The sequence below is a fragment of the Puma concolor genome, chromosome C2 (assembly GCF_028749965.1).
Source record: "Puma concolor isolate L17-30 chromosome C2, mPumCon1.1.hap2, whole genome shotgun sequence".
NCBI lineage: Eukaryota > Metazoa > Chordata > Mammalia > Carnivora > Felidae > Puma > Puma concolor.
In genome coordinates this window covers 53,101,885-53,173,973 of record NC_141675.1, presented here as the reverse complement: position 1 = coordinate 53,173,973, position 72,089 = coordinate 53,101,885, and the positions used below count along the sequence as shown (strand labels likewise).

The window sequence follows — 72,089 nt, the reverse complement described above, 5'->3', positions numbered from 1 at the left end:
CAGTGTGGTCCGCAGACATCACTACTGCTCCTGGGGTGGCTTGCTGAGGCCCCTGTTCAGCAGGGCCAGAAACATCCCCAGGCTCTTGGAGACTCACAGTGGGAAGAACCCTGGGCTCAAGGTCAGAAACTGTGGTACCCATTTAATAGCACATTTAGGACTCCTGCTTCATTCTTTCACGAGGTCCATCTTCCCACTGAGCCCATTTAAAAGAAACAAGTTCCAACTCTAAATTGCGTCAGTCTTGTTGAAAGTTCTTGAAGAAATGGTGACAAAGAGGGGAAACTGCATTATGCAATACATAGGTTCTAGATGTGTGGACTTCTCCTTAGAATCCCATTCATCGTGGCAAATGTCCCTCACGTTCCCTTCTGTTGCAAAACCCCAACCTGCCTCTCTTCCACTCTTTTCCTTTCTTCTGTGAATAGTTACATAGCCCTTCAGTTCTTCATCCCAGTGAATGGAGAGAGTTAGACGTTGTAGGGAGGCAGAGGAAAAGCCAGCGGATGACAGAAGCCAGAGAAGAGAAGCTTCAAGGAAAGAAAAGGAGGTGGTGAAGACTGTCACAGCTTTTGCCAAGTCAATTACCCCTTTATGGCCTGACTTTTTTCTCCCTCTTCCTTTCTCCACAACAGCAACCTCAGTAATGCACTAGTCCAAACACTGTAGTTCTCTACACTTATGCCTTGACTAAGATGATCATCCTCTCACTTAAACAGCTATCCCTCCAGACCAGGTTGGCCTTGAAGTCTAAGTAAGGTGTCTTAGCCTGCTCAAGCTGCTGTAAATACCAGACTGAGGGGCTTAAACAGGAGAAACCATTCTGTAAACTGGGAAGTCCGAGATCAAGAACGAACTGCAAGGTTTGGTTTCTGGTGAGCGCTCTCTTCCTGGCCTGCAGGCCATCTTCTCACTATGTCCTCACATAAAGCAAACTCTCTGCTGCCTTTCATTACAAAGACAGTAATCCTACAGAATTAAGGTCCCACTCTTATGACCTCATTTAACCTTAATCAGTTCCTTATTCCAACTGCAGTCACAGTGGGGGTTAAGGGGTCAACATATGAATTTGTAGGGGACACAATTGAGACCATAGCAGAAGGTAACAGCCATGAAGAAAAGTCACTTTCTCTAGTCACAGGGTAGCAAAGGCACACTTGCCCTCCCGTCCTCCCAAATAAACAATAGAGCTCAGGTTTTCAGAGCACCATAATCTCTAGGGCAAGAGGGAGGAGGGTGTGGGATGAGAACTAAAATGTGTCAGGTCCCTCCCTTGTGGCAAGCCTGTGGGGACTGTGTGCCTTTCTTCCAGCTAATTCTCAGCAATCTCACCAGAGAGACTGTCCCGTCTTACAGCTGAGGAGACCAGGGCTGAGACAGACAAGGTGGCTTGTTTCAAACTATACTAGCGGTTCCTGGAAGAGCCAGATCTGAGCACCTTCCACCACACCACAATGTGCTCTGAGGGAGCAGAAACCCACAATCCACATCAGGAACAAGCATACTAGATCAGAGGGCCTAGTGAGCCCTATAGGGGTGTCTTCTCTGACTCTCAATTTCCTCAGCAGTAAACTAGAGCTAATAACACTTCATCCACAAGGTTATTCTGAGGATTAAGTAAGATCACAGTGTGAACTGGCTGGCCAAGCCTACACTAAGCCAGGCTGGTTCCCCTCTTTGGCTTCCCTCTGAGAGCCCACACCGAGCTGGGAAGGCAGCTTCACTGGAAATAACCAAGCATTTTCCAGCCCCCCCAGCACATGAAAGATTACGGGGAACAAAATGAGAGAAAATTATATTCTTTTCACTCACCTAGCCAGAAAGCTTTGCTCTGCTTTGCTCAAGTAGATTGTAAAGCCAGTTAGCAAGGTGGCGAGCCCGTGCGCAAGCTGCAGCACAGACAGCCACCATCCTGCAGCCTCAGAACATCAGTCCCAACCTTCAAGCTTCAGGCTTCGGCTCAGACACTGGCCTCACCGCCCACTCACCCAGTCTGAGGGACACCCTTAACTCCTCTTCTGGTGCATGCCCCAAGTCCACTCAGTCCTGTCATTCTTGCCCCATCTCCGGGGACAGGTCCCTCCCCTCCATCCATGCTGCACGGCCTCACTGGAAGTACTGAGCATCTCTCACCTGCATGCATTGCTACAGTCCCTTACAGTCCAACTGCTCCAGGCCCAGTTCCAGGCTCCTGGGTATCTCCCTCAAACAGCCCATCCCATCACCATCGTGCTGAAGAACATCCATCCTCTTTATGATGGCATCCCCCGCGCTGGCTCTCCTGCCACCCCAGGACACACCGTGCTCTTAAGCTCCATTCCCTTTCATGGGCTGCCTCCCCCACCCCATGGGAAGGCCTCTTACCCTTCTTTGTCTCTGTTCTTCTCCCAAGCAGCTCAAATGGCACCTCATTAGGAAGTCTTCACTCGACTCCCTTAGCAGAGAACTGCTGCATCCTGCTGGTCTTCACAGCATTTTGTTGACCACTCTTTACACTGTTACAATTAGCTGTATTGGTTTCTGTCTTCCCCACCAGACTGTGAAATCCTGGACAGCAAGAGCCATATTTTATTCATCTTTGTATCCCTAGTGCCAGACCCAGTAGATATGCTCAATAAATGTTTGTTGACTGACAGAGTGAATGAGGTCTCTGCTCCTTTTGTTGTGAATAAAGCTATATGTTATATAGGCAACACTCAATTTATCCCAAAATTACCTATCTTAAACCTTTCTCTCTTGCCCTGTATTAACTTATCTTTCTGAATGTTAGACCCTAGAAATAAACTTTTCATTTCTGTAGACTCCATGCTGATTGGCTGACTGACCCACTGACTTCCCAATGGGACAGAAACCGGCAGGCTCCACACACAGCTTCCTCAGCTACATGGATCTATTAGGTCTGCTTTGTCAGCAGAAATGGGAATATGGAAGAAGTTGCACCTGGCTTCATGGCCCACATCTGTTTTCTTGGATGTTCGGGATGCTGAGATGGTTAATAAGCAAATCAGCCTCAGTATTCAAATAGGCAGTTAATAAATCCTGAAAGAGATACAAATAAAAATCCCCTTGGAGATTTCCTGACTCTATGCAAAGGACTCTAGCCAGAGGACCAGTCACACTGTTCCAGGTTGTATACCCTGTTTAAATGACAGGAAGCACCATGTGTGTTTGGGCCTCCTGCCACAACCCAGCCTAGAGCAGCAAGCATACAAGATAGTGTAGGGCCAGCCCTCTGGACCTGGTAAGTCTACAAGCTCGGCTTTTAAAGGCTGCTGTGCCCTTGAATTTACATTTTCTTTCCTGGAGTTAGCCTCTTTCAAACAAGGACTCTGACCAGACTTTGGGAACACAGAGTAAAATGCCAGATCAAGGGAGAGGCTGACACTCAGCCAAGGTCATGATGCTATGCTGCCCATTTTCTTTCCTCCCAGGGGAAGCACAAGCAGGAGCAGTTATGGTCCCAGAGGGAGCTTCCCAGGAGATGGAGATGCTGGATACTAATGCCTCAAAGGAACAGAGCTTCTGCAAGTTCTCGGAGGACTACAAGCAAATCTACCTCTCCCTGACCTACAGTATCATCCTCGTGCTAGGGCTGCCCCTGAATGTCATGGTCTTGTGGCTCTCCTGGCGTCAAAGCAAGCGCTGGAGCTGTGCCACCATCTATCTGGTGAACCTGATGGTAGCTGACCTGCTTTATGTGCTGACGCTACCCTTTCTCATCATCACCTACTCCCTGGGTGACAGGTGGCCCTTCGGGGAGCTGCTGTGCAGGCTGGTGCACTTCCTGTTCTACACCAACCTCTATGGCAGCATCCTGCTACTGACCTGCATCTCTGTGCACCGCTTCCTGGGCGTGTGCCACCCCCTGCGTTCACTGCCCTACCGGACCCGCTGGCATGCCTTCCTGGGCACTGCCACCACCTGGGCCCTGGTGGTCGTCCAGCTACTGCCCACACTGTTCTTCTCCCAAACAGACTACATCGACGGCCAGATGGTCTGCTACGACATGACAAGCCCTGAAAATTTTGATCGGTTTTTCACCTACGGCATGGTTCTAACGTTGTCTGGCTTTGTCTTTCCTTCTTTGGTCATCTTGGTGTGCTACTCGCTGATGGTGAAGAGACTGATCAAGCCAGGAGAGACCCTCATGAGGACAGGCAATGCAGCCCGGACCAAGTCCATCCGGACCATCTTGCTGGTGTGCGGCCTCTTCACCGTCTGCTTTGTGCCCTTCCACATCACACGCTCCCTCTACCTCACACTCCGCTACCTATCTTCAGAGGACTGCCAGCTCTTGATGGTGGCCAGCTTGGCCTATAAGCTATGGAGACCACTGGTGAGCATGAGCAGCTGCCTCAACCCAATCCTGTACTTTCTATCAGTGGGGAACAATGGAGTCAGGCTCTTTCAGGAACTCAGGCATAACAAGGTGGGTGAGCACCCAGCTGGAGCCAAGGGAGAGAGACCCAGGGGTGGGCAGATCTGGGTACTGACAAGATGAAGTTTGGAGACAATGAGCTCCAAGATGTTGACAATGACTGGTTTGAACATAGTCATGTGCTACTAGGAGGGGCTCAAGGTCTCCTAGTGGTGTCCTGCTACAAAGGATTTTATATTGATGTTAAGAAATTTTAAAGTAAGAATATGGAAACAGCCACCAACACAAAAGAAAACTTTTTTATTTTAATCAAAGCTGATATTTATCTCATCATTCAGGCCTCGGCTTAACTGTCACCTCCTCAAAAGCCATTTCTACCCACCCTAGTTAACAATGACCTCTCTCCTTACAACCCAGTCACTCTCTATTTCCCTAGCTATTGTCTTTTTAACACTTAGTACCTGAACTTGTTAATTTTAGTTATTTATAGTGTGTCTCTTCCCCCTAGAACTTAGGTTCCAATAGGACAGGGACCTCATCTGTTTGACTCCTGTACCCCTAACAGCAGTCTCCACAGCAGGGCCCAGCACACAGTTAAGTGCACAATAAATAGGAGTGGAATGAATAAGTAACAGATGGATGGATGGATGGATGGATGGATGGATGCATGGATGGATGGATGGATAAGTGAATAAAGCCCTTACTATGTAAGAGCACTTTACATGAAGGGACTCATTTAATCCTCACAACAACCCTTGGAGGTGGGAGCTAATGTTAGCCCCATTTACAGATAAGAAAACTGAAGCACAGAGCTTTAAGTAACTTGTCCAAGGTCAGCCAGTTGGAGAATGCCCAGATCACAGTGCTAGATGGAAGCTTTGGACCCAGGCACTGACCTCTGAAGCATACACTCCTAAGACTGAAACATATATGGCCCAATCCAAACACTGGTCAAGAGCCAGCCAAGTTCTCCTCAATAACACCAGCTCATTGTTTTAGATCAGCTCACCTTTCACAGAATTGCTCTCATGGGCAGACCACTGGGGGTATACAGTAGGTGTTCTTTTCCTACACTTTTTACCCAGAGTTCTGATTAAGGTTAGAAAACGCTCTGCAGGATAAAGTGGGGAAAAAAGGATAATGTGGCTGCATGAATGATGATTCACCTTATTCTTACTTGAACATAATGTCAGTTTATGACAGAAAAGTTTTACTACTATCTTTAATCATAATATGATGTTCATTCAAAAAAATAAAGATCCAAAGTAATCCAGAAAGATAACCTTAAAAACCTCTCATATTTGAACAATAATGATCTCCAAGGAGTTCTCAAATCTAAACATACATTATTTAATAATTCATTATAATCTCCCTATGAAGAGGTGGATAAGCCTTTTTAATAAAAACCAAAATGTAACCCCTCATTACTATCCTACTCTAATTACAGGAAGTGTCTGAGTAAGCCATGTAGATGTCTAAATTATAAAATTTTATTCTAAAAGTGCAGTTTATTGCTTTCAAGGGCACATAATAATTAGAACTAGACGAAGTGTTGCCTAGCAGAATTCCTTAGGATAATTAATTTAATGAATAGGCAAGGATGTTTTCTAATTAGCAGGTCAGCTGTTTCCACATAAGTGCCTCTGCTGCAGCTAAAAGAACTTACAACTGTTTGCTCTTTCGAACATTCTCTCAGTTCTCTTGCTTGTATTTTTCATTTTTGTCCCTTTCTTTGCATAGCAGCACACAGGGAAGAATCTGCTAGCCAACAGTCCCAATTATCACCCCTACAAATTAATATGGCTTACGTTAATGGAAAATTGGTGCACTAGGTTCCTCAATAAAAGCATAAAGCCGCCCCATATTCCCCACTTAGTCCTTACCTCTAATGCACACCAGCCTGCCAACCCTGGAGGTGAGAAGAAAACTAATCTAAAATCCTCAGAATATATATCACCTTCATCTAAAAAGCAAGTGTTTTAACACCCCTGACCAAAGTTTTCCAGCCATTAGTCTTTCTTAACTTAGGTGCTTGCAATTATTTCTCTGATCCATATAATGCTAATTTTGCTCTGCAGACCTTCTGACCTACTTAACAGCAAAGTGTAAGCATCCATTTTTAACTTACTTCTGGATAGTTGGGATCAAAAAAGTTTAACTTAGTTGATATTAAATCCCGGTTTTCAGGGACAATTATATCAAGACAAAAATCTCAAGACAAGAATCTAAGTAGATTCTTCCCTTTGAAAACAGGACCACCTTGTAAGGGGAGCTGGGAACCCACTGCCCAACGTAAGTCAAGGGGATGTTCTCGACTCCCTTGTGGTCATTGAAAACCCATCTATAGAAAGGGACAAGAAGACTAGAAGAAACGAAAGTTCCTCCTAGATCTACTCATTCAATGCCCACCACCCTGATAAAAGCTGGGACCTTCAAATGTGTTATTGCCCTGAGCCCCAAGAATCTTGCATAATCTGCCTGGCTGTTTTGACAAGCTAAAACAAAACTGAAGGTCAGCAAATATTACCATGTTCAAAATACCATAACTGGGGCAGTAGTAGATACCAATATAATGGCTGTAGCCACCTACAAAAGGGTCAAGGATGTTACAGACTGTTGAAGAAACAAAACAAAAACATACAAACAACAACATGAATGCTAATTAAACAGTTTCTGCAGCTACAAAAGAAATGTCAGTTGTTGATTAATCAAAAATGAACAGTACAGGCAGTAAGTATTAGGGAAGTTTCATGAGCAGGGGTAAGAATACTACTGGCTGAGAGGCCATGAAAGGCATTATGAGCATGAGGAAGATTGGTGAAATTTCAAACAGCACAATTTCCCACGCAGGTTCAAGAAAACGGAAAATCTGTGTGAGAGCCAAATGTTGGTTCCTGAAGGGGAGGAGGTGGGCTAAAGTGTGATTACAAAGGCCACCCCAAACCCAGCAAAGAACCACTCAAGGCACAGAGAATCTCCGAGGTCATTTGAGCAGGAGAGTGTATGATCAAAACTGTGGCTCAGGAACTTAATCTGGCAGCTCCCGTGTTTTGAATGAATTAAGGAAGAGGAACAAACTGTCACAGAAGACTTCTGTGAGGTCTCCTAATTCCTTCCCTTCAAAGCCAGCCTACACACTGCCTCCACATTTTCTTTACAAGAGCATTTTCCATACATCACACTCTCCCCAATTCTGTCCATGCCCCTCCTATACCCTCACTTCCACAGGACAAAGCCCAGACTTCCCATATGGGCGTACTACACCCATCAGAGTCTATTCCCAGCTTAACTTTTCGGCCCACAGCTCTCCTACCACTCCATGTGGATTTCTATCCCTCACATGTTTACCACTCAACACCTTGCCCAAAACCTTCTCCACATGCTTAAGTGCTCATCTTCCCAAGCCTTGGATTCTACTTCCTCCAGCTGCCTCCCATCTCACTCTGCACTGCTGACTCTCCCACTGGTTTATCACCTTGGAGTTAATGACGGGCTCCTTTATCATCCCAGGTCTGTTTTCTCTCCCCCACTACTCCCTTTTCCAGTCTATAGAACATGGCATGCTAGCAACATTCTGAACATAGTAGACACTCAGTAAGCAATGGTGACACTGATAATGAAGACGAAGGCAATCCACATTTAGAAGACCACTGCAGTGATCCAAGCACACAGTAATGGGCATGAGTAGAACTAAAAATATTTTAAAACATATTGGAAAGAATGAACAGAAATAAAATACTTATTTAGACAAGAGTGGTAAGGGAGACAGAACAAAAATGACTCTGAGACTCCAAGTCTGAGAAATCAAAAGAATGATAAACTAGCACCTAGCACATGGTAGGCACTCAGCAGTCATTGGGGAAAGAAAGAGAGGGAGGGAGGGTGTGCATTGTAGGGGAGAGTTCAGATTCAGACAAGTTAAATGTGAGTGTCCAGGGAGGCCTCAGCAGGAAATGCAGGATGGAGGTTCAGAGACAGCTTAGGCTCAGCTCTGAGTCTAGAGTTATCTGTCCAGCAAAGTATTCAAAGCTGCAGATGTAAATGGTACCTCTGAGAAAGGAGGAAAGAGAAAGAACAGAGGACCTAGGAGATACAGGAACCATAAAAATCCTGACAGGTAACACAGTGAGAGGAAATGGTACTGGATAATAGAGCACTGGAAAATCAAATGAGGGAACAGTTTGAAGAAAGGGGGTAATGAATCACGAGTGTCACATGAGGGCAACCTGGGTGGCTCAGTTGGTTAAGCGTCTGGCTCCGGCTCAGGTCGTGATCTCACAGTTCATGAGTTCGAGCCCTGCGTCGGGCTCTGTGCTGACAGCTCAGAGCCTGGAGCCTGCTTTGGATTCTGTGTCTCCCTCTCTCTCTGACCCTCACCAGCACACTCTGTCTCTCTCTCTCAAAAACAAATAAACATTAAAAAATTAAAAAAAATTTAAAAAGAAGAGTGTCACATGAAACAGACTAGTCAAAGAGAATGAACAGCTATCTCTTGGCAAATAACTCAATTGCCACCACTTCCAAGAAGCCTTCCCTGATCATGCATCAGAACATCTTTTCCCTTCTCTGACCCATTATCCACGCCACAAGCACATATCCCTTCTACCAAGCATGAGTGGCAATGTTTAAATCCTCTTACTTCCCCTGCCACAGGATGTAGCAAAGGCTTCAACATATGGGTACTCACTAAATCTTTGTAGAATGAACACAAAGCAAATGATTCTCCTGTGTATGCTTTTCTGGAATTACTGCCTAAATCCAATTTATGAATGTGTGCCTATAAAATTAAATCACAAGTTGCCTGGGATTTATTTGTTCTAACACTCACCAACTCCAATTCAAAGCAATTCCAGGATATACAATACCTGCAAGCATTCATACTTTGCAGCCCACATTTTAAAGACAATAAAGAGGGGAAATGTTTCACAAAGTTGTTTGCACTTAAACATAACTTACCTAACCTTATAAAGTTATATATTCTCATTATCTTCTACTTTCTTGTAAACAAGCCAAATTCCTTTAGTATTTCAATTTCTCAACTTTTTGTTTTGTTGAGAGGTTTTGTTTTTTTTTTAATGTTATCAAACTTCAAAGATAATGGCCTCAAGAAGAAATCCATGATGAGAAGTAGAACTTAGGTTCTTGCAGCAAGCTGTAGCTGGGAATTTTTAGTGGTTAAACCATGAACAAAAACCGAAAAGTGCCACTTCAAGAAAATTAAAGAATTGCAGAGTATGAAAATGTTCCACTCTACAAGTAGAAAAACACATTAACAACAAGACCTTTCTAAAGCATTAACCTCACAATTAAAAACAAAAACAAAAACAGCTGCTGGAGACTCCTTATGTTCTCTCTTATAACCTAGTTTCTTCCAAGAGTAGGCTACCTTTTTTATCCTAATTTCTACCTTGGATTCCTATTCCAAATCATTACAAGCTGGCTGCTCTTTCTTGGTTAAATGGCACCACCGTCCATTCAAGCCAGAAATCTGGGAGTTGTCCTCAATTCCAGCCTTTCCCCAACCTCACGTCATGATCACGCTGTCAGTTCAGCCTCTAAGCATCACTAGAACTTGTCCTCTCCTGCCACTGCCTTAGTTCAAATCCTCATTACCTCTCGTGAGCTTCACTGCTCCAACCTATTAAACATCCTCTTGACTCCAGATTTGTTCCCCTCAACCTCTACTGCATTTTCTTCCTTCTGCTTCTAGGGTCATCTTTCTGAAATGTAAACCCTATCTGAATCCCCAACAGAAAAATCTTCCAAAAGAACCTCCCATTTTCCTTCAGGATTAACATCATGCTGAACATGGAATGAAAGGGCCTCAGCAATCTGCCTTGTACCAAACAAAACTTTCAAGCTAAACTCCCCTGGCACCCCTTCACTCCATTCTCATTAACCAGCAAGCTCGCTCAGGATTAGCTCTGGGACCTCCTGTCCTCCCCATTCTTGCCCCACTCCTCCCCTGCTTAGGTGAATCATCTTACTCATTCTTTATGATACAGCTCAAAGACCATCTCCTCTGGGAATCTTGGAAGTATTTTAGGTCCTCTGAACCCCATTAGCCATTGCTCTATGACAGTGCTCATCACACTGTATCACAATCACAGAATCACTGAGCCTTTGTCTGTTTACTCCATGCATCTATGCAACCCTTGAGGGGGATGGTCTGCATTTCCCACATCTCTGAATCGTCATCCCTAGTGAAGAGCCTTAGGATCAGTGATGCCAGAAACAAGTGATGACACAGAAGTCTGTCATATCTTACATCACCAAGCATCATCACGTTATTATAGCATCCTGCTTTGTTTTTCCCACAACTGGTTTTCTTTGAATTATAAGATGGTATCAAACATATCTCCCAATTTCAGAGATATTAAAGATGAAATAATGTAGTCTATGAAATACAGCATATTAACTTAAGTAACATGATCATAAAAACTTTATGTACTTAGTCAACAGACTAGAAAAGCATTTTAGCAGTTGAAGTGTTAAAAAATAAACCAAACAACTCTTAAATGAAGGGAACACGTTTACATTACCTTAAAATATTACAATATTTTTTCTTTAAAATGGTAATGGAGGAATTGTTCTGTATCCTAATTGTGGTAGTCTGAACACAAATCTCTATTAAAATTCATAGAACTTTAAAATAAAATTAAAGCTATGGAAAATATTTCTAAACATCCATTAAATACACCTGCCTTCTTAGACCCATCCCCCCAACTCTCCAGTCACCAAGCCTGGATTCCACCTTCCCAGACCCCACTAGTACCCAAAGAGGATGCTTATTTCTCCTCTGACACTCTCCCATTTCGTGATCAGTGACTTTCAAATCTGAGCTAACCTCTCTCCAGGCACACCTGCCCACTCTATGTTCCCGCCTGAGACATATGTTCCAGCCATTTCTCTCCCAGACCAGTGGCTGCTTAAGCCCAGACTCTCCCCTCTCTCATCCTCTTCCCACCTCACCCCATCAACTGTCCACCTCTTGTCCACCATACCCTGTTAAATCTAGGCTCTATTGGATTAAGGAGGGGAAAAAGAGAAGAGGGTTCACCTTGTGTCCTGACACTTTTATTTACCTCTTCCCCAGGGCAGATAGGGTCGCGCCTGAACATACTAAGACACTGAACCCTGAAATAATCAGATTTCCCTTAAAAAAAACAAACAAACAAACAAGCCTCAATATTGGGGCAGCGGGCAGGAGAGTTAGACAAATCTTGCAAGAAGCTTGAAAGTGTCATCAGTGCACAATTTCAGCTGTTTGTAAACAACCCACTGTATCCTAGAAATTTCCAAGCATGCTCCATTTATTTGCCACAGTGTCCAAAGGAATCTGAGCATAATTGTAAGACAGTCCATCTTCTCCGATCTATCAACTAAATGCAAGGAATGGACAGATATTTCTCTCGACAGTGTTTTAGGTCATCCATCAATGAACATATATCTAACATGTGGCAATAAACTATATCTGTATGTTTCATACATTAAGTACATGAGTGCTAGAAGGAATTCTAGTGATACTCCATTTTGCTAATCAGAAAATGGAAGCACAGGAAACTACAACCTAGTAAAACTTAGAAGACAAGCATGGAAGATGATCTTCAAAAAGACAAATTCCTACAAAGTACACACTAATCCCAAATGGAATGCCTCATAGGTCTACTGATTTTTCATTACACAACTGATGTGCAGTCAAACCTATGGGGGAAAAAATCATTTTAGGAAGTTGAGGGAGTTAAGCAGGGTTGCTGACAAGATGTGGGACTGAGAAAGATCCACAAGGAAAAGAAGTGTGTACTTGAGTACGTGACCTTATATAGGAATACCTCATGGGTAAGTGGTAACAAGTATGTAATAAGTTTGGTTGTCACCTACCTGTATTACGTCAAGGACATTTCAGTATTTCTTACAAAACATCAGAGTTTTCCCCATTAACCTCTAGGTGGCAAATCTGTGTTCAGGACCTAAATTCAGTTTTCCCATGTTGCACTCCAAGAACATGCAAATGGAAGAAGTCAAGGGGGATGAAACTGAGGTTAAGGCATTCCAGAATCATGGAGAGCTTGCAGACAATTTGAAGCTGTTCTCTGCCACTACTGGGAACAGAATATGTGTTATTTCATTAGTCTTTACCACATTCTCTATTCTGTCTCTCAAGGTTCCCTTCACATTCAATTTTTTTCCTGTCAATGCAAATTCTGTTTCTAACTCAGGGCCCTGTTTAACTCCCACCTACATCCCCAAAGTTCTTTGGGAAACTCTACCTATTTGTTACCTTTCTCCCTTCTGAACACCAAGTTCCACTTTTCTCAAAAGTAGCACTCAAACTTGTGCTAAATTTTGATTTTTGTGGGTTTCTTTCAACTTTTATTATATAATGTTTATTGTTGAAAAATTAGAAAACATAAATAAGCCAAAAGAAAGTCATCACCCAGAGACATTTACATACATATCCTTCAGACACGTTTGTGTGTTTTTACAAAAATAGCAGCACTCTGAATCTTCACATAATAATGCCATCATTCCATGTCAATGCTCTCCAATGAAACCATTTAATGACTACTTTAATATTTCACTTTAAGCGCATGATACAAAGTACTTAACAAAAGTTCTATTCTTATAAACATGGGTGGTTTCCTATTTTAGGCTATTATAAGCAATCTTGCAATGAAAATACTTTCTTAAAAGACATTTATGTGTGTACTTGTCTAATGGTTTCCTTGGGATAAATTATTAGAAATGAAATTGCTAAGCCAAAAGGCACAGAGCCCATCACCATCCCTTTCAGGTCTTTTTATTCATATTGCCAACTTATCCTCCAAAAAGGTTATTCCACTTTACTCTCCTTTTTATTTATGCATCATTCAAAAAATATTTATTTTGTGCTTACTTTGTGCTAGGCACTATTGACACAATCGTAATTAACATAACAGACATAGTCCCTGCCCTCATGGAGCTTACAATCTAAAGGAAGAGGTAGATAACAAAACCCACACTATCACAGATTCTTCATTATAAGCTGAGGTAAGCTAAGAAGGAAAAAGCACAGGGCTTTTCAAAGATCACAGAAATTTTAGAAGAACTTGATTTAGCCTAAAGGGCCTGGAAGAGTTTCCACAGGAAGAACGGTTCTGAGCTGGGGCTAAGGTTTTCTGTTGTGAATGAGGTGAAACCAACTTGTGGAGAATTTTGAGTTAACTATTCTAGGCAGAGGGAGCAGCATGGACAAGGCCCCTGAAAAGGGGAGGAACACGACCCATTTAAAAAAATGTAATTAAGCAGCTAACTGTGGCTGAGGCACAGAGGTGGTGGAAAGAGTAAGGCGGAGGCTGGACCACACAAACCCTCCAGCAACAGCAGCAGCTGGCTTCCTCCACTCTCACCAACTGGTAAAGCCAACATTCAATAATCCGGGCTAGAACAGTCACAGGGCAATCAAAACCTAAAGAACTCACAACTGAATAATGACACAATAAACGGTAAATCAGAAAAATTGATGTAAATAAAAGTTAACTTGAATCAGGAATGCATTTTCAATGTGTTCCAGAACTTTCAAGCATACAATGTCATATATTTCAAATAATATAATTAGCTAAATATGACAGTTTAATAGTTGTCTAAAATATCTGCATGCTCCTGAAAAGCAAATCACATGAAAAATTTCTTGACTTTAACATATAATATGCTAAGACTAAGTCAATTAAAAAGTTTTTAAGTTTGTCAAAGAAATTTTATAACCATATTTAATCCGAAATATATAAATGTGATTTAAAGTCCTACTCTGGAGAAAAAGGTGCTCCACTGACTTACAAAGACTTTAATTAAGCAAATTTTCTTTATCCCAACTTAGATCTTTTTTTTTAGTTTATTTATTTGTTTGTTTATTTATTTTTTAAGAGAGAGTGAGAGAGAGAGCACAAGCTGGGGAAAGAGGGAGAGAAGCAGAGACAGAATCCCAAGCAGGTTCCACACCATCAGCACAGAGCCTGATATGGGGCTTGAACTCACAAACTGAGTACATGACCTGAGCCAAAATCAAGAGTCAAGATACTTAATGGACTGAGCCACCCCAGAGCCCCTCCAACTTAGACTTTCTTATAGAGATCATCTTCCAAATAATTAACGGTTAAAATCAGTGTTTTAATATTTTTTAAACAATCAAGTTTTAAAAGACATCAAGTATTCTTTTTGCAGTGTTTTAATCCATGTAGATATGCATAATTTCAAGGATACTGCTTAGTAATTAATTAGATTGTAAGAAAAAACTCTAGCACAAAATTACATCTCTAAGTGATCAGGGTCCTGAGTAATGGAGATACAAAGAAGTTCAAAAGGGTCACTGCTCATCAACCTCTCATAACTAAAGAGAGCAGAATTCAATCTGCTATTTGTGAAAATGAAAAGACTGCATAAAAAATATCTTTCAAATATTCCCTATCAAAATTGGGAATGCCTATGAACATGCCACTGTTTATTCTGTATAAAATATCCCTTCTACCCCTCAAAAGCCTTTTTTTTTTTTTGCTTTAAGATTTAAAGATGCTTCTTCTGAAAATTATCTCAATACAAGATCCAAGTTTTCCACTATTTACTGTCCTCACTAAAGTTCACCTGTATATACCAGAGAAACTTTCTAAACCTCACTGTTGATTAGCCCATTCCAAAGTAGAATTCTTCAGCAATACACAATTCATAAGACAGAGGCCAAAATAGTCATCACAAATATACTTTGAAATAGGTATTTTGAAATATAAATATAAAAACTTTCCACACCATTATTTTTCCTAATGATTAATCTCTAGATTTAAAAAAAAAAATAGAAGTTTTCAAACCAATGATGTGTGCAGCCCATCTCATGACACAGTCATTTAAGCTTCTCATCTGCAAAACACAATGCAGTAAGTTATCAAAAAGGAGAAAGAAAACACAGGAGGTCTCAACTGGTTTACAAAATAAAAACCATAAGCATTACAAAACATGTAGTGCCAAATATTAAAGGCTGCACACTTTGCTGAATATCTCTTAACTCCTCTTGATTGTAAAAGTAACATAAGATCAATGTAGAAAATCTGGAAAATATGGATAAAGGAAAATGTATGCCTGTAACCTTACCATTCAAATGGAATTGTTAGTATTTGGGGTTTTTCCTTTCAGTATTTCTTCTATCATATACAAGTAAGTAAGTAAGAAATACACATGCCTGCATACTTTTTCTTTAACAAAACTGGATATTATGTTTGCATTTTAATCTTTTGTGTACTTAACATGTGGTAGGGTAGGTATCTCTGACTTGGTGCACGGACGGAAAAAAAGTCATCCTGACTTTTAAATTCTTTCTAAAACATGATTTTAACAACATATTATATGGATGTGTCATAATTTATTTAACCATTTCCCTACCTTGGGACATTCATGTTCTTTCCAACTGTTTGATATAACAAACAAGACTGTCATAAAGACATTTAAAACCTGTAATAGCTTTGATTATATTCTCAAGATGTATTTCAAGAAGTAGAATTACTATGTTAAAAGGTAATTTGAAATGGCCAAGAATCACCTCCTTAAAAGAGAGCTTTGTTCTACAAGATTTTAAGCTATACAAAATTCACAAAACTTATAATTACATGGCATATGTTTATAAGTACATTTTTTAAATCATAAAAATTTTAATATCTAAAAAATCAGAAATTATAGTAACAGGAAATAGAATCAGTTATGTTTTAGCATACACTTGTGGAAAAAATTAACTTAAACACCACACTATATACTTAATCTGTTCTAAATGAGAAGACACAGAATGTTAGTAGCAGAAGATGAAAAATTATCTCAACTAGTTAAGAAAAAGACAACATCAGAGAGAATGGAAGGGTAAGCCCAGAATAGGAGCTTAGGACAAAGACCTTTCCTCCAATAAATGACAAATACTACAAGTCTTTCTCTCTGTCTCTCCCAGAAAGCAATTTAAAGCCCAATTCTTCTTATCCCCCTTCATTTTAACCCTTGACATTGACCCTATTTAAATTTTCTGAACAAGTAAGAATTTTGTTACACTAGTTCCACAGATAATTTCTAGCTCTCAAATCTCAAGAAGACTAATTTCTTAAAAGTCCAAACCTCATACTTTGAAATAAAATGCTAATGTTTGAGATCTGCAAAAGAAAGACAACTTTTCTCTTTTAATACTTACTCAGCATGAGAAAGTTTTACTTCTTCCCTTTGTCTTGCAGAATAATTTAGGTTCCCCCCTAAAACACAAATAAGCACAGAACCTTTTCTATAAAACTACTAAAATTAAAATTCAAACATTCACACACACACACACACACACACACACACCCCACATTTATATTAGTATACCTTAAAGTAACACAAAAGGCTACAGAAGATGAGAAAGAAATAGTTTATCTCCTGGAACCTTCCCAAGGGGGGGCAGGGGTGGAATGTACTTTAAGAATCTTTATATGATACAAATACAAATAATCACTGTATAATGTGAGCTTTGTTTTTTTTAAGCTTGGACTTACGTATTTCATTACATCGTGTTAACTGGGACATTGTATTAATATTCAATAATAGCGAAAACTAAGAGAAACTAAAGGAAATGACCTAAAATAATTTAATTAGCAAGTACACACATTTTTCTAGGTACATAACAACCTTTCAGGGCAAGCAAGTTAGAAAAATTAATAAAGGTAACATCAAAACCTTATAAAAAACAAAGAAAATGGGGTGCCTGCGTGGCTCAGTCAGTTAAGCGTACAACTTCGGCTTAGGTCATGATCTCAAGGTTCGTGAGTTCCAGCCCTGCATTGGGCTCTGTGCTGACAGCTCCTGCCTGGAGCCTGCTTTGGATTCTGTCTCCCTCTCTCTGTCCCTCCCCTGCTCACTCTCTCTCACTCTCTCTCTCTCTCCAAAATAAATAAACATTAAAAAAAATTTTTAAAAGAAGTACAAATGCATATAGAAGATACAGCAAAAGAAAAATTGTGTAACACCTCATTCTCTATCAAACACTTTAAACCTTAAATTCAAACTGTAGCTATAAATATGTGCACTTTTTTAAAATATGAGACAATAACACAATAATGGCTTTAAGTTACTTTAAAAATGCCATACTTTTTTTATGCTAACATAAAAAAGAACATCGAAAATGTTATATTACAAAACTTAAACTGGCCAGAGAGAAAATGACAACAATTTTAATAAATATGAAGTTCCAGAACACATAATTATATGTTAAATAATGAATTGTGTTTCTATCACTACGAATGGAATGTCATTATTACATAACTAAAGCAATGGGCTCTAAAGAGGCATGTAGACAATCCAGGGACCCCACAAGATGATCCACGGTGGTTTAAGAAGAAAATGTCTGAATTCTACTTACCTCGAGCACGATTCACCACATAGAGTAAGACCACAGATAAAAGTGACACTGAAAGTGGAAAAAAACAGGTCCTTAAAAAACATGTACTTCTTCCCAATGATTCCTATGTAATCATAATTACAAAGTAAAACTTAGAGAAATCTTTACTGACCGGCATTTAAAAATACAAACACTACTGGGGTACCTGGGTGGCTCAGTCAGTTAAGCGTCGGACTCTTAATTTCAGCTCAGGTCATGATCTCAAGGTCATAATATTGAGCACCATATTGGTGCTGAGATTCTTTCTCTCCCTCTCCCTCTGCCTCTCCCCTCCCCCCATACTCCCTATCCCACACATGCATTCATACTCTCTCTCAAAATAATAATAATAATAAAAAACACTATTCACATTAGTTTTCAAAAATCACTAAAAATTATTTACACTCCATTTTTTCCCATGGGCTACATGAGACCAGGCATGGCAGGCCAGAAACAAAGAAGCTGAGACAGAAGGGGCTGATCTACCCACGGATCATCCCTGTAGCTCTTTCCTCTCCCTTTTAAGTGGTAGTCCTTCCTTACACTTCCAAAAAGTCCTGCCAGCACCCTACTTATCTTTTTACAGAGAACCAAACAGAAGTAATCCTTCCAGTCTGAAAACATCATATCCATTTTACAAATTCACCAAACATGAGAACGTGGTCATTTGAATCCCAGAAGCCCAGAGCCAGGGAAAACCTCAGAAAGTCAGGACTTGGCTTTTTACCTTAACAGGTGAGGCACACTTTGTTTACTTTAAGTTAATATGGCAACAAAAACATTTTTAAATGGCATGGTGTCAGGTTTGAGAATCAAATATATGTGGAATTGTGGACTGAAATTAAACCACATGTTGCAGCATCAAAAACAGACAAAAATACTTTCATTACCTAGTTGTGAATTCTGTATCATTTACTTTTTAAAAACAAATAATACATTTTTAAAATATGATGTGCTTACTCTAAGAGTATGAGATAATATAATACAGTCAGGCTTTGCATAACAATTATCTACAAATACCACATTTCAAGTATAAATTGTCTTTAATCCCTGTAAATGAGGTCTGATAAAAATCATCACTAGGGTTTGCCAATTAAACACATGTTAAAGCATAATGGATGGATAAAGAAGATGTGGTTTATATATACAATGGAATACTACTTGGCAATGAGAAAGAATGAAATCATGCCATTTGCAGTAATGTGGACGGAACTGGAGGGTGTTATGCTAAGTGAAATAAGTCAGTCAGAAAAAGACAGATACCATATGTTTTCACTCATATGTGGATCTTGAGAAATTTAACAGTAGACCATGGTGGGGGGTGGTAAGGGGAAAAAAAAGTTACAATCAGAGAGGGAGGGAGGCAAACCATAAGAGACTCGTAAATACTGAGAACAAACTGAGCGTTGATGGGGGTGGGGGAGAGGGGAAAGTGGGTGATGGGCATTGAGGAGGGCACCTGTTGGGATGAGCACTGGGTGCTGTATGGAAACCAATTTGACAACAAATTATATTAAAAAAACAGAAATGTCATGATGAAAAAAATAAATAAAGCATAATAGACAACTTGGTATGTTATATAAGAACTTTTCTCAGGTAAATACAACTATATGTATGGTGAAGCCTACCACAGGAAAAATACTAGTTTATTTTTGTAGTTTTCAACAGTTTCCTAGTATTTCCTATTTTTTTTTTATTTATATATGAAATTTATTGTCAAATTGGTTTCCATACAACACCCAGTGCTCATCCCAAAACGTGCCCTCCTCAGTACCCATCACCCACCCTCTCCTCCCTCCCACCCCCCTTCAACCCTTAGTTTGTTCTCAGTTCTCAGCAGTCTCTTATGCTTTGGCTCTCTCCCACTCTAACCTCTTTTTTTTTTTTTTTTTTGTTCCCCTCCCCCATGGGTTTCTCTTAAGTTTCTCAGGATCCACATAAGAGTGAAACCATATGGTATCTGTCTTTCTCTGTATGGCTTATTTCACTTAGCATCACATTCTCCAGTTCCATCCACGTTGCTACAAAAGGCCATATTTCATTTTTTCTCATTGCCACGTAGTACTCCATTGTGTATATAAACCACAATTTCTTTATCCATTCATCAGTTGATGGACATTTAGGCTCTTTCCATAATTTGGCTATTGTTGAGAGTGCTGCTATGAACATTGGGGTACAAGTGCCCCTATGCATCAGTACTCCTGTGTCCCTTGGATAAATTCCTAGCAGTGCTATTGCTGGGTCATAGGGTAGGTCTATTTTTAATTTTCTGAGGAACCTCCACACTGCTTTCCAGAGCGGCTGCACCAATTTGCATTCCCACCAACAGTGCAAGAGGGTTCCCGTTTCTCCACATCCTCGCCAGCATCTATAGTCTCCTGATTTGTTCATTTTGGCCACTCTGACTGGCGTGAGGTGATACCTGAGTGTGGTTTTGATTGGTATTTCCCTGATAAGGAGCGACGCTGAACATCTTTTCATGTGCCTGTTGGCCATCCGGATGTCTTCTTTAGAGAAGTGTCTATTCATGTTTTCTGCCCATTTCTTCACTGGGTTATTTGTTTTTCGGGTGTGGAGTTTGGTGAGCTCTTTATAGATTTTGGATACTAGCCCTTTGTCCGATATGTCATTGGCAAATATCTTTTCCCATTCCGTTGGTTGCCTTTTAGTTTTGTTGGTTGTTTCCTTTGCTGTGCAGAAGCTTTTTATCTTCATAAGGTCCCAGTAATTCACTTTTGCTTTTAATTCCCTTGCCTTTGGGGATGTGTCGAGTAAGAGATTGCTACGGCTGAGGTCAGAGAGGTCTTTTCCTGCTTTCTCCTCTAAGGTTTTGATGGTTTCCTGTCTCACATTCAGGTCCTTTATCCATTTTGAGTTTATTTTTGTGAATGGTGTGAGAAAGTGGTCTAGTTTCAACCTTCTGCATGTTGCTGTCCAGTTCTCCCAGCACCATTTGTTAAAGAGACTGTCTTTTTTCCATTGGATGTTCTTTCCTGCTTTGTCAAAGATGAGTTGGCCATACGTTTGTGGGTCTAGTTCTGGGGTTTCTATTCTATTCCATTGGTCTATGTGTCTGTTTTTGTGCCAGTATTTCCTATTTTTAACGAATAAATCATTACAGGTAAAAATTAAATTATAAGACTAAGAATAAAAGCAATTAAAAGCTGCCTAATGAATAAACCATGAGCACTCACACCTAAATCATACCAAATTCTATACATTCACACCAGGAACATACCTGGCACCCTTTAAATGGTTCCACTTCAAAGAGGATAATGTTTCCTAAAAACTGTATTTAAAACAGAATATGAAGCAAATTCCACTACTACTTTTAAAAATAGGCATCTCCTTAAAAAATGCTTGGGAATCCTCATAGAACTAGAAAACCACTGGCTGGAAAACTTCGATGTACAGACTAAGAAATAGGCAAATCTGAGAGGTACATTTTAGGGATTTGGTTTAAAAGAGGGAAAATGAGAACAAGAACAACAAAAACCTAAAAGTATAAATAAAACATTCTGCTACACTTTATAAGAAACTAAATGTTGCCACATCACACTTACAAGAAACACAGGCAATGAAGAAAACTTCTAAAAACAAATATCCCCGAGTATCCAATATCATGCCAGCAATAATGGAAATGATCGCCAACCCAAGATTCTGAATGGACTGCATGCTACAATTCAAGAAATATAAAAACACATTTCAATTTAGAAAGTCTTCACACACAGAATAACAATTCACTTTAAACATTAGTATCTATAAACGACATACTATTAGTATCAAAAGGTGTTTTCAACCAGGAACGACCTGATTAGAATTGTTTTTTATCCCATGACTGTTTCTGCTACTAGATGTTATGCTCAAAGGTAAGGGAGCCTGTCTTATTAAGTGAAGTATGAACTCAATACTTTCCTGCTGAATGAAAGAAAGAGCTAAGTGAATACCAACACGGGTGCAGTTTCCCCCTTCTGCTTTTTGGGCCAGAGACCAGGCCTCAATATCTCACTCAGAAGGCCTCAGATAAACAGGCAGCCAATGTCAATGTCAGAAATCACTTCTAATGGGTTAGCTTAACTCCAGCTTTCTTGTGGAGGCTTGGAGCATTTCTGTTGCCACAATATCACCCATAGATTAAACCAACTTCTCCAGTGATTTCCAGGTTCAGAGCTGTCCCAGAAGCCTGAAGGTGACTGGATTCAGGAGACGTAGAGTTTTACACGATAATTAAATTGATACAGCAGAGAGAGACATTATGGTGCAAACACTTACAAGCCATATGCGGTTCCTAGCTGATGTTCAGGAACTACAAACGCCACCATTGGCCACAATGCACAGGCAAGTAACGAATAGGAGATTCCCAGGAGACACTGTAGAAAGCAATACCAAAAAGGAAAAAAGCTTAACATTAACCAAAAGGTGATTTTCCTTTGATGCAGATTAGCTAGAGTGACTTAAGAGCAAATATATCAACATTCATACAAAATTTATTGCAATTATGCTAAAATTCACATTTGATACACACACACACACACACACACACACACACACACACACACAGTCTTAACCATTTTATATTACATACCTATATAACTGACTGGGCCCAGAGTACAATTAAGGAGTAAATAAGAAAATAAAGGTAAATTGCAAAAAATTATTACCAATGTTTCAGGCAAGCTAATTTTCCAGTACTGATTAATTACAAATTAAGCAATCAAGGCAACATCACACCAACAATCCATTATCTTACCTCTGGGTAACCAACACCTAACTGAACGGCATGGCAGAGAACTATCTATCACCTAATGCAGACTTTTCTTTAGTTAAAAAGAAACCTTATGATTTAAGTTTAAATAAGATCATCTAAACCTATCATACTGGCAAAGATTAAAACATGGCCAGCACCCAACATGGCTAGGATACTAAAAAACACACACATTTGTGTATTATTGGTAAAGCTATAAATGGGTAAAAACTTTTTAGATAAGTTTCATGATGTCTATCAAGATGTCACATGCACAAATCCTCTGTTACAGCATTTCAACTTCCAAGAATCTGCCCTATGGAAATCTCACTAAGAGTGCAAACATATACACTCATTAAGCCTGTGGTCTTTAAAATGACATTCTGGGGTGCGTGGGTGGCTCAGTTGGTTAAGTGTCCAACTTTAGCTCAGGTCATGATCTCACAGTTCATGGGTTCAAGCTCCGCGTCGGGCTCTGTGCTGACAGCTCAGAGCCTGGAGCCTGCTTCAGATTCTGTGTCTCCCTCTCTCTCTGCCCCTCCTATGCTCATGCTCTGTCTCTGTCTCTCAATAATAAATAAAAGTTAAAAAAAAAAAAGAGTTTTAAAATGACATTCTAAAGAACAATAACAAAAATCTGATGAATTCGTTGTCACTTTTTAACCTTCTAGGAGTTAAAGACAAAAGAATGCAAAATCATGAATCCTGGGCTGATAGGTTTTTTTGTATGTTTCTTTGTTTTTTTGCCACCTATGATGAAAGTACAGAAAAATAAATGAAACTAATACGCATTTTGGCTTTTATAAGACTACTTTATTTCAAATTCGATTTCAGCATTGAGATTACTGTTAAATAAGCCAAATAAATTAAAAATACCTTATGCATTAATAATTAATATTTACTTTAAAAATAGCTATTTTGTAGAAATTAAAATCAAGGCATGTTTTTTCTCACTGTCACAAGCTCTGCTATCAGAAGAGCTGAGTGTGGCTCCGGACCTGCACTCTACAGAGTCTTCCCTAAAGCCCTGATCCCCACAAACATCAACAATGATATTACCATAGCAATCCAAGGATTCCACAGCGTGAAGGCCAGCAAGATGTGGGCAGCAAGAGTGGTAACCACTGCACACAAAACCCAGATGATGTTCTTCCCTGTTTTATCCACCAGGAGCCCAAATATTGGGGACATCGGAGCTGATATGACATACACAATACTGTCCAGAGAATATAAAAGATATTTAATGAAATATATCACATCCAGAAAGTCCCTAAAATCACTAGACAAAGCAAATCCTAGCTCATTTTATTTAGCATTCTTCTAAAATGGTCATCAACAAACAGAAATTTAAAGATATAAAGGGTGGTCCAAGATTTCTTTGGTTTTCCATTAATGCAAAGATGGCCTCTCAGGATCAAGTACCAATATAATCTTGGTTTCACACTATGGATGTTAAGTCGCATGTCTTTTTTATCTATTAGGACATTTGGTTATAATTATAGACCCACACTAAACACACAATAAGCATTTACAGAATTAATGAAATACCTGTTAACAGCACTTGCTGCCTGGGGAGAAAATCCAAATTTCTCTATAAAGAAAACTCTAAAATAAAAGAGAGAGAGACAGAAATAAGCACTTTAGAGTGAACTATTGTTTATAATTAAACTAAATAAAAACTCAAGTTTAGTCAACTTTTCCTTTTTTTTTTAATTTTTTTTAAATTTTTTTTTAACGTTTATTTATTTTTGAGACAGAGAGAGACAGAGCATGAACAGGGGAGGGGCAGAGAGAGAGGGAGACACAGAATCTGAAACAGGCTCCAGGCTCTGAGCTGTCAGCACAGAGCCCGATGCGGGGCTCGAACTCACGGACCGTGAGATCATGACCTGAGCCAAAGTCGGACGCTTAATCGACCGAGCCACCCAGGTGCCCCAACTTTTCCTTCTTGATACTACTTTCCCATCTTATTTAACATTCATCTTCAAGCAACTGGAGCTAAAGCTTTAGTATTTATATAAATACTTCACTAACTAAATAAAATATATTGATGTCAATTTTTTTCGTTTTATTTTATTTACTTCTTTTTTTTAAGTGTATTTATTTATTTTGAGAGAGAGAACCAGTGGAGGAGGGGCAGAGAAAGAGGGGGAGACAGAGGATCCGAAGCAGGTTCTGTGCTCACAGTAGAGAACTCCCGAACTGAGAGATCATGATCTGAGCCGAAGTCAGATACTTAACTGACTGAGCTACACAGGCGCTCCATTTTGTTTTCATTACTTTTATTTGAAAAAATGTTTTTAATGTTTATTTTATTTTTGAGAGAGAGAGAGACAGAGCATGAGCTGGGGAGAGGCAGGAGAGAGGGAGACACATAATCCGAAGCAGGCTCCAGGCTCTGAGCTGTCAGCACAGAGCCCAATGCAGGGCTCAAACCCACAGACTGGGAGATCATGACCTGAGCAGGAGTCGGACGCTTAACCGAACTGAGCCACCCAGGCGCCCCCAATTTTTTTCATTTTAAAAATACAGCAAACAGTACACATAAGTTTTCAGAAAATCAACTGTATTACTACATGATATTAAGAGTGCTTCTTTCCCTTAAAGTAGGACCGGATAGGTTCTTTGCAAAATAATGTATGTGACTTTGTGTCAAAGTCACAGACAGTCTCAATTTAAAGGTTCTGATTACAAAGACACTCAGTACATATACACTCATACACTGCTCTGTTTAAGCAGCTGCCAATGGAAAGGGAGAGGCAGGTGACAGAGCAAAAAAGAATGATTTTGAACCCTGGTATAATTATAATCCTAGCAAATGGAAATGTGCCCAGGCACAATGAGCCAAAGTACTGTTTCCATTTTCAAGAAAAAGCTTCCAAACAAAGGAATAAAGAGGAAATAAAAAAGAATTCTAGTCCAATATAAAGCATTAAAATAAAGCTGTATTATGAATCAAAAACTATTATTAGGTATTTCATCAAAAAAAATAATTAAAACCATTAAGCCAAATACTAAATCTTAAAGCAAACAAAATCAGTTGTATGCCAGGATGTAAAACAATTCCTGTGTAAATATAAACTGTAACTGTAAAAGCAAGATTCATAGCTAAAAATATTACATTTATGTGATTAAATTCTCATTATAATTTAGCCAACAAAAATGGAATCCTAGGGAATACTCACTTCCCAAGTCCAATGAAAGGGAAGACTGCCACGTAATAGCAGACACAGATGATAAATATCAGCCACAGGGGTAAGGAGAAGTCCTTCACATCAGTTAACTTAATAACTTCACCTTAAAAAGAAAAGGAAGAAACTATCAGCATAATTTTGCATATCTAGGTCAAGATTATTTTTCTTTTATCATGTGATAAACCTTTACCATTCAGTTTACAAAATACTTTTCTCAGTAAATTACTGGAACATAGTTTCTGGGAAAACTTAAAAAGACATTAGAAAAAGCAAAATCTAAGATTAGTGTCTACTTTCCTGCTCCTCTTCAAGAACACTCATCATTTTGCATTTAAATACAGGAATGTAAATGCTGTCAATGCTTAAGGGGAAAAAAAATGTACCCCAAAATTTAGACAAGTAGAAATAGGTTGGGAAATAAAAGATTAAAAAAAAAACAAAAAACATGTATTAAGCCTCACTGGGATATAACACTACATTAGGAACTTATCTCATTGTAAATTATCCTCAAAGGTCTGCAATTCCCAAAGCCCCACTTTTCTTGCGTTTAGACCTACCTGTTTTTCCTTGTTCTTTATGAAGGATTCGTTCTGCTCTCTGATCCAAGTAAGCGAGAACCAAGGCACAGATTAGTGAAAGAACACATGTTATACCTCCTATAATAGAAAAAATGTAAAAGAAAGACGTTTTTAAAAGAGAATCAGACTTGGCACAAAAAACAGACACATATACCAACGGAATAGAATAGAAACCCCAGAACTAGACCCACAAACGTATGGCCAACTCATCTTTGACAAAGCAGGAAAGAACATCCAATGGAAAAAAGACAGTCTCTTTAACAAATGGTGCTGGGAGAACTGGACAGCAACATGCAGAAGGTTGAAACTAGACCACTTTCTCACACCATTCACAAAAATAAACTCAAAATGGATAAAGGACCTGAATGTGAGACAGGAAACCATCAAAACCTTAGAGGAGAAAGCAGGAAAAGACCTCTCTGACCTCAGCCGTAGCAATCTCTTACTCGACACATCCTCAAAGGCAAGGGAATTAAAAGCAAAAGTGAATTACTGGGACCTTATGAAGATAAAAAGCTTCTGCACAGCAAAGGAAACAACCAACAAAACTAAAAGGCAACCAACGGAATGGGAAAAGATATTTGCAAATGACATATCGGACAAAGGGCTAGTATCCAAGATCTGTAAAGAGCTCACCAAACTCCACACCCGAAAAGCAAATAACCCAGCGAAGAAATGGGCAGAAAACATGAACAGACACTTCTCTAAAGAAGACATCCGGATGGCCAACAGGCACATGAAAAGATGTTCAGCGTCGCTCCTTATCAGGGAAATACAAATCAAAACCACACTCAGGTATCACCTCACGCCAGTCAGAGTGGCCAAAATGAACAAATCAGGAGACTATAGATGCTGGCGAGGATGTGGAGAAACGGGAACCCTCTTGCACTGTTGGTGGGAATGCAAATTGGTGCAGCCGCTCTGGAAAACAGTGTGGAAGTTCCTCAGAAAATTAAAAACAGATCTACCCTATGACCCAGCAATAGCACTGCTAGGAATTTATCCAAGGGACACAGGAGTACTGATGCATAGGGGCACTTGTACCCCAATGTTCATAGCAGCACTCTCAACAATAGCCAAATTATGGAAAGAGCCTAAATGTCCATCAACTGATGAATGGATAAAGAAATTGTGGTTTATATACACAATGGAATACTACGTGGCAATGAGAAAAAATGAAATATGGCCTTTTGTAGCAACGTGGATGGAACTGGAGAGTGTGATGCTAAGTGAAATAAGCCATACAGAGAAAGACAGATACCATATGGTTTCACTCTTATGTGGATCCTGAGAAACTTAACAGGAACCCATGGGGGAGGGGAAGAAAAAAAAAAAAAAAAAAAGAGGTTAGAGTGGGAGAGAGCCAAAGCATAAGAGACTGCTGAGAACTGAGAACAAACTAAGGGTTGATGGGGGGTGGGAGGGAGGAGAGGGTGGGTGATGGGTATTGAGGAGGGCACCTTTTGGGATGAGCACTGGGTGTTGTATGGAAACCAATTTGACAATAAATTTCATATATAAATAAAAAAAATAAATAAAAAAAATAAAAGAGAATCAGACTGAAGGTTCCCAAGAGGCAGCACCTTACCTAACAGCAGAAAACTTAGCAACTAAAAGGGATAGCATCTAGACACATATAAGAAAATCCTACAGGTACTAAATCAGGACAAAAGAAAAGGAATAGCATGTGGTAAGAACTCAACAAACAACAGTCACTCTTACTAATATTATTTCCCAATAGAAGGTTAGAGACTAGAAGGAAAAGCCTAGAACATACTAGTCTAGGGTTATAAAGCAGAATACAGACTTAACAAAGTGGATGACCAACTAGCAAATCAGTACTAATTCCTTAACTCAGTCTAAGCACTGATTATTGACAGATGCCAGAGGGAAAAAATTATAAAAGCAAAGTCTGATTCTGTGATCATCTCATCTTCCTCTAGATTCCTTCCCAAGTCTGTAACCCTTGATCCTACCTACCCTCTGGCAGCCCAAAGGACCCACCCTCCCCACAGCACAGTTCACCCAGGCTCTCTTTCCTTTGCATACTCAGCATCACTAGCTAATGCTAATCTTATATTATTTAAGCAAATCAGGATAAAGAGTGAATAAAGTTTATACTTCTCAAGATTTTTAAAAAGATCGGTAAAATAAATGAATCTTTAATTTCATAATGTGGTCTAGCTGAAAATTGCTAAAATGAGAGTCAGTAGACATGGGTTCTACTTCTGCCACTAACAAGCTGAATGATCTTCAACACAGAACTTAATCTCTCAGAGCTTCAACTTCTATTTGTAAAATCAGAGGTTTTGACTTGATGGCACTGATCTTTTCTGGCTTAAAATTTTTTTTAAATTCTCATATTCTCCATTGTGGAAAGGACTAGAAGGAATCCCAAAGAGCATCTGAGAGTAAAAAAGAAGTTTTATTCTTTTTATTTTTATTTATTTTTTTTTAATATATGAAATTTATTGTCAAATTGGTTTCCATACAACGCCCAATGCTCATACCAAAAAATGCCCTCTTCAACACCCATCACCCACCCTTCCCTCCCTCCCACCCCCCATCAAAAAAAGAAGTTTTAAATAAAGCATGGGATTTGGGAATGCAGGGAGGAAAAGAGGAATCCCTAGGTATAAGCTGCATGTCCAAGATTTCCTCTCCAATGCCCTCTTTCTACCAAGCTATTATCAAGGAATTATAAGGAATAAAAGATGGCACAGAATGTTCACCTCACCATCCCACAAGTCTCTGTAGGGCTCTGAAAGTGGACCTCTCACCCATCACTGGGCTCAGTTACAAAAATCTGCTGCTCAGAGAAAAAGCACAGGTGGTAACTCCAGAAGGCCTCATATGTTTCCCAGTGACCCACCAAGCAACCAGCATAACCCAAGCCTTAGCTAACGGAACTTAGGGCCAGAAGGGACCTACACAGCTTTGGTCAAACACTTGCAATTTTACAGAAAAGAAAGCTGAGACACAAAATTTAACTTCCTTGTCCAAGATGACAGAACTAGTTAGAGGCAGGACTAGAACCCAGACTCCTGACTCCCAACTTAGTGGACTTCCCACCATATGATATTACCTCTGACTTCTATAAAATCTTAGCTCTATGGGTATACAATTGAATTTGATCAAAAGGAAGTAATTATCTCTCTGCTACAGACTAGTAACACCTTACAAGCATAAAGTCTCTGTTTTCAGAGTTTTCAGACACACTCTCTTATTTGCTCAGCATGACAACACTAAAGTAGACAAGGTGGGACAAGATCCTCCATTTTAAGTAAATGGAAAGGGTGAAGGATTCACTATTTCTAATTAGGTCCAAGAACCAGGGAACTGTTCAGGTAAAACTATAACCAAAGTGGCCTATCCCTGACTCCAGTGTTCTTCCCTCTCTGCCACAATACTTCCCATGACATGCTTTCAGAAGAGACAAAACGTGGGACATCAGGATCCACTCACCAATCAGAAGTGTGACCCCAAGGGTTGTGTGACCAGCAGAACCCAACGAAGCTTCAACCTTAGAATACAGCCATCCCATGAGGTTCATGTTTACTGTACTTCCCTGAAAGAAAAGGAAAAAATACGTAATTTTCACTTGTATATACTCTGCCTTGTTCCAAAAGGATGTGAGGTGGCTAGGAGAAACAGATAAAACAGGATTCAGATTAAATAAGAGATAGATTTTTTTTTTTTTAAACACTACTAGGAAAAAACTAACAAACTAAGATAAAGCCACAGATAAGATTACTGCACACAAAAAAATGCCAGTTTATAGAAAATGCTAGTATGGAAAACAACACAATGCTAGAATTTCCTAGCAGCCAAAGCAAAAATGAAACACAACGAGTGACAAAATTCATACGGTACCTATGAATAAAATAAACTTTAGCTCAGAAAAAGCACAGCTTTTACTGATATTGACATCTAAAAAAAAAAATCATCCTGTCCATAAGAAGACAGTAAAGGTTACAGAAATATAAAAATATAGAAAATATCATCTTCATTCACTTCTTCATTCAGCAATCACTGGGCCCTGATTGAACCAGTCACTACTCTAGATATTGCAAATATAATAAAGAATAAAACAGAAAAATCTCCAGCTCTCATAAAGCTTAGACTTCAGTGGGGTAGAAGAGGAAAATATGAAGTATATTAAATTGTGAAAAGTACTTCTAAAAATAAGGAAAAAATACAGCAGGGAAGGAGAACAGAAATCTCACTGAGTAAAACTTGAGTTTTTTTTTTTTGTTTTTTTTTTTTTTTCTTTGAGTAAAAACTTGAAGGAAGCTAGTTATCAGGTGAACTGGGAGGGACAGCATATTCAGGCAGAAGGAATAGCCAGTAAGTGCACATGGCAACAGTAGGAAGGGCAGAGACTGGAACAGTGTAAGTGGACAAGAAAGAAAATGAGATGAGATCCCTGGAGAGGAAATGGTGGGGAGACAGGCTATAGGTTATAATATGGACTTTTGGCTTTTATTCTGTGTGAGATGGGAAGCCACTGCGGTTTTGAGTAGACAAGTGGCAGGATTCCATACATTTTAACAGACTTGCCCTGGCTGTTGTATTCAAAAGAGACTACAAGGGGTGATGAAGGCAGAAGTAAGGACAGGCATTAGACGGCTAGTGCAATAATCCAGAATGGAGATGAAGGGTCTTGGGACTAGGATGTCTAGCAGTGGGTATCATAAGAAGTGGTCAGAAAATAGATGAATTTTGATGGTAAAGCTATTCGGGTTTGCTATTGGAAAATGTGTGTTGAAGGGCAAGGAGTAATTTAATATAATATCTAAGGTTTTGACTGAGCAACTGGAAGAAAAGAGTTGCTCATAACTGAGGATGAGAAAACTACAGCATAAGCTGGTTTGGGGAATAACTGGTAGAAAAGCAACAGCTGGGTTTGGCCAGGTCAGGTCTGGCATGCCTACTAGATATCTAAATGGAAATGTCAAGTAGGAAGTTGCATATAGGGGTGTGGAATTCAGGGGAAAGACCTGGACAAGTGATATAAATTCAGGAGCAAAGACATGCTATTTAAAAGTTCAAACTAGGCCAACCATTAGAGACTCTTTTTTTTTTAATTTTTTTTTTCAACGTTTTTTTATTTTATTTTTGGGACAGAGAGAGACAGAGCATGAACGGGGGAGGGGCAGAGAGAGAGGGAGACACAGAATCGGAAACAGGCTCCAGGCTCCGAGCCATCAGCCCAGAGCCTGACGCGGGGCTCGAACTCACGGACCGCGAGATCGTGACCTGGCTGAAGTCGGACGCTTAACCGACTGCGCCACCCAGGCGCCCCCATTAGAGACTCTTAAATACAGAGAATAAACTGAGGGTTGATGGAGGGGTGGGAGAGAGGGGAAAATGGGTGATGGGTACTGAGGAGGGCACTTGTTGGGATGAGCACTGAGTATTGTCTGTAAGTGATGAATTACAGGAATCTACCCCCAAAACCAAGAGCACACTGTACACACTGTATGTTAGCCAATTTGACAGATTATATTAAAAATAATAATAAATAAATAAAATGGTAAATAAATGCTATTGTTTGTATTAAAAAAAAAAAAGTTCAAAACTAGATAAGATCACCAAGGAGGGGTCAAAAGAAAAGAAAAGATGTCCAATAACCAAGCCCTGGGGCACTCCCACATTTACAAGTTGAGAAGACTGAGATGGAACCAGCAAAACATGCAGGAGTAGACAGTAAGGCAAGAGGGAAACTATGCAGTGTCCTGGAACCCAAGAGAAGAAATCAAGGTAAGGGGAATGTTAACTGTTTTAAATGCTGTTAATAGGTCAGACACTGAAGACAGAGAAATGAATATGTCCTCAACAATATTCTCACAGCAAATACAATAGCAAATTTCATATGGCTACTCATTTCTTTTTAATTTTTTTTAAAGTTTATTTATCTTGAGAAGGGGGGGGCAAGGCACAAGCGGGGGAGGGGCAGAGAGGGAGAGAGAAAACCCCAAGTAGGGTCCGTTCTGTCAGCAAAGAGCCCCACATAGGGCTCAAACTCACGAACCGAGAGACCCAAGATCAAGACAGGATGCTCACCCAGGTGCCCTACACATGGCTACTTCTTACAGAATGCTAGCTTATGGCATTACTCAAATGAGCAACAACGTATAAATGGGGCATAGGTATAAAACTGGAAACTTTCCTAGAATTATAGTAGAAAATAAAAGCTTCTCAAAGATAGGGATGTCACCTTAATAATCCTTTAATTCTAAAATGCTTAACACGACATGGCTTAGCAAGTACTCAATAAATATTTGTTGAAATAATGAGTTTAAAAGTAACACATTACAAATGAACATCAAAAGGGTGCTGAACTCCCAACCCCCAGTAAGAGATAAATAATAAAAATGAAAAGTCCACGGCCTGAAGGTGTAATGGTAACAGATCAAGTGTCCAAAACCAGACAAACTCAGCTCAGGCTACAGAAAAGGAGAAGTAAAGCCAGAACCTCTCTGACCATTCTGAATATGCACAAGGACAAGGGAAGTGCAAAAACACCAAAACTCCATCTACCCCAACAGCTCTGTAATGGAATCCTTTGGTCTCATGCATCTCACAAGGACCCTAAGCGCAGAAATCAGGTCAAAGCTGAGCCATTCTGGCTGAAGAAGAGGTGGCTGCTTGAGGTCTGGCTTGCTCCACCTCTTCCTCAGGTCCTCCCATTACTCCAATAACCCCCACCCTGCATCCTAGAAGCCCCTGAGATTCCTATCTAGAAACTGGGGGCTCCTCAGAATGCAGCTGGGAAAAGACTGCAGCTGAGTGGACTGCACAGAAAAGAACCTGAAGATCACTAGTAATCACACCAGTATCACAAAGATTGCATCTCACATCCTTGACAAGTTATTAGACAACAAGACCCACAAACTGCCACAGACATGTCTTGACGTGCACAAGATACATAATGAAGTACTCAGAATATCCTTGTGGATATTGTCTAAATATGGGAAACCACACTAAGTAAAATTACAAATTAAATAATATTTAGGTGTTTCTAATCAATTTGATAAAATGACTTTAAAAAATTTTTTTAATGTTTTATTTATTTCTGAGAGTGGGAGCAGGGGAGGGACAGAGGGAGAGGGGAATAGAAGATCCGAAGCAGGCTCTGCGCTGAGAGCAGCAAGCCCGGTGAGAGGCTGGAACTCACAAATCCTGAGATCATGACCTGAGCCAAGGTCAGACACTCAATCAACTGAGCCACCCAGACGCCCCTAAAATGACTTTTTTTAATGTAATAATAGTCTGTACTATCAAAGCTGTAATAAAAAGGATCCTTCCATATCCCATAAATGAGGATGTAAATATCGCTGGAAGGATAATATGAGAATATGTCCTAACAAACCCTAACAAATCCTCTAGACTCAATTGCATTCCTAGCAACCTAGTCTCAGGAAACAATCAGAGATGCAGGCAAGTTTTACGCAAAGTCACACAACAACAGCACTGTTGATAGTGGTGAAAAATTAGAACTGCATGCACAAAATCACAAAAATGTTCTACAGATTATACATACGTGTCATATACTTCATATAATGAAGCAGTACATTAAAAACTTTTTGTATACTCGATTTCTTCTTTCCTAAGAATATATTACAAGCATTTTCATGCCATTTTTGGAACCTTGGTCTTTTGAACCTTGATTTTCAATGGCAAGGATTTTTTTAAAAACCTCCATTCATAGGAGTTTATGAGGGAAAAAAAACCTAACAGGGTTTGGGACTGCCAAACACCTTATAGGTTGCACTAATAAAAGTGTAACGTTTCCCATCAAACCAAACCTGAAACACCACGAACATTTCCAGGTTTCAAATGCTGGGAAAAGTATGACCACCTGCAGTAAGCCCAGGCAGGCGGGAGCACCATGGTCAGGGAGCTGAAACCCATGTCATGTGGCTTAGACAACCACAGGAAATGAGCACGTCTGACCAAGAACTTAAGAGCTGTCTTTACAAGAAAGGTCTGGTGCAGAGTAGAGGAAATAAACATTAACTGGAGGCCAAAAGTGGGAGCAATCAGAAAAAACTTGTGGAGGCAGATTTCATCTCTACATGAGATTGAACTTTATAAAGTTAACTGAAGTAGATGAGCTGCCCTATCATACAGCGAGCTTCCAATCACTGGAAATGTGCAAGGAGAGTCTGGATGACCATATGTGAAGACTTTCATAGCAGGGATGCCAAAGGTAGGCAAAGAAATTAGATAACAAAACCTGTAAGATCCCACCCAATGCTCATATTCTTTGAACTAATGAAAACAAAATTAGTCTTTTTACACTGTTTTCTAAGTGAAATAAGGTTAGAAATGCCTTAATTAAAGGAAGGTAAATGCTATATTGTAGTCTAGAGAAATACAGAAAAAATCAATACCTAATTTATCAAGCAAAAACATACTTCATCCTGTTATTTTTAAGAGATAACTACAGGGGCACCTGGGTGGCTCAGCTGATTAAGCATCGACTTCAGCTCAGGTCATGATCTCGCAGTTTGTGAGTTTGAGCCCCCCCGGCAGGCTCTGTGCTGACAGCTCAGAGCCTGGAGCCTACTTCGGATTCTGCGTCTCTGTCTCTCTCTGCCCCTCCGCTACTTGCACTCTATCTCTCTCTCAAAAATAAATAAACATTGGGGAGCCTGGGTGGCTCAGTCCAACTTCGGCTCAGGTCATGATCTCGAGGTCCGTGAGTTCGAGCCCCCGTCGGGCTCTGTGCTGACAGCTCGGAGCCTGGAGCCTGCTTCGGATTCTGTGTCTCCCTCTCTCTATGCCCCTCCCCCACTCATGCTATGTCTCTCTCTCTCTGTCAAAAATAAATAAACATTAAAAATAAATAAACATTAAAAAAATTTTTAAGTGTTTTTTTTTAATGTTTATTTTTGAGAGAGACAGACAGAGTGTGAGTGGGGGGTGAGCAGACAGAGAGGGAGACACAGAATCCAAAGTAGGCTCCAAGCTCTGAGCTGTCAGTACAGAGCCCAACGTAGGGCTCAAACTCATGAACTGTGAGATCATGACACGGGCTGAAGTCGGATGCTTAATCGATTGAGCCACCCAAGTGCCCCTAAAAAAAAAAAAAAAAAATTTTTATGAGATAACTACAAGATTAAATCCCTTGCTTCGCATTTGGCTTCATTAGTTTGTCATACTTACAATTCTAGCCATGCTAAGTTGGAGTCCAAACACCAAGTTTAATTCTTTGCCTTTAAACCAACTCACAGCATATGTATTTTGGGCAACTGCTAAGGACTCCCCACCAATCCTAAAAATGAGGAAAGGAAGAAAAGTCACAGCTTTTACGGAAATACCACAATGAACAATCCAAGTTTAAATTTTTGATAACCCTGCTAATAAAAGATGGGATCTACGTTCCCACTCCTGAATCTAGGTGAGCTTGAGACGGCTTCAAGCAACGTAATATGGTGGAAATGGTGCTGTGTTCTCAAAGGTGACATCTGCCTTTTCACTCATTCACACTTGGAGGCCCTGAACCACCTGGTGTGAAGTCCAACTACCCTCAGTACGCCATGCTATAAGAAAGCCAAGCCACACAGAGAGGCCACACTTAGGCACTCCATCCAGCAGTGCTAGTCTTCAGGTCATACCAATGCCAGAACTAGACATATAAGTCAACAAGATTTCAGATGGTTCCAGCCCCCAACTTTACATGAAAGTTTCTAGCTGAGGCTCCAGACATCAGGTGCACAGACAAGCCATCTATGCTGTATCCTGCCCAAACTCCTGATCCACAACGTTCACAAGCACATTGTAATTGCTGTATGACACTGGTAAATTTGGGGGAATGTGGTGTGCTGCAATAACAACCATGACCTGTAATAAAATATCCACCTATGCTATATAAAATGTCTAAGTGGGAAGAGTGGTTCATACTTTGTGGAAACACAAAAATTCATTTTTCAGGCAAATCGCTTCCATATTCGACATTTTCCTATTTCCTGGGTTTTAACTTTCCCTTCTGTAAGTTCTACATATTGACCACGCCTCCTCTAGGCTTTCAGTTAGGAGATTCTCCTCCATATCCTAATACTGAACCCTTCTCGCTCTGTCCTAATCCAAAATTTTCCCTCTCTCTTCTACTAATCCAAATCCTATACTGATGCCAAAACATACTTCATGTCTGAGGCCATTTCTGACCACATTTCCATCTCTGAATCCCTTTCTTTTTTTATATACATTTTGTTTCCTTCTCTCTCACTTAGAGCACTTTGTCTACATATGGAATTGCCACATCAGTCTACATGTCTCCAGTACTTCTAAAAGCTTAAATAAGTTATGTCATTTGCATCCTCAGGGCAGGAAGCCCAAGGCTGGACTCAGAATGGAGTTACTGAACAGACACTGAAACTCATGAAGAATAATCAATCTATTGGTATTTTGCCCATTCAAGCCTCTTTAACAGGTTTCAAAAGGACCTGCACATTACCCACTAAGAAACAGCAAAATCACCAACCTACAAATTGATGGTCTATACTTTTCTAAATGAGGTTTAAATCAGTCTTCAATACAACAAAAAACAAAACACTCAGCAAAAATATCATTTCTAGAGAACTATTTAATATTCAAGCCCCAGAGTTAACAATGACCACTCAAAATTGTTGCTTAGTTTAAAGGAAGAGTAACACAATAAACAGTCTTGTGTATATGTAGTTAGATTTCGAGGATTTGAGGTAATTCTCCAGAAGAGACAATAATAGATTTTTTCAATCTTCAATAAATTGATAGGTGAACACTAAAACTATAATATATTAGAATGAATGAAATTACATATAACTTACCCAAACACAAACCTTCCAAATTCCATCAGCCAAAAAGCATTAAATATTCCACCCAGAGCAAAAACTACCTATAACGTAGAATATAACGTAGAATCAATGAAAAAGTGAATTTCAAGTATTCAAGAGAAATAAGTAACTTACAATGAATAACAACTTCTATAATGGGTTTAACATCCCTTCTCAGTAAATACGTGAAATTTAGATATTAATGTTCCTCTAGCTCAAGGCTTAAAATTGACCATGTATTATGCCACATGAGCATTTCTGCACCCTGCTTAATTAAGCCAGGCATTCAATAAACACATTTTTGCTGGTAGAATTAGACAAGAAGTCACTGTTAAATAAATAACAATGAATGTTTTGGATTTTCTTACCTGTCCAATGCAAACAAAGCAGCTAAAAATAATGGTGCCCCATCTGTTAGAGACAGAGAGAAAGAGAATGAATTAAGAGTATGTCACCAAGTCCTTCAGTAATAATTCACTTCAGTTTTCTTTACCCCCATACATTTCCTCCAAGGAAAGAAAAACAAAGTGCTGGTCTGCCTCTTAAGTCAGCAGCTTTCCCAGCTAAATACTAATCTACAGAAGTCTTGACTTCTAAGGAGATTCCAGAAGTTTTAGCAATGGCATATGTTAGTTTAAACCATTTTCATCTCTTAAACAAACAAAACTTGTTACATAATCTTTAAGAAGTTCCCAGGGTTCCCACTTAAAAATGGACATTCTTGGGGCGCCTGGGTGGCACAGTCGGTTAAGCGTCCGACTTCAGCCAGGTCACGATCTCGCGGTCCGTGAGTTCGAGCCCCGCATCGGGCTCTGGGCTGATGGCTCAGAGCCTGGAGCCTGTTTCCGATTCTGTGTCTCCCTCTCTCTCTGCCCCTCCCCCGTTCATGCTCTGTCTCTCTCTGTTCCAAAAATAAATAAACGTTGAAAAAAAAAATTTAAAAAAAAATGGACATTCTTTACAAAATTACTATCAACAGTTTAGAATTTATTCCAAGATTAAGTAATTTTAAGTGGTTACAATTCCTGATAACTAAAACTATTTTTAACTTGTTTCCTGTTTGTGTTTTGTTTTGTTTTGTTCTTTTAGTATAGTTTGACCCAGTGTTATATGACTTTCAGGTATACAACACAGTGATTTCACAAGTTTATACATATGCTATGTTCACCACAAATATAGCTACCATCTGTCACCATACATCGCTATTACAATACCATTGCCTATATACCCTATGGTGTGCCTTTTATTCCTGTAACTTATTCCTTCCATAATTAGAAGCCTTTATCTCCCACTCCCTTTAACCATTGTGGCCAACCCTCCATCCCCCTCCCCTCTGGCAACTATCAGTTTATTTTCTGTTTAGGTAAGATTTTGCTTTTTTTTTTTGTTTATTTATTTGTCAGGTTTTTTTCTAGATTCCACGAGAGAAATCATATGGTATTTGTCCTTCTCTGTCTGATTTATTCCACTTAGTATAACTATTTTTAAAAGGACAAATATCAGCTAAGTTAATACAATTACAAATCAGCCTACTTACACATTCTACACTTTGAATATCTGATTAATGTTTCCCCAGAGTAATAAAACACCAGTATTATAACAGTCCCTAAAGATCCTATGAGGAAATCATACTTCTGAAACTCAAGTCCTCTCAATCTACTGAATGTTCTCTAGCACTGGAAAACTTGCTATGGTCCCAATGCAATTCATGGTCCCTCATCAACCTTGACCAAGCAAAGTCTTCATCATAATAAGTAGAATCTGTCCCCCTGAAGTTTCATGCTAATTCCATCCCTTTACCAAGCAAAATAAATTTAATTTCTCCTTTATACTTAATCTTTCAAAATTTTTAAGTCCCCAAGTCTAAACACTTTTAGTCTCTTCAATCCTTTCCCATCAGATATGATTGGAAGATCCTTCATCATTTTCCACTCTGCCTCCTGAAAATATTCCCAGACTACATCCCCCTTAAAGTCTCCACTAACAATACATACATAATCCTAAGGATGAAAAGTGACAAAGCTTATTATGTTATTCCTTCCTCAGCCACAGAAGTGGCCACAAAAATTTCAATGCCCAAAGGCAGAAAGAGAAAATATCACTGGGACTCGGAGAGGCAAATACTACGTATGAGGCAAATACTACGTATGAGCCAAATGCCATACATGTATCTCTTTCAATCCTCATAACCACCCTGTAAAGCAGGAATTATTACCCATACTTTACCAATGAAGAACCTAAAGCTCAGGAAGCCAGGACAGCTCACAATAAGAGGTTGAGCAAGTGGCAGCAATGGGATTCAGACCTTGGTTTGCCTGGTCCCAAGTGAGGACATAATTTACACTTTTAGATAACTGAGTTACCATATTCCATTAGTAGCATTACTAGTCCCAACCTTAACTGAAATACCAACCAAATTTCAAAAGTCAATTCCAGGGACATAAAAAAAAAAAAAAATCATAAAATCACAGTCGGTACAGAATTTTATTCATTTCTTCCTAGAAATATTTTAACTAGTTCTGTGTTTTCCTAATAATATTTTACCCACAGGTGAGATGTTTTTCAAGCTTACCGTATTCCAAATACTCGGTCTATCAAAAAGCCACCAAAAAAACACAAAACTACATTGGGCCAAGAATACCAGGCATACAGCAGCATGAATCTTGTGGTATTCACCTGCATATCCTATATGAAAAGAAAATAAAACTATTTTTTTCCAAACAGTTAAGTTTAGCAACAAATCAAAACATTATTTTTGTGTAGGGCAGGCGTTTCTTAATCATTCGTAGTCACTAACTGCTTTGAGAAGCTCATGTCTGCTACGGCCCCTGCCTCAGAAAAAATGGTCACACGTGGGCTCCCTGGGAACTTCCTGGGTCCACATGCCTTTTCAGAGGCTTCATGGTGTCCAGGGTCAATTAGATCCATTACTGGGACCACCTCCCTCTGCATTTGCCTGTATCTTCTACACTCTTATTCCCATGATACTATCTGCATTGGTGCCCCCCACCAACACATGGAAAAAAATTATCTTAACCTATCCATACCCCTTCCAACTAACTTCTACCTTCTTTCCCTTTCGTTCTAGAATGTGAGGGGCAAATCTATTTCTTGCTGTCCAAAGACAGAAATCTAAATACACAAGAAAATAGGGGCTCCTGGGTGGCTCAGTCGGTTAAATGCCTGATTCTTGGTTTCAGCAGAGGTCATTATCTCACAGTTTGTGAATTTAAGCCCCATATCAGGCTCTGTGCTGACAACGTGGAGCCTGCTTGGGATTCTCTCTCTCCCCTTCTCTCTGCCCCTCCCCTGCTCTCCCTCTCTCAAAATAAATAAGTAAATTTTTAAAAATTAAATACACAAGAAAAGGGAAATATCAAATGTGTTTTTAAAAAACCAGACTAAAAATACTGACATGCAGAATCCTCTGCAATCAGCATCCACATTTAAAAAATGAAAGAACCAGGCGCCTGGGTGGCTTGGTCAGTTAAGTGTCCGACTTCGTTTCAGCTGGGGTCATGATCTCACGGTTTGTGAGTTCCAGACCCACATCGGCCTCTGTGATGACAGGATGGAGCCTACTTGGGATTCTCTCTCCTTCTCTCTCTGCCCCTCCCCTGCTCTCTTTCTCTCTCAAAATAAATAAATTTTTTTAAAAATACATGAAAGAACAGGGGCACCTGGGTGGCTCAGTTGGCTAAGCATCCAACTTCAGCTCAGATCATGATCTCACAGCTCATGAGTTCCAGCCCCATGTCAGGCTCTGTGCTGACAGCTCAGAGCCTGGAGCCTGCTTCAGATTCTGTATCTCCCTCTCTCTCTCTGCCTCCCCCCACTCTGTCTCTCTCTTTCTCAAAAATAAATGTTAAAGAAAAAAATTTTTAAATGAAAGAACAATAACAAAGACATATTTAAGAAAGTAAAAAGTTATTGCTACCAAATCATTTGCCATTCAGATGATTATGCAACTGGAAAGTGAAATGCAAACAAAAATCTGCTAATACTTTTTGGCATTTCTATGGAAATAGCACTTAATTATTTATTTAAAGTGTAAAACAATATCAAGCGACAAGTGCTATAAATGAAGTCTTTGTGGCCACTCATTCCAACTCAAGAACACTCCTTGCTACATATGGATTTGACTACAGATGTTAACATGGACTCAATGGACAATGTTTCAGACTAGGCAATCTGAGACCTGACCATGCCTCAACAACTATACTCATTCCAAAGCCAAGGAAAGAAACGAGGTGAAAAGTCAACTTACCCGTTTGACTTGAGTCTGAAGAGCAGCAGGATTATCATAGCAAAAATAGCTGCCTAGAATAAAAAACAACAAATGTTTCATAGGTGATAATACTGCCCATACAGAAGTTTCAAGCTGCAAATACTACTCAAATGGTGATTTTCAATGTTTATATGAGGGGCTTAAGGATTAACACGGTGGACCACTTCCTTTCCACTAATATTTTTTAAGTTGTAGCCAAACAATGCAGAGAAAACATGCCAAAACATTTACAAATTACTTATGTGCATATATAGCAAATATTGGGACCTTAGATTAAGAAGTTAATCAACAACTAATTGTTCTTCCATTTTACTATTATCATGCTCCATGTCTATTTTTTTTAGCATTTTCATGAAGCAGCTATATTTTCCATATTTAAAGCTACCAAAACACACACACAGTATCTAACAAACATCCTCAGCAGTTTCCTAATAATGCTACCTGAGTTCACCACTTACCATGAGAGCACAGGAATGGAGTTTAACTACTCTGTTTGTTTGAAGTAAGAATCTAACTCTGCAAACAGAATACCCAAGATCAAATAATTTAGTGAATACAGCACCAGGATTGAAGAAGAAACAGAGTTCTAAAACATTAAATTAAAACATGATGATAATGTCTGTATGGATATGAAAGAAGTGTAGAGAGGTTTGATATACATGCACTCAGATTTAAAGTAATATACCTAGGGGCATCTGGGTGGCTCAGTCGGTTAAGCATCTGACTCTTGATTTCAGCTCAGGTCATGATCTCACGGTTCTTGAGTTTAAGCACCGCACCCAGCTCTGTGCTGGTGGTGTGGAGCCTGCTTGGGATTCTCTCTCTCCCATCTTTCTCTCCCTACCTCTACCCCACTTACTCTTTCAAAATAAATAAACTTAAAAAATAAAAATAAAGTAATATAACTAACAGATTTTTAATGGGATACAAGATAATACTGAGTTCACTTCTTCACTTTCTAGAAGTACATATTAGAAGCTACCAGTTCAAAAGAAAGCAAATTATCAGTATAAAGATATGAATCTGGCTTCTGAAACCAGGCAGTTAACCATAATTTACCAAAAATAATCTGTCTACTTGAGTGGGGCAATTCTAAGTGTTTTGTATTGTTCTTCTTTTTGGTTTCTAAACCCAGCAAGTTGTGATTCCTGCTTTAACTGCGATAAAGGATACCAGTGTCATGCTTTAAAGCTTTGATGGGCACCATCTTTCCACAAAGTGTGGGGAGAGGGGTGAACAGCGTTACAAGGAAACTAAGGCCAAACCATCCTTCATGCCTGTTTACTATTCCAGCAGCAGCATTAAGCTATCCACCATAATAATGTTCTAAACCTGTCAATGACACCAGTTTTAGCCAATCCCTCCGCAAAACACATTATTACTTCCGTATCAAGCTGACATCAGAATGCTACGGAATACATCAGTTGCTGGAATACAAGATGTTTTAAAAATTATCTTAAGAAACTGCTTTCAGAGTCTTCAGATTTCGTAACTGAAACCAAATACCGCCAAGACTACCACACACACAAATCTACTCCAGTACATTCACTAGTGGCAGAGCGGAAGAGTAACCACACATCTACTCACTGAAGCTATCACCCAGACACACTCCTACGTTACCCAAAGACTGTGAGAAACAAACAATAGACTGCTAACGTATTATTTATTTAAAAGGCGGGTGGTGGGTGCTTACGGGTGGGTAAATCTTTTTGAATCCCTTCTTAACAAAAAGTATAACGACAGAAGCTTGGGCGACATAGGGATTCCTTCACATCTATGGCCGCAGGAGGCGAGCTGCTAGCCTCTGGGACTTCTTGCAAAGCAAAAGAGTGGGTCAAAACTCGCCCAGCTCAGTCCCCTGACTCCCACCAGCTAGATGCCGAAGAGCTGGCAACATCCACAGGCCTGAATTCGGTTGCGAACGGGGGGAGGGAGGGGCGCGAAAGGAAGCCAGAAGCTGCGCTGAGGCCGTGTGGCGGCTGTCAGCTCAGGGCGGATCTCCGGGCTCCGAGTGAAAATCGGAAATTTGTTGATTATCAGCCCCACCCTACCCAGCCAGTGGCTCACCGAAGCCTAGGAAGCACATCAGCAACAGCACCAAAAGCCGGTGCGCCAGGCGACTGGGGTCGCAAAGGGCCGGCAGCGCCCGGGGGACAGCGGGGACGGCCGAAGCACCTCTGCCAGCCTCACTGGGGCTGCCTTCCAGCAGCGCCCGCGCTTCCTCATCGTCCTCTCCCATGGAACCGGGGAAATATCGACGCTAGAGTGGTAACTCCGAGATAAAGCTCCGCGGCCAAAAGCCCAGTGAAGAATGTGCTCACTGCGACAGCTCACGTGACACCGCGGCAGGTCACGTGGAGCTACGCTCACGTGAGCCGCCCTGATCACATGGTGGGCAGAACTGGCCTGGTAGGAAACGAAGAGGTGGGGTTTTCGCCGCTCCTTTTCCCCGGGGGAGCTGTGTGAGGTGCTCAGCTCCGGCCTTCTACCACAGGCAGCGCTCTTTTTGTTTCCTGCCCTGCTGTTGTTGCAGACTCTGCGCAGCTCCACCGGGAGATAGTGCGGGACTTGCATCCAGTTCGATGCCAGGCTCCTCCTGCGTGATCGGATGTGGGCTGGAGACACGAAAAGAGGAGCCGCCCTTCTCGCAGCATTGCTTTCCGCAGCCACTTTGGCTGCTCTTAATACTCACATACTTGATTGAGCGCCTAATGATGTGCCGTGACATGCCAGGTACTGGGAATACAAAATGTAATGAGACAAGCTCTTGGACCTCAAGGTGTTTACGGTTTAGTTGGAGATAGTGCCAAATACTGGTACTTTAAAAAACTAGAGGAATGGATGAATGTGATGAGAACAGTGGCTGAAATAAGCCCTGAATTTTGTTGAAATGCCCAGGAAGGGCATTTGGGAAAGGAGAACAGGTGCACAGTTTAACTAGTTTTGGAGAAAGTGGCCATAGGGGGAGTGGGAAAATGCTGAAGCTACTTGAAGGTGGTGTCTAAACTAGTATTGGTAAAAATGAGCCAGTAGTGCTGCCGGTTCCAGGGAATGGGTTACTGGGAGGTAAGGGATGGGCAGGAGGGATAATAACGTTGCAAAAGTGAAACAGAACTAGGTGTGTGTGTGTGTGTGTGTGTGTGTGTGTGTGTGCGCGCGCGCGCGCGCGTGTGCGTGTGAGAGAGAGAGTGTGTGTGTTACTTTGGGATTAAGGGAGAAGGAACTCAAGAGAAGGGACACTGAACCTGTTGCATGAAGAGCCATGCAAAGTTTTCTAGCAGAATAGCAAGGATACAAGATTGGTGTTTTTAAAAAATCAACCTGGCAACATCACTCAGTCTTAACCCCCGCCCCCTTTTTGCATGTCTCCAGGCTTTGCAAAAAGAATTTTGAGGATGACAATCCTAGAGGTATAGTTACAGTGAGGATTACTAGGTATTAGGAAGATTAGAAAGAGGTGGCAAGGGCCTACAATGGGGACATACGGATAGAGCAAAGAAGACAGAATAAGTATTTAGGAGGTGAAATCGGGATGACTTTGTGAATAATAGCATATGAGGTCTGAAAGAAAGGAAGGACTGGAGAATGTCTCCTGCATATCCAGCATAGGCCCCAAATAGAGATCCAAAGTAAGAAGAGAAGAGAGTGAAGGAGAGTATCATAGGAGATAGATCCGTTTGGAACTTGTTGCCTTGGAGATAGCTGTACATGAGGCCTCCACTTAACACCTCCCAGTCTCTCTTCAGTTCCAAAAAACGAGCCCCCAGTCTAATGAAACTGTCTTGCCAAGATGACTAACAGCTCTCATCTTCCCAACTACAGTGGTCAATTCTCTGTCCTCATCTCACTTGACTTCTCAGCATCCGTTGATGCAGTTGGCACTCTCCTTCTTTGACACTACATTTGCCTTGTTTTCCTACTAGTCCACCGGGCTCTCATTTGCTGTTTCATTTGTCACCTCCTCTTCTTCAGCTTGAATTCTAAATTTTCGAGTGCTCCAAGACTCAGTCCTGGGCTCTCTTTCTCTCATCCAATCCCATAGCTTGAAAGATCATCACTATCTCTGTGCTGGTCATTAAGTAGCCATCACTGTGTATGGCTATTTAGCATTTGAAGTGTGGCTATCTAATTAAGATGTACTGTACCTGTAAAATACACACCAGACTTCCAAAACTTAGTATGAAAAAATATATATATCTTGTTAATTTTTATACTGATTACATGTTGAAATGATAACAGACATATATTGGGTCAAATAATACAATTTTACCTTTTTTAATATGACTGCTAGAAAATTTTAAATTATGTATGTTGTTTACACACATATATGTATACGGAGAGAGAGAGAGGAAATGTGGTAAAATGTTAACATTTAGGGGATCTTGGTTCCAGATATATGGAAATTCTTTGTATTAGTGTTACAAGTTTTCTGAGTCATATTACTGTATGACCTTTTACTAGTCAAGTAATTTGACTTACTTTATAATTATCAAGTGATGGAAAAATAAGAATGAGGGCATAGACACAGTTGGACTGGCCAGCCATTTTCATTGGTGTGGGGATGGCTGCAGTCTTCAGAGTAAAGTTAGCCCCACAGAAAGAAGAGAGGATAGAGTTTTCTCAAAATCTTAAGGTCCAGATTCAGCCTTCACATGCCTTTACTTCTTACCACTCCTCCAGAGGGCTGTGTGGTTCAGAATATTCCTCTTACATCCATCTTATGTGGAAGCCAAGCTGGAAATCCCATAGTCCCTTTCAGTGCCTTCTTTCCCTCACAGTGTGAGTTTCTAATGTGGGACAAGAGTGAAGAGTGTCTAGTTCTGCTTGGGAGCCCAAAAGCAGTAATAAGTGAGCTTGATCTCTTAACCCCCCCTGTTAAAGTATTTACAGCAAAAAGCAAAAGCAACACCATATACAAAGACTAAGAAAGGGATACAAAATCACATCAACTGCCGTATCAGCTTCATTATATTCTATGTGGAAGATGTGTAAATGAAAGCTTTGGAAGTCTGGTAAAAAATAACTACATTGATTTAAACCATGGGACTAAGTAGCATAAGATAAAATTGCTCTTATATTTTAGAGCTGAATTGGCAAAACTACTGGCCCAGATAATGGGGAGGCACCCACTAGGAGGTCTGGGGGAGCCTTGGCTAATTCATCTACTAATCATTCTTTAGCTGCTTCCTTTAGCTTTTTGGGTTTTTTTGTTGTTTTTTAGGGTATTTGGGGGCATTACCATTTGTGGTCTGAGAATCTGTGTCTCCCACACATTTTGGTACCTGCCTTTGACTGTCTCCAGTGTAGAGAAAGCTCTTCCTCACCTTTCAACTCTGGGACTCCGGTATTGCTGTTTTTCATTCATTAACATTTCTCTCAGCAATGGATTGCAAAGAAGTCCATTCCCAATATCTACTTCCTTTGTCCAGAATAAAAAAGTTGAAATGATGTTCTTCCTTAAGCATGATTTTAAAAGTTGATTGAAATAGAAATGATTTTTCAGTGAGAAAAGATACACGGTATGTGACGTGGACTCATTGCACATTTCTGCACCTTAATTTTTCCATCAGTAAAAATCATGTTTGTGCCCTGCATACTTTATTTGAATGTCAAGGTGACTGTGAGAATTTTAAGCATGTTAACGTCTTCATATGGAAAAAATATGAATGACAATGAGCAGTAAATACTAATCTTAATGTTTTTTAGATACAGAGTCTTGCATTTAAAATAATTAAAGCCTAGGGGTGCCTGGATGGCCCAGTCGATTAAGCCTCCCACTCTGGATTTTGGCTAAGGTCATGATCTCACAGTTGGTGAGATCAAGCCTCGCATCGAGCTCTGTGCTGGCAGCGTGGAGCCTGCTTGGGGTTCTTTCTCCCCCTCTCTCTGCCCCTCCTTCATTTGTGCACACATGTGCGTGCTCTCTCTCTCTCTCAAAATAAATATTTTAAAAATAATAATAAAATCATAAAATAACCAAAGCCAAACAGTAGTCTTCATGGATCTGACCCTCTGTGGTCAAACTTTTTTAAAAGATCTGAAAGCATGCTTACATGCTCAATAAATAATGTTTTTGGGGGGTTTTTTTTTTGTTTTTTTTTTTAATTTTTTTTTTAATGTTTATTCATTTTTTGAGAGAGATACAGAGCGTGAGCAGGGGAGGGGCAGAGAGAGAGGGAGACACAGAATCCAAAGTGGGCTCCAGGCTCTGAGCTGTCAGCACAGAGCCCGACGCGGGGCTTGAACCCACGAACCGTGAGATCATGACCTGAGCTGAAGTCGGACACTTAACCGACTGAGCCACCCAGGCGCCCCAATAATGTTTTTTATCATATAGGAGAACACCTAGAAAGTGTTTAGATTTTATTACCTCCGATGGAATAATTCTGTTGTTTTCCTCATTTGTTTATGGCAAATTTGAGTCCTGAAAGAGCAGAATACATAATTCACTGGGGCTTCAACACAAATTAGTAAGTAAACAAAAATTAAATAGTAAATTGCTATCTTGAAAGAACTGGTTAAAAAAAAAGGAGAGATTACAAAAGCTACTGTGTTAATATTTATGGCTATTCCACTGAATGAATATATTTATTACAAATATAAAAATTATAGAAATATTGGAAATATATGAGGCAATATGACAAAACAATAATAAAGAGAAATGCAATAAAGAATAACAAGAGGAAAAGATAAGAAATTAATAACAACAAAACCAGCCCCATGGAAAAACAGCATTAGAAAGTAAAGATGAGCATGCCCCTAAAGAAGCACAAGAGATTTCTTACTGGGAAAATTAGAAAATGGAAAGGAGAGAGCTCTTACGCTAAGAGGTCAGAGCCACTGACCCTCAGATCCCAGTGTGACTGTTAGAGCTGCATGTGCATGAGTGTGAAGTGTTAAGAGTAAATATATGTTTCTATTCACATGAAGACCCTCAATTGGGTACATTCTTATTATGTTTTGAAAACTAATTAAAGAGAAGGGACCTCCCCTTAAGATACGAAATTCGTAAGTATGTCAGGATGAAGAGGAGAAAGGCTGGCATATTGGGAACACAGATAGGTACCATGCCCAAGATGAGAGACCATCCCAAATTTCCCTAAATTTCTAATGCCAATGACTACATTTATCCCCTACAGACTTCAATTTTTAATAAAAATATGTCTATCTTACTGTAATTGTCTTTAATCTATGTATGTATTCCTCTTTCAACCTATTTCTATGTTCTCCTCTTTCTGTATGTTTCCAGCTATGCATTCATCCATATGCCTACGTCTTCCTATACATTTGTCTATCTATTTATCTACCATGGTTATGGAAGTCTGTTTTATAGACTAATTGCAAAAATTAACTCACCGTATTTTTCCTCATAACAGGTGAAAGGGCTCATGAAAGAATATGTAATATTAAATTTTATCATGGGAAAAACTCAAAAGAACCAGGGAAAATATACATGCATACATACTAAGCAACAAAAACTTTGCACATAATTATGAATTACATATTGGAGAAGAGAAAGACAAAGAATGAGAAAATATTTTAAAAATTAAGCTATTGGAGGAATAGCCATAGGAAATGTATAAGGACCTTCCTTACACAGGTTATGGATTTACTGTCTCCACCTAGTCTGTGATAATTTAAAGGTTTCCATTGCAGAGGTGCCTGGGTGGCTAAGTTGGTTAAGCATCTGACTTCGGCTCAGGTCATGATCTTGCATCGTGTTGGGTTCGAGCCACGCGTCGGGCTCTGTGCTGACAGCTCAGAGCCTGGAGCCTGCTTCGGATTCTGTGTCTCCCTCTCTCTCTGCCCCTCCCCCACTTACAATATGTGTCTCTCTCTCTCTCAAGAATAAATAAACATTAAAAAAAAGGTTTTTTTTAAAGAAAAATGTTTCCATTTCAACTCGCACAATGTGAAGTTTTGCCGGTAGATGGCGCAGGAGAGACATCTCAAGCTGGAAGGATTTAGCCAGCAGTTGGCATGTGCTTGTTTCAGGACTTGGTGTGTGCATAGCCTCTCCAGCACCTGGCTCCTGCAGCGCAGGTAAAAATATCCAGGAACCTACAGCTTAATAGAACAAATCTATAAAATTATTACTGTAACAAAAGTATACAACAAAGATACCTCTGAAATTTAAAGAGGAAAAAGAAAAAAAGGATGAGTAAAAATTAACCAGCCTGTTAGAAGAACAATAAGGACATATGAGCATACCAGTACAGAAGCAGGGAAGATTTTATAATTTGGGAGGTAATAAGGTCTTCTCTACTCTAGGGTTGAAATTTAAATCAACACACACCTATGTCAAAGAGATCATTGTAAAATCTAGAATGAACAAACTTACTAGACACTGGGCCATCTACTGTCATCTATTCAAGTGTGATTTGTCTGTGAATACCGCAACATTGGCAGAATCCATGTGTGGTTCAATTTATACATCTAAGCCTAAACACACTTTTATTATCTGTTTCAGATCCCTATGTATGTGTGTATGTGTGTGTATGTATCTCTTTTTTGAGAGAAGCGATCTCCATCAAAAAGAATGAAATTGTCCCATTTGCAGTGACATGGATGGAGCTACAGTGTATTATGCTAAGCAAAATAAGTCAGTCAGAGAAAGACAAATACCTTATCATTCCTCTCATGTGGAATTTAAGAAACAAAACAGATGAACAAATGGGAAGGAAAAAAGGGAAGAAAACCATAAGAGACTCAACTATAGAGAACACAAATTGAGGGTTGATGGGAGGGGATGGGCTAAATGAGCAATGGATATTAAGGAGGGCACTTGTGATAATGAGCAGTAGGTGTTATGCATAAGTGATGAATCACTAAATTCTACTCCTGAAACCAATATTATACTGTACATTAACTAACTAGAACTTAAATAAAAATATGGGGGGAAATCACAATAAGAGAGAGAGAGAGAAAGAGAGAGCAAGAAAGTGACCTGCCACATATAGAGTACATTAGTGAATATGTCAGGAGGGCTGGCCCATGGAAGGCAAAGACAGTTCTACCTGTCTTAAAATGCCTTCCTCATCCATCTCTACCATTCCTGATTCACCACAAATTTCTACTACTAAAAATTTAAATTATACCTGGGTTTGGTCAAAAAACAGCATTGATACTGATGTCAATTGGTAAAAGTTGTTCCTGTCTAACCACATGTCCTGAAAAGTCCTCCATATCAGTTCTTATAAGATCTTACTTATTCTTTTTTTATAGCTGCATAACACTGTATTGTATATACGTACTGTAGTTTATTCAACCACTATTCTGTATTTGTTATTTATTAAGCTTTCCATGTTTTGCAATTACAAATCATGTTACAATGAATAATCTTGTGCGTATGTGTTTTCATATTGTTGGAAGTGTGTGTTGGAAGTCTGTGTTCAGGCTAACATGCAATTGTTGATCAAAGGATAAGTGTATATATAGTTTTGTTATATTCCAAATTTCCCTTTAGAGGGGTTGTAACATTTTGTGTTGTAAATATGTGTTTTCCCACAGCCTAACCAAGGGAGTATACTGTCAAGCTTTTGAATTTTTGCCTATCTGGTTCAGTGTGTGCAACATATGACTTATAAAAATAACATGAATATTTATTCAGTATCTATATTTATATCTATACAGTAGTAGATATAAATTCTTAAAGGCAGAAATCATTTGCTTTTGGATTGGCATATTCAGCTATTTAGAGCATCTGTCTCCCAATGTTCTTTCTTTGTTGCTCATCAGAGGTAAGCTGTCTCTCACAGCCACTAATGCTGTTTGGCCAGTGGGGGTCACTGTAGTGCTACTTTAAAGGATAGATTCTGGTACAGCCTCTCAGTTCAGGTATCTTAGGACAGTAACTCTAAAACTCCACTGCATGTATTCACTACATAAACTAGGCAAGAGTTTCCAAGGGATAAGTCTTTTTTAAAAAAAACCCAAGACTAATATGCTTAGCAGGAAAAAGCTTTCTGAAGAGCTAAAGAAAAATAATTTAGCATGTTCTGATTAAACTGTGTGGTAAGTTTTGATCTAATAACTAAAATTAGCTAAATTAAAAACAAAATTCATGGGCAATGAGAACTAAACCATGATCATGTGGCTCATTAATACATATAAATATTAACAGATTTGAGGGTTTTGTCTTTGATGAAATGACCTCTACAGGTCCAGAAAAACTAGAGGGGACCTTACCTTCACTCAGCAGACTCCTCTCCAGCCGAACACAATGGGTTTTTCACTTAGAACAGTCTCCAAACATGAAATGCAAATTTCTTAGCTCTTGCACTCCCTCTGCTAACACTGCCTTCATAAAATTGATCTTGATGTCAATTCCTAAAGCATTTATGCATTAAGAAAATTGGCAAGGATGATCTTAAGGACCAGAGAATCCTTGCATTACTTGGTGGACTAAGAGAAGAGAGAAATCTTAGCAAATCTAGAATGTTAAACTATAGATTTTGAATATTCATTACTTCAAAAAGCAGGTAATTTTCAAACCAAAAAGAAAAGATATAAGTTCACAGATTAGAGCTGCTTTCAGGCATATTTGTTATCAAAATTAATCACATGTCATATAGATTGTATTTTTAAATAGATACTTTATCAGCAGAGTCCCACCAGAAAAATGAGAGCATAGGACTAGAGGATATATCAAAAAAAGGTTCTAAGAGTCTTAATAAAGATCGCCAAAGATGAGTTGAGAATAGCCAAACTCCCCATCCTAAAATAAGCACAATATTCAGTAAACAGAACCATGATCAATAAAACTGGCAACATGATACATACTGAGTTCTAATACCAACAGTTAAATCTCATAACCTTCAGCCAAGCATGCCTAAGAAATCATCTCCATTCTGAATTTCTCTGCACTGTGGAAGTTCTGCCACACGCTGTCACCTGCTGGCCTAGTACCTTTTGGGTGTTACAGCCTGTGTTCCAGTTGCCACACAGTCCTGAGTTCCTGCTTATGCTCTTATTCCAAGGTCACCTGAAGTGCAGTTTTCAAAAAGGAATTCCCAGGAGTGTCCTCTTCCTTCCACTGTGCTTGCTGAATGTCTGTTGCTCATCATACATGACCACAGGAGTGGCTCATCTCCTTGTCTGTGTGTGGCCCTGTGGCTTCTGTGTGTGTCTAATTTGAGAATTCTAAGTTTTCTGGCCATGGCCTCTATGTTCTCCCCACAAGCAGTTATAGAAAGAGGAGTTTCTGCTCTGTAAATGTTGAGCTATTTTTTTAAAGGGAAGATTAAACTGTATAGGTGGTAGAAGATGACAGTGAGCTTAGAAGAGTTACCATTTTATTACCTTCCATTTCTTGAACAAGAATTTCACTAAGTCTACCTAGCAACCTTGAATTTAGGAGTTGAACTGCTAAATCATTCACAACTGTTTGAAAGGAATAGTATTTTACATAGAACTCTTGAAATTTTTCAGAAGCTGAAATTGAAAATCAGCTGAGTTGCTGAAGAATCTATTGCCTTTCTAGTCTGCGAATGCATTTCAATGAGCAGGTTGAAGCAATCTAGGCATTCCAGTTTTTCTAATAAATACGCATATGCCAACTATTTATACATACATAATAATATTAGGTGCTTACTGTGTTCCAGGAAGTTTTAAGCACCTTACTGGTATTATCTGACATAATCCTCACAACAACCCTATGAGATAGGTACTTTTAATATCTTCATATTATAAATGATGAATTTCTAGTAATCATAAGAAAATGCAAATTAAACTCATCATGAGATAACATTTTACACCTGTCAGAATGACTAAAACCAAAACCCCAAGAAATAAATGTTGGTGAAGATGTGGGGGAGCAGAAAGGAAGCCTCATGCACTGTTGGTGGGGATGCAAACTGGTGTAGCCACTGTGGAAAACAGTATGGAATTTCCTCAAAAAATTAAAAATAAAATTACCAGGGGAGCCTGGGTGGCTCAGTTGGTCAAAAGTCTGATTCTGGATTTCAGCTCAGGTCATGATCTCATGGTTCATGAGACTGAACCCCATATCGGGCTCTGCACTGAGAGTACAGAGCCTGCTTGGGATTCTCTCCCGCCCTCTCTCACTCACTCTACTCTTCCCACTCATGCTTGTGGTCTCGCTAAATTAAACAAACTTTTTAAAAAATTAAAAATAAATAAAAATAGAATTATCATATGATCCATTAATTCCTCTATTTACCCAAAGAAAATGAAAACACTAATTTGAAAAGATATATGCACCCCTATGTTTATTGCAGCATTATTTACAATAGCCAGAATAGGAAAGCAACCCAAGTGTCCATCCACAGATAGACAGATGAAGAAGTAGTATATATATTATATACTACTATATATAATACTATATATAGTATATGCTACTATATATACTACTATGTATAATATATATACACAAGGAATATTATTCATCCATCAAAAAGAATGAAATCTTGCCATTTGCAACAACGTGGTTGGACCAAGAGAGTATAATGCTAAATGAAATAAGTCAGAGAAAGACAAATACCATATGATTTCATTCAATTTAAGAAACAAATGAACAAAGTTTTCAAAAGAGGCCAAAAAAAAAAAACCAACAACAGACTCTTAAATGCAGAGAAGCTGGTGGTTGCCAGAGGGGAGGTGAGTGGAGGGATGGATGAAATAGATAAAGGGGTACACTTTACATAGATTAAGAATGCACTTATCTTGATGAACCCTGAGCAATATATTGAATTGTTGAATCATTATATTGTACACCTGAAACTAATAGAACATTGTGTTAATTATACTCAAAAAAAGAATTTAAATAAATGATGTATTTCTGGCTATGTAAGTAATAAAAGGTAGAATGAGGAAACTAAGTAATCCAGAGGTTCTGGGAAATGTAGGGACTCTACCAAGAGCAGGCAAGATGGATCAGCCCAGTGGACCTACACAATACCCAGATAAAAGAGTATCCCTGAGTATGTGGCCTAATGGAGGAGCCTATGTTCTGAGGATAGAAAGCCAGAGGTTCATGCTAGGTGCCCCTTCTATGGGAGAAGAAGCCTCCTATTGACCCTACTAATTAGCCTGGGCTAGTAAAGAGGTAAAACAAAAGAAACAGGAAACCCTAGCAGGACTTCCTATGACCAGGACTTGAAAGCAGAGAGGGGAGAAAGAGACCTTATTTCTGTCTTCTATGGATAAGGCAAACTCTCCCTTATGTTCTCACTATACTGGGCCAGATTGAAGCTTCTAAAGGACTCTCCTGGGAGGCAAAGCCTCCCTCATGGGAATAAGGTACAAGAAACTCATCCTAGGGAAAGCAATGGGCCACATGTCAAATAACTGGGCAGTAGTCTTACGTTCATGTTTGATTTCATGCCTTTTAGGGGCTGTGGGAGAAGTGTCCCATCATATTCTCCACAAGAGTATACAGTTTCCATACATGCAAATCCAACCTCCAGCTGCAGCTCTTTGCTTCAGGGCTGGTTATGGAACCAGAGCCCACTGGGCCTGTGCAAAGGATGGACTGGAAATTCCAGACAATTAATACCAGTTCTTTAGTTGGGTGATAAATATCACATCCTTCTTTTTTTAATTTTTTTTTCAACATTTATTTATTTTGGGGGGGACAGAGAGAGACAGAGCATGAACGGGGGAGGGGCAGAGAGAGAGGGAGACACAGAATCGGAAACAGGCTCCAGGCTCTGAGCCATCAGCCCAGAGCCTGACGCGGGGCTCGAACTCACGGACCGCGAGATCATGACCTGGCTGAAGTCGGACGCTTAACCGACTGCGCCACCCAGGCGCCCCAATATCACATCCTTCTTGCCACTTGAGTGGATAACTCTGAAGTCCATCTTCTACACTTGTTCCAAAATTCCCCAGAAGAATTTTGCTCTGATTGCCCATTCTAGTAATATATGATAATATATCCTTTTAAGGGCCATCATTTCTTCCCTTCTTAGTGTCTTCTGGGATCACCTCCTGTGTTGAGGGTCTCCAAGACCACCCTTCTCAGGTTCAGTAATTCTCTAGGAGGATTCACACAGCTCAGTATATGGTCGTACTTATGGTTATGATTTAACGCAGCTAAAGGACAAAAAGCAAAAAGAAAAGGTGCATGAAATAAAGCCCAGAGGAAACAAGCTTCCAAAATGTCTCCTCCAGTAAATCACACAGGATGTGCTTTATTCCCACAGCAACAAATTGTGACAGTGTGTTTGAAAAGCTGTCTACCAGGGAAGCTCATTAGAGACTCCATGCCCAAAGTCTTTAACAAAAGTTGATCATATAGACACCCTCTGCTTGCTATGTGCCCAAATCCCAGACTCCCAGAAGGAAAGGTGTTTAGCACAAATCACATTGTTTGCATGCAACTTAGGCACAGTGAGCCACTTACCAGGGTTTTGGGAACCGTCTCAAAACCCAAGTTCCCTGGGGCGCCTGGGTGGCGTAGTCCGTTAAGCGTCCGACTTCAGCCAGGTCACGATCTCGCGGTCCGTGAGTTCGAGCCCTGCGTCAGGCTCTGGGCTGATGGCTCGGAGCCTGGAGCCTGTTTCCGATTCTGTGTCTTCCTCTCTCTCTGCCCCTCCCCCGTTCATGCTCTGTCTCTCTCTGTCCCAAAAATAAATAAAAAACGTTGGAAAAAAAAAAAAAAAAAACCCAAGTTCCCTGATGCCAGCCAAGGGCCAACTTTGCAAGCAGAATAGCAGTCTTAGGCCTGGTGTGTGTTAATGCTTTTATCCACATAAAGTGAACCCTGATACAAAGATCTGAGGACAAGAGATATCCCAAGTAAATTTCTTGTCCTCAGATCTTTGTGTCAGGGTTCACTTAATCCATACTAATGCTGGAGTATGCTCCTCCTCTGAGATTACTGGGCAGTAATCATGTCGTAAACTCAATATATTTGATTTTGAAAGTTACTAATGTGTCACTCTTTTTAAAAATTCTTTGGATTCATATATAATAATAATATACAAACCAAAAAGAACTGAAAATGTAGTATAATGGATAGATCTCTATTCTGGGAGTAGGGATCTTGACTTTAGTCCTTTCATACCTCACATAAGGATTGGCTAACATCAATGGATTTCAGTTTGTTGCCACCAAAGACCCCTTGTTAATTCCTGTTTTCATTCATTTGGGCTGCTATAACAAAATGCTGTAGATGAAGTAGCTAAAAAATTATGTAAATTTATTTCTTACAATTCTGGAAGCTGGCAAACCCAAGATCAAGGTGCCAGCAGATTTGGTGTTAGGTTAGAGTCCACCTCATGGTTCTTTTCACTGCGGCCTTACATGGCAGAAGGGGCAAGCGAGCCCTCATGGTTATCTTTTGTAAAGATACTGCTCCATTCGTGGGGGTTCTGCCTTCCTGATCTGAGCACCTCCCAAAGGCTCTCCCTCCTGATATCATCACATCAGGGACTAGATTTCAACATAAGAATTTTAGAGGGAAAGCAAACAATCTACAGAAATCCTCTCCCACAATAAACCTCATATTTCTTTGATTTTTTTCTAAAAAATTGTAATTACCTTTATTGAGGTATAATTTACGTTCAATAAAATTTATCCCTTGTCAATGTGCAAATCAATGATTCATGATAAATTTATACAATTATGTGATCACCATCCCAATCAAGACAAAATAGACATCTCCCCAAAAAGTTTCTTCATGATCCATTACAGTCAATCTTTTCCTCTACCCCTAGCCCAAATACTAGACATTGACTGATCTGGTTTCCTTCTTTATAGTTTACCTCTTCTAAATTTTCATGTAAATGGTATCATAAAATATGTAGTCTTTTTTGTCTATCTTCTTTCACTTGGCATAGGTCATTTAAGATTCACCCATATTGTTGTGAGCACCAGTAGTTTACTCCTTTTTATTGCCGAGCAGTATTCCACTGAATGAATATAGAATGGTCTGTTTATCCATTCACCTGTTGATGAACACTTGAGTTCCTTCCAGTTTGGGCTGTTGTGAATAAAATTGCTAAGAACATTCTTGGAAAAAACTTAGTAAAAACATATGTTTTTATTTTTCTTGAGTAAATCCTATGAGTAGGATTGCTGAGTTGTGTGGTAAGTATATATGTAATTTTTTAAGAAGTACAGGACTACTATGCAAACTAGCTGTGTCTTTTGCATTTCCAACAGAAATGTATGAGAAATCCACATCCTCTTGGACACTGTATATTGTCAGGTGTTTTTCTTTTAGTTTTAGCCATTCTAATAGATGTGTAGTAATAGCTTATGGTGATTTTACTATATATTTTCTTGATGATCATTGATATTAATTAAACAACTTTTCATGTGTTTATTTGACATGCATATAACTTCTTCGGTGAAGTATCTGTTCAAATCTTTTCCCCATTTTTAAAAATTGAGTTGTTTGTGTTCCCAATATTTAGTTGTAAGAGTTCTTTACTTATTTAGGATATAAGTCCTTTAATCAGAGTATATTTTGTAAATGTTTCCCAGTCTGTAGCTTGCATTTTCATTTTCTTAATGAAGTCCTTTAAAATAGCTTTATTAAGGGGCGCCTGGGTGGCGCAGTCGGTTAAGCGTCCGACTTCAGCCAGGTCACGATCTCGCGGTCCGTGAGTTCGAGCCCCGCGTCGGGCTCTGGGCTGATGGCTCAGAGCCTGGAGCCTGTTTCCGATTCTGTGTCTCCCTCTCTCTCTGCCCCTCGCCCGTTCATGCTCTGTCTCTCTCTGTCCCAAAAATAAATAAAAACGTTGAAAAAAAAATAAAATAAAATAAAATAAAATAAAATAAAATAAAATAAAATAGCTTTATTAAAATATAACTCACATATCCTACAATTTACCATTTAAAGTATATAAATCAGTGGATTTTAGTGTATTCACAAAGTTGTGCAACCATCAGCACAATCCAATTTTAGAATATATCAACACTCCAAAAAAATACCTAGTACTCATTAGCATTCACTCTCCCATTTCCCCTTACTGATCCCACATTACCCCCACCCCAGGGCTCTGTAATCCCTAGTCTATTTTCTGTATCTCTGGATTTGCCTATTTGGAACATTGCATACAAGTGGAATCATGTAATATGTAATATGTTGTGATTAGCTTCTTTCGTTTTGTAAAATGTTTTCAAGTTTCATCCATGTTGCAGCATGTATCAGTACTTCATTCCTTTGAATTGCCAATAATAATCCATTGCGTGAACATATTACATTTTCTTTATCCACTCATCAGTTTATGGACATTGGGTTGTTTCCACTTTTGGACTATTACGAATAAGCCTGCTATGAGCATTCTTATACAAGTTTTTGTGGACATATGTTTTCACTTATCACTAGTAATATATAAGGGTTCTAATTTCTCCACATCCTTGCCAATACTTGTTATTATCTTGTCTTTTTTATTTTAAGTCATCTTAGTGGGCACGAAATCATATTACTTTGCTTTACATTTCCTAATGGCAAATGAAATTGAGCACCTTTTCATGTGCTGATTAGACCTCATACATCTTCTTTGGAGAAATGTCTTTTCAGAGCCTTTTCCCATTTTTAATTGTATTATCTTTTTATTATTGAGCTGTAAAAGTTCTTTATATATTCTGGATATAAAACCCTTATCAGATATATGCTCTGCAAATATTTCCTCTCATTCTGTAGGTTTTACTCATACTTTTTGCAGAACAAAAGTTTTAAATTTTGATGAAATTCAATTTATAAACTTTTTCTCTTTTCTCTTAAAGTTTTGGTGTCATATCTAAGAAACCATTACCTAACACAAGGTGACAGAGATTTACTTTCTTCTATGAGTTATAATTTTACTCCTTACATTTATGTGTTTGATCTATTTTGAATTAATTTTTGTGTGTGATACAAGGAAGGATCATAACTTAATTTTTTTTGCATTTTTATATGTAGCTTATCTAGCACCATTTGTTGAAGATCATTTTCCCCCCATTGAATTGTCAAAAATCAATTGATCATAAACGTAAGGGTTTATTTTTGGACTATAAATTCTATTTCAATGATATACATTTCTATCTTTCCGCCAATACTATACTCTTTGTAGTAAATTTTGAAATCAGGAAGTGTGACTCCTCTAGTTTGGTTCTTTTTCAAGATTGTATTAGCTGTTCTGGGTCTATTGTATCTCTGTATGAATTTTAGTATCAACTTGTCAGTGTCTGTAAAGCAAACAAACAAACCAAAAAGCCATCTGGGATTTTTAGTAGTGGTTGCACTGAATCTGTAGATCAATTTGAGGAATACTGCCATCTTAATAATATTGTCTTCTAATCCATGATTATGGGATATCTTTCTATTTATTTTGATTGTACTTAATTTTTTCCACGTTTTATACTTTTGAGTGTACAAATCTTGTACTCTTGTTAAATGTATTTCTTACTATTCTATTATTTTTGATATTTTTGATGATATTAGAATTGTTTTCTTCATTTCATTTTCAGATTGTTTCTGATGTATATAAGTATAATTGATTTTTATATATAGAACTGATATTTTATCCTGCAGCCTTGCTGAACTCATTTGCTAATTCTAGTGTGTATTACTGGATTACTTAAGATTTACTATACACAAGATCATGTCATCTGCAAATAGAGATCATTTTACTTCTTCCTTCCTGATCTGAATGCCTGTTATTTTTCATGCCTAATTGCCCTGGCTATAACCTCCAGTAAAATGTTGAATAGAAGTGGGAAGAGCAGACATCCTTGTCTTGTTTTACCATTAAGTATAATGTTGGCTGTAGGATTTTTTTGGTAGATGTCCTTTATCATGTGAAGAAATTTACTTCTTTTCCTGGTTGTTGTGTTTTTATCATGTTTTATCATGTTTTGTCATGAAAGGATACTAATTTTGTCAAATTTTTCTGTGTCTATTGAGAGAATCATGTGATTTTTACCCTTCATCCAATTGATAGAGTATATTACATTAATCAAATTTCATAAATTAAACTAACCTTGAATTCTTAGAATAAATCCCATATGTACATGATTTATAATTATTTCTATATGTTTGTGGATTCAGGTTACTAGTGTTTTTTTGAAGATTTTTGCCTCTGTATTCATAAAAGATATGGGTCTATAGTTATCTAGTGATGTCTTTGTCTGTTTTTGGTATCAGGGTAATCCTGGCCTCATAGAATGAATTGGAAAATATTCCATCCTTTTTTATTTGAAAGTTTGTGAAGGATAGTTATTAACTCTTTAAATGTTTGGTAGAATTCACCATTGAAGCCATTTGGGCCTAGGCTTTCCTTTGTGAAAAGTTAATTTATTTACTCAATGTTTATTTATTTTGAGAGAGGGAGAGAGACAGAGTGTGAGCAGGAGAGAGGCAGAGAGAGAGGGAGACACAGAATCCAAAGCAGGCTCCAGGCCCTGAGCTGTCAGTACAGAACCCAATACAAGTCTTGAACTCACAAGCCATGAGATCATGACCTGAGCCAAAGTGGGACACTTAACTGACTGAGCCACCCAGGCACCCCTGTGGGAAGTTTTAAAATTACTAAGCTTTGGGACGCCTGGGTGGCTCAGTCAGTTAAGTGTCTGACTTCTGCTCAGGTCATGATCTCACCGTTCATGGGTTTGAGCCCCGCGTCGGGCTCTGTGCTGACAGCTCAGAGCCTGGAGCCTGCTTTGGATTCTGTGCCTCCCTTTCTCTCTGCCCCTCCCCTGCTTGTGCTCTGTCTGTCTGTCTCTCTCTTTCTCTCAAAAATAAATAAACATTAATTTTTTTTTTTTAATTACTAAGCTTTTATTTATTGTTAGTCTATTCAGATTTTCTCTGTTGAGTTAGTTTCAGTAGTTTGGGTCTTTCTAGGAATTTTTCCATTTTATCTCTCTAATTTGTTGGCATGCAGTTTTTTAAGGTATCCTCTTATATTTCTTCCTATTTCTTCTGCATGTAGCTGTCCACTTTTCCCAAACCATTTGTTGAAGAGGCTGTCTTTTTCCCGTTGGATATTCTTTCCTACTTAGTTAAAGATTAATTGCCCATATAATAATTTATTTCTGGGCTCTCTATTCTGCTGTGTTGATGTTTTGCCGGTACCATACTGTTTTGATTACTATAGCTTTGAGTTTTTTTAATGCTTGGAAAGTTGTAATAGTTTAATCTATCAGCAAATGCCATCATTCCCAAAAACAAAAACCAGACTCTTTAATTATTAGTGTTAAAGCAGTTCATATTTAAAATCACATATTTACAGAATTCAGTCTTTTGTGACTGATTATTGTGTCATGTAGATGAGATATGCCCTTGATAATTTGCTACAGTACATAATAAAATACATTTTTCTATTAAAAAGAGATCATTTCAATCTTTTTGGTTCACATTGCCTTTTTAAATCAAGATATAGTTATTATTGATAAAACAATGTTAACTTATTAACAAAAAAGTATTTTCATTGATTGAGTGAAGAAAACTATATGCACCATGATAGTCTGAAAACCTGGAGGGTCTACTTAAAGCACTCAAAGCCTATGAAGCTGAAGAACCTATATTGAAAAAAAAAATAGTCACACTTGGGATTTGTGTTTCTTTGGACAGCAGGTAGTTGAGTCTTCTTTTTTTGTTGTTGTTCCATTTAAATATATACCAATATATTTTAGTATGTAATTTACATATGAACACAATGTAATAACTATTTTGTTAATGGCGATGATCACTGCAGCTTTGTAATATAACTTGAAGTCTGGAATTATGATACCACCAGTTTTGTTTTTCCTTTTCAAGATTTCTTTGGCTGTTCGGGATCTTTTGTGGTTACATACAAATTTTAGGATTGTTTATTCTACTTCTGTGAAAAATTCCGTTGGTATTTTGATAGATTGTATTATATGTGTAGATTGCTTTGGGTAATGGAGACATTTTAACAACATTTGTTCTTCCAACCCATGAGCATGAAATGTCTTTCCATTTCTTTGTGTCCTCTTGAATTTCTTTCATCAGTGATTTATAGTTTTCAGAGTACAAGTCTTTCACCTCTGGTTAGGTTTATTCCCAGGTATTTTATTATTTTTGGTACAATTGTAAATGGGATTATTTTCTTAATTTCACTTTCTGCTGCTTCATTATCAATGTGTAGGAATGCAACAGACTTCTGTACATTGATTTTTGTATCCTGCAGCTGAATTCATTTATTAGTTCTAGCAGATTTTTGGTGGAGTCTTTAGGATTTTCTGTATATAGTACCATGTCATCTGCAAATAATGAAAGTTTTACTTCTTCCTTACTGATTTAGATGCCTTTTATTTCTTTTTGTTGTCTAATTGTTGTGGCCAGGACATACAGTACTACATTGAGTAAAAGTGGTGAGAATGGACATCCATGTGTTGTTCCTGACCTTAGAGGAAAAACTCTCAGTTTTCCCCCACTGAGTATGATATTAACTGTGGGCTTTTCATATAAGGACTTTATTATGTTGAGGTCCATTGCCTCTAAACCTACTTTGTTGGGGAGTTTTATCATGAATGGATGTTGTACTTTGTCAAATGCTTTTTCTGCATTTACTGAAATAATCATATGTTTTAATCCTTTCTCTTATTGATGTGTTGTATCACATTGACTGATTTCATATAAGCTTTTACATATTGTATTATGTTTTTTATTTATTTCAAAGGACTTTCTAATTTCCCTTGTGATTTCTTCTTTGACCTGTTAGTTATTCAGGAATATGTTGTTTAACTTACACATATTTGTGAATTTCCCAACTTTCCTTCTGTTATTGATTTCTAATTTTATTCCATTGTGCTTAGAAAACATGCTAGGTATGACCTAAATCTTTTTTTAATTTTTTTTTTCCTGCGTTTTTATTTATTTTTGGGACAGAGAGAGACAGAGCATGAACGGGGGAGGGGCAGAGAGAGAGGGAGACACAGAATCGGAAACAGGCTCCAGGCTCCGAGCCATCAGCCCAGAGCCTGACGCGGGGCTCGAACTCACGGACCGCGAGATCGTGACCTGGCTGAAGCCGGACGCTTAACCGACTGCGCCACCCAGGCGCCCCATGACCTAAATCTTTTTAAATTTACTGACACTTTCTTCGTGGCCTACTATATAATATATCCTGGGGAATGCACCATATGCACTTGAGAAAGAAGTGTATTCTGCTGTTGTTGGGGGGAGTGTTCTAGAGATACCAAGATCTAGTTGATTTACATTATTGTTCAAGTCTTTTATGTCATTCTTTTTTTTTTTTTTTTTTTACTTTTTTTTTTTTTTTATTCATGTATGAAATTTATTGTCAAATTGGTTTCCATACAACACCCAGTGCTCATCCCAAAACGTGCCCTCCTCAGTACCCATCACCCACCCTCTCCTCCCTCCCTCCCCCCTTCAACCCTTAGTTTGTTCTCAGTTCTCAACAGTCTCTTATGCTTTGGCTCTCTCCCACTCTAACCTCTTTTTTTTTTTTTTTTTTGTTCCCCTCCCCCATGGGTTTCTCTTAAGTTTCTCAGGATCCACATAAGAGTGAAACCATATGGTATCTGTCTTTCTCTGTATGGCTTATTTCACTTAGCATCACACTCTCCAGTTCCATCCACGTTGCTACAAAAGGCCATATTTCATTTTTTCTCATTGCCACGTAGTACTCCATTGTGTATATAAACCACAATTTCTTTATCCATTCATCAGTTGATGGACATTTAGGCTCTTTCCATAATTTGGCTATTGTTGAGAGTGCTGCTATGAACATTGGGGTACAAGTGCCCCTATGCATCAGTACTCCTGTGTCCCTTGGATAAATTCCTAGCAGTGCTATTGCTGGGTCATAGTGTAGGTCTATTTTTAATTTTCTGAGGAACCTCCACACTGCTTTCCAGAGCGGCTGCACCAATTTGCATTCCCACCAACAGTGCAAGAGGGTTCCTGTTTCTCCACATCCTCGCCAGCATCTATAGTCTCCTGATTTGTTCATTTTGGCCACTCTGACTGGCGTGAGGTGATACCTGAGTGTGGTTTTGATTTGTATTTCCCTGATAAGGAGCGACGCTGAACATCTTTTCATGTGCCTGTTGGCCATCCGGATGTCTTCTTTAGAGAAGTGTCTATTCATGTTTTCTGCCCATTTCTTCACTGGGTTATTTGCTTTTCGGGTGTGGAGTTTGGTGAGCTCTTTATAGATTTTGGATACTAGCCCTTTGTCCGATCATCATTGGCATCATCATTGGCAAATATCTTTTCCCATTCCGTTGGTTGCCTTTTAGTTTTGTTGGTTGTTTCCTTTGCTGTGCAGAAGCTTTTTATCTTCATAAGGTCCCAGTAATTCACTTTTGCTTTTAATTCCCTTGCCTTTGGGGATGTGTCGAGTAAGAGATTGCTACGGCTGAGGTCAGAGAGGTCTTTTCCTGCTTTCTCCTCTAAGGTTTTGATGGTTTCCTGTCTCACATTCAGGTCCTTTATCCATTTGGAGTTTATTTTTGTGAATGGTGTGAGAAAGTGGTCTAGTTTCAACCTTCTGCATGTTGCTGTCCAGTTCTCCCAGCACCATTTGTTAAAGAGACTGTCTTTTTTCCATTGGATGTTCTTTCCTGCTTTGTCAAAGATGAGTTGGCCATACGTTTGTGGGTCTAGTTCTGGGGTTTCTATTCTATTCCATTGGTCTATGTGTCTGTTTTTCTGCCAATACCATGCTGTCTTGATGATGACAGCTTTGTAGTAGAGGCTAAAGTCTGGGATTGTGATGCCTCCTGCTTTGGTCTTCTTCTTCAAAATTACTTTGGCTATTCGGGGCCTTTTGTGGTTCCATATGAATTTTAGGATTGCTTGTTCTAGTTTCGAGAAGAATGCTGGTGCAATTTTGATTGGGATTGCATTGAATGTGTAGATAGCTTTGGGTAGTATTGACATTTTGACAATATTTATTCTTCCAATCCATGAGCAGGGAATGTCTTTCCATTTCTTTAAATCTTCTTCAATTTCCTTCATAAGCTTTCTATAGTTTTCAGCATACAGATCCTTTACATCTTTGGTTAGATTTATTCCTAGGTATTTTATGCTTCTTGGTGCAATTGTGAATGGGATCAGTTTCTTTACTTGTCTTTCTGTTGCTTCATTGTTAGTGTATAAGAATGCAACTGATTTCTGTACATTGATTTTGTATCCTGCAACTTTGCTGAATTCATGTATCAGTTCTAGCAGACTTTTGGTGGAGTCTATCGGATTTTCCATGTATAATATCATGTCATCTGCAAAGAGCGAAAGCTTGACTTCATCTTTGCCAATTTTGACGCCTTTGATTTCCTTTTGTTGTCTGATTGCTGATGCTAGAACTTCCAGCACTATGTTAAACAACAGCGGTGAGAGTGGGCATCCCTGTCGTGTTCCTGATCTCAGGGAAAAAGCTCTCAGTTTTTCCCCGTTAAGGATGATGTTAGCTGTGGGCTTTTCATAAATGGCTTTTATGATCTTTAAGTATGTTCCTTCTATCCCGACTTTCTCAAGAGTTTTTATTAAGAAAGGGTGCTGGATTTTATCAAAGGCCTTTTCTGCATCGATTGACAGGATCATATGGTTCTTCTCTTTTTTTTTGTTAATGTGATGTATCACGTTGATTGATTTGCGAATGTTGAACCAGCCCTGCATCCCAGGAATGAATCCCACTTGATCATGGTGAATAATTCTTTTTATATGCCGTTGAATTCGATTTGCTAGTATCTTATTGAGAATTTTTGCATCCATATTCATCAGGGATATTGGCCTGTAGTTCTCTTTTTTTACTGGGTCTCTGTCTGGTTTAGGAATCAAAGTAATACTGGCTTCATAGAATGAGTCTGGAAGTTTTCCTTCCCTTTCTATTTCTTGGAATAGCTTGAGAAGGATGGGTATTATCTCTGCTTTAAACGTCTGGTAGAACTCTCCTGGGAAGCCATCTGGTCCTGGACTCTTATTTGTTGGGAGATTTTTGATAACCGATTCAATTTCTTCGCTGGTGATGGGTCTGTTCAAGCTTTCTATTTCCTCCTGATTGAGTTTTGGAAGAGTGTGGGTGTTCAGGAATTTGTCCATTTCTTCCAGGTTGTCCAATTTGTTGGCATATAATTTTTCATAGTATTCCCTGATAATTGTTTGTATCTCTGAGGGATTGGTTGTAATCATTCCATTTTCATTCATGATTTTATCTATTTGGGTCATCTCCCTTTTCTTTTTGAGAAGCCTGGCTAGAGGTTTGTCAATTTTGTTTATTTTCTCAAAAAACCAACTCTTGGTTTCGTTGATCTGCTCTACAGTTTTTTTAGATTCTATATTGTTTATTTCTGCTCTGATCTTTATGATTTCTCTTCTTCTGCTGGGTTTAGGCTGCCTTTGCTGTTCTGCTTCTATTTCCTTTAGGTGTGCTGTTAGATTTTGTATTTGGGATTTTTCTTGTTTCTTGAGATAGGCCTGGATTGCAATGTATTTTCCTCTCAGGACTGCCTTTGCTGCGTCCCAAAGCGTTTGGATTGTTGTATTTTCATTTTCGTTTGTTTCCATATATTTTTTAATTTCTTCTCTAATTGCCTGGTTGACCCACTCATTCGTTAGTAGGGTGTTCTTTAACCTCCATGCTTTTGGAGGTTTTCCAGACTTTTTTCTGTGGTTGATTTCAAGCTTCATAGCATTGTGGTCTGAAAGTATACATGGTATGATTTCAATTCTTGTATACTTATGAAGGGCTGTTTTGTGACCCAGTATATGATCTATCTTGGAGAATGTTCCATGTGCACTCGAGAAGAAAGTATATTCTGTTGCTTTGGGATGCAGAGTTCTAAATATATCTGTCAAGTCCATCTGATCCAATGTCTCATTCAGGGCCCTTGTTTCTTTATTGACCGTGCGTCTAGATGATCTATCCATTTCTGTAAGTGTGGTGTTAAAGTCCCCTGCAATTACCACATTCTTATCAATAAGGTTGCTTATGTTTGTGAGTAATTGTTTTATATATTTGGGCGCTCCGGTATTCGGCGCATAGACATTTATAATTGTTAGCTCTTCCTGATGGATAGACCCTGTCACTATTATATAATGTCCTTCTTCATCTCTTGTTACAGCCTTTAATTTAAAGTCTAGTTTGTCTGATATGAGGATGGCTACTCCAGCTTTCTTTTGGCTTCCAGTAGCATGATAAATAGATCTCCATCCCCTCACTCTCAATCTAAAGGTGTCCTCAGGTCTAAAATGAGTCTCTTGTAGACAGCAAATAGATGGGTCTTGTTTTTTTATCCATTCTGATACCCTAAGTCTTTTGGTTGGCGCATTTAATCCATTTACATTCAGTGTTATTATAGAAAGATATGGGTTTAGAGTCATTGTGATGTCTGTATGTTTTATGCTTGTAGTGATGTCTCTGGTACTTTGTCTCACAGGGTCCCCCTTAGGATCTCTTGTAGGGCTGGTTTAGTGGTGACAAATTCCTTCAGTTTTTGTTTGTTTGGGAAGACCTTTATCTCTCCTTCTATTCTAAATGACAGACTTGCTGGATAAAGGATTCTTGGCTGCATATTTTTTCTGTCTAGCACACTGAAAATCTCGTGCCAATTCTTTCTGGCCTGCCAAGTTTCAAAAGAGAGATCAGTCACGAGTCTTATAGGTCTCCCTTTATATGTGAGGGCACGTTTACCCCTTGCTGCTTTCAGAATTTTCTCTTTATCCTTGTATTTTGCCAGTTTCACTATGATATGTCGTGCCGAAGATCGATTCAAGTTACGTCTGAAGGGAGTTCTCTGTGCCTCTTGGATTTCAATGCCTTTTTCCTTCCCCACTTCAGGGAAGTTCTCAGCTATTATTTCTTCAAGTACCCCTTCAGCACCTTTCCCTCTCTCTTCCTCCTCTGGGATACCAATGATGCGTATATTATTTCTTTTTAGTGTATCACTTAGTTCTCTAATTTTCCCCTCATATTCCTGGATTTTTTTATCTCTCTTTTTCTCAGCTTCCTCTTTTTCCATAACTTTATCTTCTAGTTCACCTATTCTCTCCTCTGCCTCTTCAATCCGAGCCGTGGTGGTTTCCATTTTGTTATGCATTTCGTTTAAAGCGTTTTTCAGCTCCTCGTGACTGTTCCTTAGTCCCTTGATCTCTGTAGCAAGAGATTCTCTGCTGTCCGCTATACTGTTTTCAAGCCCAGCAATTAATTTTATGACTATTATTCTAAATTCACTTTCTGTTATATTATTTAAATCCTTTTTGATCAGCTCATTAGCTGTTGTTATTTCCTGGAGATTCTTCTGAGGGGAATTCTTCCGCTTGGTCATTTTGGATAGTCCCTGGCGTGGTGAGGACCTGCAGGGCACTTCCCCTGTGCTGTGGTGTATAACTGGAGTTCGTGGGCGGAGCCGCAGTCAGACCTGATGTCTGCCCCGAGCCCACCGCTGGGGCCACAGTCAGACTGGTGCGTGCCTTCTCTTCCCCTCTCCTAGGGGCGGGATTCACTGTGGGGTGGGGTGGTCTGTCTGGGCTACTTGCACATTGCCAGGCTTGTGATGCTGGGGATCTGGCGTCTTAGCTGGGGTGGGTAGGCAAGGTGCACAGGGGCAGGAGGGGCAGGCTTAGCTTGCTTCTCCTTAGGTGATCCACTTCAGGAGGGGCCCTGTGGCAGCAGGAGGGAGTCAGATCCGCTGCCGGAGGTTTGGCTCCGCAGAAGCGCAGAGTTGGGTGTTTGGGCGGAGCGAGCAAGTTCCCTGGCAGGAACTGGTTCTCTTTGGGATTTTGGCTGGGGGATGGGCGGGGAAGATGGCGCTGGCGAGCGCCTTTGTTCCCCACCAAACTGAGCTCTGTCGTCCGGGGGCTCAGCAGCTCTCCTTCCCTTTGTCCCTAGCCTTCCCGCTTTCTGAGCAGAGCTGTTAACTTATGACCTCCCAGACGCTAAGTCGCGCTTGCTGTGGGAACACAGTCCGTCAGGCCCCTCCGCTGTTTGCAAGCCAGACTCGGGGGCTCTGCTTGGCCGGCGAGCCGCCCCTCCGCCCCGGCTCCCTCCCGCCAGTCCGTGGAGCGCGCACCGCCTCGCCGCCCTTCCTACCCTCTTCCGTGGGCCTCTCGTCTGCGCTTGGCTCCGGCGACTCCGTTCTGCTAATCCTCTGGTGGTTTTCTGGGTTATTTAGGCAGGTGTAGGTGGAATCTAAGTGATCAGCAGGACGCGCGGTGAGCCCAGCGTCCTCCTACGCCGCCATCTTCCCTACCTCTTTTATGTCATTCTTGATCTTCTGCCTAATTCTTCTATCCATTATTGAAAGAAGGGTATTAAAGTCTCCAACTATAATTATTGAATTGTTTATTTCTCCCCTCCTCACATGGCCTTTCCAGAAGTCTCATCGTCTATATTCTAAGATTATATATATTTTTAATTTTGATGAATCCCAGTTAATCTATTTTTTTTTTCTTTTATGCTTTCTGCTTTTCTGTATCTTATCTAAGACATCTTGCCCTTACTCAGGATCACAAAACTTTTCTCCTCTTATTTCTTTTCATAAGTTTTACCATCTTAGCCTCTATATTTAGATCTATCTGGGTTATTTCTAGTTAACTTTTATATGTGGAGTGAGGTAAGGGCCAAGGTTCTTTTTTTTTTTTTTTTCCTTTTTATACATCCAATTGCTCCAGTATTATTTATTGGAAATATAATCCTTTCCCCATTGAATTACCCTAGTACATTTGTAAACAATTAATTGGACATATATACATGGGTCTACATCTGGACTATCTATTGTATTCCATTTATCTGTAAGTCTATCCTTATTCTAAAACCATTCCATCTTGACTAATGAAGCTTTTTTGTACATCCTAGAATTAGGAGCATAAATTCTACAGATTTATTCTCCTTTTTCAAAATGTTTTGGCTATTCTGTATCCTTTGATATTCCACATATATTTTAGAATCAGCTCATTAAATTATACAAAGGATGCCTATGTTATAAGAATACCATAAAATTCAAACTAAAATTTGAAAGAGGGATATAAAATCGTTTACCTGGAGTCAGTCCTTCACCCTTTTTGTAAGAGTCTGTGTAAAGACTGACTAATACTGCAGAATCATAGAAGTATTGTAGTGTAGTGGTGGGGTGGAATCTGAAGCCCTTGTTTGGGACTCAGTTCTGCTACATTCATCATTTAAAATCCCTGAATCTTGGGGCACCTAGATGGCTCAGTCAGTTAAGTGTCCGACTCTTGATTTCGGCTAACATCATGATCTCACGGTTGTGAGATAGAGCCCCACATCAGGCTCCATGCTGGGCATGGAACTTGCTTAAGATTCTCTCTCTCCCTCCCTGTCTGTGCCTCCCCAGCTTGTACACACACTCTGTGAAAGAAAGAAACAAAGAAAAAAAAAAGAAAAAAAAATTTTTTAACAAAATCTCTGAGTCTTGATTTCTCCTGGACAGAATCAATAATTTTATCCATTCTTTTTTTTTTTTTTTTTTTCTTTATGAAAGAGAGAGGAAGAAAGAGAATCCCAAGCAGGCTCCATGCTGTCAGTGCAGAGCCCAACACTGGGCTCTGCCCACAAACCATGAGATCATGATCTGAGCTGAAATCAAGAGCAGGATGCCCAACCAACTGCCACCCAGGCACCCTCCATTCTTTTCTGATTATGCAAACTATACCAAAATTCAGTAGTTTAAGCAATAACCAATTTATACTATAGAGAGAAATACTTTGTAACTGGGGAAGACTTGTGAAAACATAAGAGATTATTACTACTGATATATTTTTTTTTAATCCAGGGCACCTGGGTGGCTTAATCAGTTAAGCATCCAACTTCAGCTCAGGTCATGATCTCATGGTTCGTGGGCTTGAGCCCTGCATCAGGCTCTGTGCTGACAGCTCAGAGCCTGGAGCCTGCTCCAAATATGTGTCTCCCTCTCTCTCTGCCTACCCGCCGCCCCCCCCTCCCCGCTTGCACTCTGTCTCTCTCTCTCTCTCTCTCTCAAAAATAAATAAAACATTAAAAAAATTTTTAATCCAGACGAATTTAATTTTTTCTAATTCTAGCCTATTAACTTGGAAAGGAGTAAAATAACATCTAACACAATGCAGTATGAAACGTTCTGAGCTAACATATTCCTGACCATTGTCTAACCAGCAATATCCCATGTACACTCACCAGAGAAAAAAAGGGGGCATAAATCCCCCTGTCCCCTCTCTCCAGAAAAGACAAACTGTGACAGGTCAGTACCCCTGGGAGGAAGAATATAAAAAAAGAAGATGTCAATGCAAGATGACACAAGAAAATAGAGACAAGGAGAAATGTAGCTCATTCATTCTTTTCCCCAAAAGAACTGTGGCTGTCATGCTTCCCACACCTTGTCAAATATTCCTGTGTGGCTCAAGGATGATCCAGGTTCTAGCCTGTCCCTACAACTAACTTCTACATCACCTTGGACAAGTCAACTTCACCTCTTTAGGCTTCAATTTCCTTATTTTTTTCCAAGCTTAATTATGGTTTGGCTAACTATATATATTTAGGTATACAATGTGACGTTTTGAATTTTGTGTATATTGTGAACGTATTAATACGATTGATCTAATTAACATATCTGTCACTTCACATAGTTTTCGTTTTGTGTGTGTGTGGTGAGAACATTTGAAATCTACTCATTTAGCAAATGTCAAGTATACAGTACATTATTATTAACTATAGTCACCATGCTGTACGTTAGGTCTTCAGAACTTACTCATCTTAGAACTGAAAGTTTGTACCATTTGGTCAATATCTCC

At 39.4% G+C, this 72,089-nt stretch overlaps 1 protein-coding gene and 1 pseudogene across 2 annotated transcripts; one reads left to right on the top strand and one right to left on the bottom strand.

Moving 5' to 3' along the window:
- Window positions 1-3,420: 3,420 nt before the first annotated feature.
- Window positions 3,421-4,437, top strand: LOC112849976 (P2Y purinoceptor 3-like; annotated as a pseudogene).
- Window positions 4,438-12,917: 8,480 nt separating this feature from the next.
- Window positions 12,918-43,771, bottom strand: MFSD1 (major facilitator superfamily domain containing 1). Of its 2 annotated transcripts, XM_086674601.1 has the most exons (16): window positions 43,484-43,771; window positions 41,396-41,448; window positions 39,701-39,813; window positions 37,497-37,539; window positions 37,123-37,190; window positions 35,480-35,588; window positions 29,771-29,873; window positions 26,285-26,383; window positions 25,719-25,830; window positions 24,082-24,138; window positions 23,593-23,749; window positions 22,062-22,159; window positions 21,353-21,465; window positions 17,772-17,819; window positions 16,572-16,629; window positions 12,918-15,265 (listed from the first exon to the last, which is right to left on the bottom strand). In XM_086674601.1, the coding sequence occupies exons 1-16, from the start codon at window positions 43,653-43,655 to the stop codon at window positions 15,262-15,264; spliced, it is 1,407 nt and encodes a 468-aa protein (XP_086530727.1). In that variant the 5' UTR covers window positions 43,656-43,771; the 3' UTR covers window positions 12,918-15,261. The 2 variants fall into 2 exon arrangements, with proteins under 2 accessions (XP_086530727.1, XP_025768941.2); XM_025913156.2 differs by lacking the exon at window positions 12,918-15,265 and having other exon boundaries at window positions 16,568-16,629.
- Window positions 43,772-72,089: the final 28,318 nt, after the last annotated feature.

Excerpts from the sequence above, each read along its gene's own strand:
- MFSD1 (XM_086674601.1), bottom strand. The coding sequence starts at position 43,655 with ATGGGAGAGGACGATGAGGAAGCGCGGGCGCTGCTGGAAGGCAGCCCC. Across the intron at positions 35,589-37,122 it reads TTTGGAAGGTTTGTGTTTGG|GATTGGTGGGGAGTCCTTAG; the intron begins GTAAGTTATATG and ends CCTCATTTTTAG. Across the intron at positions 16,630-17,771 it reads TGTGGTGAATCGTGCTCGAG|GGGGGAACCTAAATTATTCT; the intron begins GTAAGTAGAATT and ends TTTGTGTTTTAG.